The sequence below is a fragment of the Topomyia yanbarensis genome, chromosome 2, assembly GCF_030247195.1.
Source record: "Topomyia yanbarensis strain Yona2022 chromosome 2, ASM3024719v1, whole genome shotgun sequence".
In the NCBI taxonomy this organism is placed as follows: domain Eukaryota; kingdom Metazoa; phylum Arthropoda; class Insecta; order Diptera; family Culicidae; genus Topomyia; species Topomyia yanbarensis.
This window is the reverse complement of record NC_080671.1, coordinates 444091547-444163635: the sequence shown is the minus strand read 5'-3', so window position 1 is coordinate 444163635 and position 72089 is coordinate 444091547. Positions and strand designations below refer to the sequence as shown.

At 40.5% G+C, this 72089-nt stretch overlaps 2 protein-coding genes across 2 annotated transcripts; one reads left to right on the top strand and one right to left on the bottom strand.

Annotated features, from left to right (window-relative positions):
• The first annotated feature begins 813 nt into the window (after nucleotides 1–813).
• LOC131681075 (uncharacterized) lies at nucleotides 814–1878 on the top strand. Its single transcript, XM_058961783.1, has one exon. The coding sequence runs from the start codon at nucleotides 814–816 to the stop codon at nucleotides 1876–1878; it is 1065 nt and encodes a 354-aa protein (XP_058817766.1).
• A 34687-nt stretch (nucleotides 1879–36565) lies between these two features.
• LOC131685682 (phosphoribosylformylglycinamidine synthase) lies at nucleotides 36566–71367 on the bottom strand. The gene is made up of 2 exons (XM_058969564.1): nucleotides 69032–71367; nucleotides 36566–38571 (listed from the first exon to the last, which is right to left on the bottom strand). Exons 1-2 carry the CDS (start codon nucleotides 71084–71086, stop codon nucleotides 36595–36597), a joined length of 4032 nt encoding a protein of 1343 aa, XP_058825547.1. The 5' UTR covers nucleotides 71087–71367; the 3' UTR covers nucleotides 36566–36594.
• Nucleotides 71368–72089: the final 722 nt, after the last annotated feature.

The following is a 72089-nucleotide window of genomic DNA, read 5'->3' as shown; positions in this document are numbered from 1 at the left end:
TCGACGCCGGCTGCATAGCAGTTGACGGAGTCGAACTCAAGTCTCCCGTCCTCGACGCCCATGGTACACCACTGATCATCAAGCAACGCAAAAGCATACGGACCGCTACAATACGCAACGCATTGGTCAAATGATAACAGCACAGCAATTGATTAAGCAGCAACATCGAAGGGCGAAGATAGTAAACAGCAGCAGACCTAACATAATCAACAATATTAACATATAAGAAGTGAATTCATTAGCAGCATATCATATCGTAGTGTAGGATAGAATAGAACATCTCAGGATCTATTGAAAGATCCATCTTTCAAGGCGGGCGGTATGTTTGCGCCAGCTTTAGGGTTGTATAAGTTCGAGGAAGTGAGACTTCACTGTAGTACAGGACAGTTAGGTATCGCATAATGAACCAACTACTATAGGCGTTACGGAAGAGTTTGTTGCGTTCAACACTCACACTGCAGTCAGTTTTCTAGAATATTCTCACTTCCTGAGCAGAACAGTTGTGTTCATCTAATAATTGTAGCAACCTATATATAGTGCAAATTGCAATCAGAACAGTGAGTCATTATTCATAGTTTATCAGTATCAATAGTTATCCCCAACAGCTTGTAACAAACCTTATACCAATATAGAAGAAAATGAATTATATACAGAACAGTGCAACGTTTCATACTGAACAGTTTGAACTTACGATAAGTGCCTAATTCTACTGAATAAACCTAGTGAATTTATTTAATGTGACTAAGAGTTTACTATACCGCGAACCGAACAGTTTCCCACGTCATAAAATCCGACAGCTCTACAGACGTTTGAATGTGCGTAAACAGTGAGCGCCTATGTCAGCAACTGCACCTTCCTCGAAAAGTAGTCAACGTTCCCATCGCAGGTGTAGATGGTACTGTTACCAATTCGAAGTATCAAGTCCGTGCTGAGGTCCGCTCCAGAGTATCCCGCTTTAAGGAAGTGCTAGATTTTCTTGTGTTGCGGAAGGTTACCAGTGATACACCACCATCTTCATTCGTCGCTCCTAAGTGGGAAATTCCCGAAAATATGCAGGTCGCTGATCCCGAGTTTAACGTGTCTCGAAAGGTAGATATGATCATCGGAGCAGGTCACTTCTACACGTTCCTGCTTGAAGGCCGATTCCGTTTAGCCAATAATACTCTGCTAGTCGATACTGTGTTCGGTTGGCTAGTCACCGGGCAATTAGTAACCAACGAAGAAAACCGTCAACCCCCTGTAGCTTGTCATGTGGCGACAATTACTCCTGTCGATGAGTTGCTAGAACGTTTTTGGGCCATAGAGGAAGTCAGCACGTCCAACTATTCTATCACAGAACAGCAGTGTGAGAACCTTTTCAGTGAAAGTGCTTCGCGTGATCCCGAAGGACGTTATATTGTGCACCTACCAAAGGAGCCTAATTTTCAGCAACTGCTTGGAACTTCGAAGATGAACGTTCTACTACGATTCAAGTGGTTGGAGAAAAGGCTGGAGAAAGACAACGACCTCAAGCAGCAATACCACGAGCTCATGACAGAGTATATTGCATTGGGCCATATGAATGCCGTCCCAGAAGATGGTCTGGATGGTCCGGACGCCTACTACCTTCCCCACCATCCCGTTGTAAAAACTTCAAGTTCAACCACAAAGGTGCGCGTCGTTTTCGATGGTTCGGCGAAAACAAGCACCGGACATTCGCTGAACGAAGCCTTATTAGTTGGACCCGTCGTGCAAGATCAGCTGCTCAGCAACATTCTGCGGTTCCGTAAATTTCCGATTGCCTTGGTGGCAGACATCGAAAAAATGTACCGCCAAGTTTCGATGCATCCCGAAGACTACAACGAATCTTCTGGAGATTCAACAGCACGCAACCCGTAATCACCTATGAACTGTCGACCGTTACCTACGGACTCGCGCCATCCTAGTTTTTGGCGACAAGGGCATTGCAACAGCTGGCAGATGATGAAGGCGCACCGTATCCCAATGCTTACAAAGCAGTGAAAAAATGTTTGTATGTCGACGTTTTGATCTGCAGCGAATTCTCCGTCGAGCAAGCAATCCAGCTTCGTAATGAACTGAACGTTCTGTTAAGTAAGGGCGGCTTTTGTCTTCGAAAGTGGAGTTCCAATTCATTAGAGGTTTTGGCTGACCTCCCGCAAGAGCTTCTTGGGACACAAACAGCCCAAAAGTTTGAACCCGAGGAGACAATAAAGACTCTTGGTATCAGTTGGGAACCAGCATCCGACATGTTCCGTTTCGACGTTTCCGTAATCCTGAGGGATGAACCCGTAACCAAACGCAGTGTTCTTTCAATCATTGCTCAGCTGTATGACCCTTTGGGTCTAATCGCTCCCGTCATTGTTCAAGCAAAAATACTGTTGCAGCATTTATGGTTGCTTTCCCTGGATTGGGATGACGAAGTAACCCCTGACTTTCGACAACAATGGTTCCAGTTTTGTGAGCAGCTACCTGATCTACGTAAACTTCGCATCGACCGCTATGCATTTGTATCCAGAATCTGCCATAGCGAATTACACTGTTTTGCAGATGCATCAGAAGCAGCTTATGGAGCCTGCATTTATGTGCGTTCGGAAACATCAGATGGTAGAGTCAAAGTAATTCTGTTGGCTTCAAAGTCAGTTGCCCCGTTAAAGCGAATAACCATCCCTCGATTGGAGTTGTGTGCTGCACAGATCAGTTCCCGTTTGTATACCAAGATTGTAACAGCTTTAGACATGAAGTTCGACGCATGTTTTTTTCTGGACTGATTCAACTGTGGTACTGCAGTGGCTCAAGTCGCCTCCCCGAACCTGGAAAACATTCGCCGCAAATCGTGTTTCGGAGATTCAGTCAAATACTCACGGTTCAAGTTGGCTTCATGTAGCTGGTGCTGACAACCCTGCGGATTTGGTTTCTCGCGGACTATCACCTGATCAATTGATAGTAAGCGAAAAATGGAAAGGCGGACAAATTTGGTTATCAAAACTGAAGCAGGAATGGCCAAAGCAAGTGTTATCTGAAATCCCACCCCCTGCAGAAGAAATGGAAATGAAATCTGTCACCGTCCTTGTCGCCCAGCAGAAATCACCCGATCCCTTGTTCCTGAGATTTTCATCGTACCAACGTCTTCTGAATGTCGTCGGATACTGTCTAAGATTCGTTCAAAACGCTCGCAGTAAGAATAACAGAATAACTGACCGAGTACTCTCCGTGGTAGAACTACAAGCAGCAAAATTCGGTTTAGTAAAATTGGTGCAAGCAGAATCGTTTCCCGAAGAACTAAAATCGCTGCATCGGGAGGTATGTGTGTCCACGAAACCCCAACTTCGTCTACTTAACCCGTTCATGGACACACAAGGAATAATTCGTGTTGGTGGCCGGCTACGGCTTTCCGACGAATCCTATGATGTCAAGCATCAAATCGTCATTCCTGGTTTCCATCCTTTCACCAAGCTGCTTATAAACTTTCACCATCGTAAAATAATTCATGGCGGCATTGTCATGACGCTAGCCGTCGTTCGTGATGAATTCTGGCCGCTCAATGGACGAAAAGCAGTTCGAAGTGTTATCCGTAAATGTTTCAGGTGCAACAGAGTCAACCCCCGTCCCATCCAACAACCCGTAGGACAACTACCAATTGGAAGTGTAAGCAGTGTATTTGTTTCTGTATAAGATTTGTGAGATTGTCGCGTTTAGTTTACGTTTATTAAATCTGTGTATGTGAAGAAAAGATCTGTGAAGTGTCTAAAAGGCGAACACCGTCAGAAGGCCAGAACGCAGCCAGGAAAACTCGCCACAATTTCCGTAAACCACCACCAGGTGCCGGATTCAGCAAACAGGCGGCCATTGGGGGGTGGCGATAATAGAGGATTTGGGCGGAATTCATTGGCGAACCAAAGGGTCAACGGTGGAGGGTATGAGGTCAATAACCACCAAAACCGGAGTTCAATTGCCCGGTAACTATCGACGAGGAAAGTTAGAATTTTCAAGTCAAGCCAGAAGAGGCAATAAAAGTCGAAGTAAAGAGAAGTGAAGCTGAGTGTTAAATTACAAAAGAGTGAAGTGAAGTAAAAAAGCAGAAATAAGGAACTGGATAGTTAACCGGAGAATCCAGACTTCCAGGTAATTGACCGTCCCCTAAACTAACCCATGTGACGCCTCGACCGTCCCCCAAAGCCAATCCGCCATTTTGACATCCCCCATTGTGTTCGTAGGACCCCGTAGTTCATACCTTGAAGCCGTGGTTTTAGTGTATAACCCCTGTGAACCCAGAAAGCCCTACCGTGTCCGACCGTCGAATACTCACGCGGGAAACCGGGCATAGCCGACGAATAGAACCCCTCGTCGAAGCTCGAGATCGTCAAACACTCGAGGCCGCGTAGACGACCGGTAGCGAGCGACGTGCGGCAGCCGTAGAACACCGTGTGGAACCGCAGAATCAACGGAGTGAAGCAGTGGAGTACGGTGGTGGAGTGGCAGCGACAACGACTGGAGTGGAAAAGGGGCCCCGAAGAAAACCGAAGAATAAAGAAGTGCTAAGGTAGGAGATAGACAGTAAGAAAGTGGGAGAAAAAGAATAAAAGTGTCGACGAAAAGGGAAATAAAAGTTGTGTTTGCTTGAGGATAAAGATCAGGTGTTTTCTTGACCGCGATTAGCCACGAGCGTATGCCGACCCTGAGGCGTTGAGAAAGGGAGTCTCATATTTGCTAGGCAGTAGCGATACGCAAGTTACAGAAGAGTTACCGCAAATGAAGCTTTTACCCCCACCGGTGTTGATTATTGCGGTCCTCTTTATTTGAAACCAACGCACCGAAGAGCAGCAGCACTGAAATGTTACGTCGCTGTGTTCGTTTGCCTCGCAACAAAAGCAGTACACTTAGAATTGGTGGGCGATCTGTCCACGGACACCTTTCTCATGGCCCTCAACCGTTTCATCTGGCGAAGGAACAAACCGTCCCACATGTACTCTGACAACGGTACCAACTTCATCGGAGCCAAGAATGCGTTACATCAGTTATACACTATGCTTCAGTCCGGACCCGACCAAGACAGAATCTGCAGGCAGCTTGCTGAGGACGGTATTCAATGGCATCTAATTCCTCCCCGTTCTCCAAACTTCGGTGGGCTGTGGGAAGCAGCAGTTAAGGTGGCCAAAACGCATCTGGTTCGCCAACTGGGCAGTTCGTCACTTTCCTATGAGGAACTTACCACCGTACTAACAACTATCGAAGGCTGTATGAATTCCCGCCCGCTCACACCGTTATCAGATGACCCCAACGATCTGTCAGCTCTTACTCCAGCGCACTTCCTCGTCAAGAACATGATCCGTCCGCTGCCAGAACCAGACATCAGAAACGTACCGCTTAACCGCCTTAGCCAATATCAGCGTATCCAAGCCTACTCGCAGCGATTTTGGCATAGATGGAGGAACGAGTATTTGAAGCAGCTTCAGTCGCAGTATACAACCAACCCTCACTTGTACAACCTGGACATCGGCTCTGTTGTAATCATCAAAGACGAATCGCTCCCGCCGGCGCGTTGGTCGCTGGCCCGCATCGTAGAAATTCATCCTGGACCAAACGGCGTTACCCGCGTTGCAACTTTACGAGCCTCATCTGGCACGTTGAAGCGATCTGTATCAAAAATTAGCCCGCTACAATGTACAACGGAGATGGACGAATTCAATATCAGAGCAGCAACCAATTCAGCCACAGAAGAAACAAACTGATTCAATTAAATTACTTTGTAAACAATCTTTTATAGCAGTTCGAAGCAGTTTTGTTGAAAATTAGTTTTTCAAGGTGGCCGGTTATGTTTGGTTCAGTGTAGAGACAGCACAGTGTCTGCCCTGGTGTAATTTCAGACAGCATGGCAGCCATGCATATTTTCAATCCCACCGTTATCGCTAGCAGTATGTAAACCTTACACGCAGAAAAAATTAGCATATTTAAACCAAATATATGTGTTATTGAATCCAATCATTTATTGTTTATCACTTTAACAAACAAACTTATTGGTTTGAAAATATTTTTTTATTAGAACAACAACAAATTTTTGCTTTCAATAAATACATTGATACTAACAATAATTTTCTTTTAATTTCAATAAAATAATTATTGAAAAACGGAACGATAATTATTGAAAAACGGAACGATAATTTTGTTTTTTTTTTTTGCTTTGAGAGTTCAAAAAGGAACATTTTTTACAATGCCCTAGTGGCCATTCAAGAACACACACGAATATGTGAATGGCCGCAGGATTACAAAATCGAATTTATACACGCGAGCACACGCGACAAACATGGTCAACATACGTCTCAAACGTGAACCCGCAAACGCGCGAGATCATGAATCGGTCACGTCCGGAAATCTTTACTCTTCATTCTAGCAACTTAGGTCCATACATTCAGCTGGACCAATCAAAAAATAAAGCTCATATCCATTAGACCACACGTTCTACGGCGACATGATTGGGAACTCTAGTGATATGGAAGAACCCACCTTCTTCTAGAATCTGAACCGTACACGAAAAATCAAGTATCAGATTCACGGTCCGCGCGCGATCATTCTAGAACACACGGGATTATGCGAAAGGCACACGGTTATAAAATAGAATTTATACACGCTAAGTTACATACACGTTAGCACACGCGACATACCAACGCACACGCGATCGAATTCGTTAACGTACAAATGCTCGAGCCCTTCGCGATGATACACGCAATCGCGGGTCCGTATGCCCGCACATACCTGAACTGCACAATGAATATCACATTCAGAATCACGGTCCGCTACAATTGGCCTAAAGCAGTTTTTTTTATTGTGCGCCATTGCCTGTCTCGTCTGCAAATTGTAGTATGTAATTCTAACGGGGAGCCCTTCCGAGAACCTAGCTCTGCAGCTCCAGTAGGACACGTCTCGAAAAAAAATAGAATATTCAACTGAATGAATAACGTGGATTGTTGAAAGAATATTTGTTCTATTCACTACGAGTCGCATCAGGTTCATTTTTAGCCGTCAAAAAAGAGTTTCGATTATTTTTAACTTTGACTGATAGTAAGAAATGAAATCCACTGATGTAGTTTATCACGATGTCAGTAGACTCCAGGACACTTATCGAAGATTATCATATTGATCAAGAAATCGTTTATATTAGAGCGAAATGAATTTTTTTCTAAAACTAAAACTCCTTTTGACCTTTGGCAATAAACATTATTAGAATTGGCACAGGGGGCGTCAATTCTAATAATGGGGCCGTTCATAAACCACTCATAAAGGGGACGGGGGGTCTGGCAAAAGTCTACGTTTGTCTACGAGGGGGAGGGGGGGGGGTCTTTGAAAAAGTCTACGTAGTCTTTTATTTTTTGTTATTCTCGTATTACTAATTATAAATGGGATTTAAAGAGTTGTATTCAAAATATCGGTCTATTCAGTATTTAGGCAGATACTACTACAAAGCTAGTACACTATTGAGGTAACTACTCGTTAAGCGACCACTCAACCCAGAACCCACGATTTTTTTGGACAACCTTACACGGTGTTGTTTTTTTGCGTATATTTTGATATAGTTTTGAGCTAGGAATAAGGGATCATCCATAAATGACATAGCATTTTTTGAGTGATTTTTAACACCCCCCTCCCCCATCGTAGCATTTCGTCACAAACCTCTAAGTACCCCACTGGTAATTACGTAGCTTGACGGTAAACCTCCCCCCCTTTGACCCGGTAAAATTTTAAAAAAAAATAAAAAACAATGTTAGTTAGATGAAACGAGTAAAGCTACGTAGCATGACATGACCCCCTACCCCCCCTGTCGTCACACATCATCACAAAATACAAAACTCATCCCTCCCCCAAATACTGCTACGTCATTTATGGATGATCCCTAATACAAAATGACAGTTCCAAAGACGATCGCCCAAAATTCCTCTCGACGGAAGATTTTGGCTGTGAAATCATCTGAGACACCACTAGTTAGCAGACAATCATGGACCATTAAATGCATGAACTATAAAAAGTTGAAAAATGGTCAAAGTTAAGCATTGTAACAACAAAACACCAGATTTTTAACAATAAGTGGATTAATTTTTTATTTATTGATTTCGGTGGTTACTCGAGTTTTTTTTTATTTCGATTATAGAGGCCCCTTCGGGTTAGAAAAATCTCCTAGGAAAAATTTCTAACCCTATGTGCGAGGTCGGGACTCGAACCCAGGTGCGCTGCGTACAAGACAATCGATTTACCAATATGCTACGCCCACTCCCTTTTACTCGAGTTAATCAGTTTCACTTGCAGTCATTTACACTGATTTCAAAATCTTTAAAACTCCGTTAAATGTTACGTCTAGACCCTACGAAACTCCGTGCAAACCGGTTGTACTATAGTTATCTTCGAAAATATTCGGAGTTAAACATTGATACTTTGCGATAATACTCTTAGGTGATACGGCTATTAATTACAAAAGAAAAATAAATATTTTTGGGAAGGTTTATATAGCTTCGTTCCCTTAATCAAATAAGGCAATTTAGATTATCTTATTATCTTAGAAATATTGAAATTTGTTCACGAAAAGTGAAATTTGTGTGCATGTTTGGTTTATTAATTTAACCTAGATGATAGTACACATCGACAGTATTATTTTGTAATTGTTTGTTATAATTTAACAATTTTGAATGCACCAGTAAGCCTCAAAAAGTGTTTAGCAATTCTGAATAGGTCGCACTTTGGCCAAAATTTAAGCTAGTTATAGCAATATATCTTTTTACACCTTGAATTGGTATTAATTGATTTGATAAATCATAGACAAAAAACCAATGTGAAAAACCTTTCTTTAATTTTTAAATAGCTTGAAATAAATCTGAACGCTAATTTTTAATTGAACATTATAATGTGCTTCTTGCTAATTTCACATTTCCCGCGAATAAAAAAAATTAAAAGTCTACGTAGACTTTTGGCGTGGGGGGGGGGGGGGGGGGGGGTTGGTAAAAGTCTACTAAGGTCTACTAGGGGGGAGGGGGTTCTAGAAATTCTCAAATTTCGGTGTACGTGGTTTATGAATGGCTCCTTAATGTTTATCGTTTTACGGGTAAAAACGGGTTAGATTTGATTAACAATCACCTAATTATAAGTACATTCAAGTTACCTACTGTTGATTTTGTGTAGATAAGCGGATCTTAAGAATTACTTAGAAATTTAAAAAAAGGGCTCAAACTTAAAAGGAGTTTGTGTTCACTCAACCTAAATTAGACAATAACTAATCAATGCGGAGGATCTTTTATGTAAGACGATACACAATATAGAGTATTTCACCGAGGGTCATTCCACGCGAAGTGATAAAAAAAAGCTGCAAACTTGAAATCGACCTTCACGGATTTGAACAAAATTTGGAGGAATTGTTCATCTAGGGCCAATATATACAAACCCAATTTTTTGTGTCAATTGAACCACCCCTCGGGTCATGGGAGCACCCCCCGTTTTGGCAAATTGCCAAAACCCTTGATTTTCTTTTGATCATATCTCCGGTTCTATTTACTCTAGAATCAAACCACAAGATGGCTTTTGAAGAAAATTGTTCAAGGAGTCTATAAAAAATATTATTTTTTGCCGACAGTGATGCCAACTATGCAATTTTTTCAGTTAAATATTAAAAGTTAATTTTTCTCTCAATACGTATATTTTAATTTTGAAAATTTTAATGCCATCGCGTTCCTCAGACATTTTTACATAAAAAACACTTATCGTCCCAATATAATATGAGCGCATCCTGATATATACCGTTTTGAAGGAAAAAACTCCGATTTTCTCATATAAAAATCCATTTTTATTGGCCAAAATTGAGAAAATCTTCAAACTGTCATAAAAATCGATCCTGATCTGCTAGAAGCAAACCAAATACGTAGTTTTTCATCATTTCTCGTCTACTTCACGAAAAATTATGTTTGAACTCAGAATACTCAAGTTCGTTTTTTAGTGTTGCGCACTTGCGATTTTATATGGGAAATTGCGGTTTTTTCTCTTCAAAACGGTGTATCTCAGGATGCGCTCATATTATATTGGGATGATAAGTGTTTTTTATGTAAAAGTGTCTGAGGAACGCGATGGCATTAAAATTTTCAAAATTAAAATATACGTATTGAGAGAAAAATTAACTTTCAATATTTAACTGAAAAAAAATGTATAGTTAGCAACACAGTCGGCAAAAATAATATTTTTTACACGCATTTTTTTCTTGAACAATTTTCTTGTGGTTTGATTCTAGAGTAAATAGAACCGGAGATATGATCAAAAGAAAATCAAGGGTTTTGGCAATTTGCCAAAACGGGGGGTGCTCTCATGACCCGAGGGGTGGTTCAATTTTCACAAAAATTTGGGTTTTTGTATATTGGCCCTAGATGAACAATTCCTCTAAATTTTGTTCAAATCCGTGGAAGTCGATTACACGTGCCTTGATCACTTCGCATGGAATGACCCATATGAATTCTACAATTGTACTAATTCTCTGAGTACATCCAGTTTACCGTGTGGGTCCTATTGAACATTTCCCAGAAGTATTCGTTATTCAAGATACGATACCTACTTTATTTCCAAAGCTTGCTGCGATGAATGGTACAGGTGTATTATACATTATAATAATTATCACTACAAAGATACGAAGAAACCACGATGGAAATTAATGATCTACATATCGATAACAATTTCGAATTAACCCATTCGTTAATATTCATATGAAATGTAGCATATCTGCCCGGTAATATTACCTATTTTCAAACGTGTGTGGCACGTGTCTGGAATTGATGCCATCTTAGTGCGCAACCCATCTCATCAGTGCTGAACGTGACTCCCATGGGCGACATATTGACCATATAAATAATAGACTAGGTACAAATGTAAACCGTACACTCCTTACCTTTCCATGCTATACGGTAGTATTTTAAGAGACCGTTAGTCCCCTTCAATTGTGCTGCGTATGCTACTCATGCATAATTTATTAGGGTGCAAAAATGGCACGTGGTTTTCACACTCACCTACCCCCGCATATGTACTGCACTGGCTGGTACAATGAGCCCCCCCCCCCCCCCCCCGACATAATGGACCCATTGACCATTGTGGTGTGTGAACAATTGCGGTCGTTATTTGCACGTTGGGGTTGTGATTTACCCATTTCAACAAAAGGTCACGCACTCGATGAGATTCTCTAAACGGTAGTTATTTTGAAAGGAGTAGTAGCTATTAGATTAACCAAATCAAATTATTTCGGATTGTTGTTGCTATTGCCTTCATGCTCTGGTATGAATTTTCACTCAACGCACACAATTCAAACAAACAGTCCGAGCAAAGTTTATAACTAAACCATTCCTAACCAGTTTTCATCTGGCGTCGAAAGATAACACAGGATATACAGCAATGAGAAGGTTGGCTATTTTTATTTACGACTCCGTCTAAGCCTGCCATCGCTCAACTGTAACCACGGAACACTATTCCACGTGGTGGGCTGTGGTGAGATAGATAACCTCCCAGGAAACCAATAATCATGAGAGGATTAGTGGTTCATGCCAGAATGGAATTGTGCCAACAGCGGACAAATGATATACACGTGAGGAAACGGAATATTTCGTATTATCATGCGTTGTTATATTGATTTATTTTCAGTATTCAGAATGTTCAGTTTTGATTATGAAGAAAATCAAATAATATTTTAGAGCCCTTTCCTGGCATTATTTATAGTAAGAAGATTAAACCTGCATATTTGTTTTTCCTGAATATTATACTAGCAATATATTTGCAGAGGGATAGAGTCTCAAAGTCGCGTCACCTAGCGGTTAAAGGGATTTTTTTCCTTTTGACTGTGATAACAAGCCCACAAGGGATTTGTAGATATAAAAGATTTGTTTAGCGCTATCATAGTGCTCCAGGGAGAGAAAGGATATGAAGAAGAAAGTGTGGAATAGGGTAAGACCATGATTAAAGCTTCTTGACGACTTAACCCTTTGTCTTCTATCGCCGGTAGTCCGACTAACATGTCACTATTCATTTTCTTATATCGCATGCTATTCTATGATATTGATTGCTTTCACCGTAAGCTAGTCTTCCTACTACCTAAACCATTGAATCGAGAGAAATGGGACCCTATTCTCACAGTCACGTCACTTGGTGACTAGAAGGACATTTTTTTTCTAGTCACTAGGTGACGTGACTGTGAGAATAGAGCCCATGATTTTCTCTCTATAAGAAAGGGTACCGAACTATTTCGGCCTGGAATGGAATGCGGCCTGTAATCGATGGAATGTGTATATCTTGGTATAAATATCCTTGCATCGTTTCTAAGAACCAGCGTAATAACAAAAAATTTCGAATAATGGTAAAGGTTTCGTTTTTAAGGATATTATACATGCGAGCCACAACATAGCTCCTACGCCACATACACCCCTCTCCCCTGCCTAACCATGTATCTGACATGAGCAAATATATAAATGCGTTTTTCAACACACTAACCTTGCTGGTGTGCCACGAAACTGCTACTTAAGGAAGCTAGAATATTTTCCTATACAATCAATCCGAGTTTTTGACGGAATGCCATCTGTAGCTCCTATTTTGTGCGAAAATATCACCCCTCTTCACTTGGGGTTTCTTTTCGAAACACTCTTCTTCTCGTTTTCATTGCACTTTTTCAAATGCACTTTTTCACACACCACTGCAAAAACACTCGCGAAACTTTAATCGTTTACTAACAAAGCTTCAAATTTTCTGCCAATGTGCAGATGACCAAAGGAAAATGTTCGGAAACTCTCATTTGTGCGTTTGAATTTTCACTTCAGATTTCAGTTTTTCCTAATGTAAACAAGCGAGTCGGTGCCTAGCAACGTGGCTTCCACACATCTTCACCTTAAGCACAACGAAAACTTAGATCGTGTACCCAAATGTTCACCCTACCAATGGTCCATACCATTTGAACTAATGCATGGAACTAACCTGACAGGAGCTGCTCTGATGGGTAGGGTTATAATTGAATTAAGACGACAATAGGCTCATCATCCAATATAGTCGCTTATGAACTGATTTCCCAACATTTTGTGACAATGGATAACATAAATGAGCAACCAGTTTTAATAATCGACCAATAACCGATTGTCAATTTTGCGGAGCTATCAGATTTTATCTGTTGGAGATAAGCTTCAGCTCTCATAACTATGTGGATCACCACAGGCCACGGAAGAATTAATTAGATGATTATAATTAAACCGACAGCGGTTACGGATGCTCGAGCAACTTTTGCCACGAATTCGATTACCCGATTGACTATCAATTCTATCTTGCCGCTCCCCCCAGTAAGTGCTCGAGATAGGTTGATTTAGGGTTGTACTGAATTGATTTTTATTAGTTTGTTTAATCAAAAAGTTTTAGTTGCCGTAGATGCACAATAATCATAATTTTTCTAGTATTTTATCGAGTATTTACGAGTCTCGCCTCTAGGGGGAATTTTTTTCACATTATTGCTTAGCTTCACTCACCATTTCCGATCATTTTTCCCCGTTGGATACCACCAGTCCTAAATAAGGTATTGGCACTTAAGTCAAAAGACAAAAAATTGAATTATTAGTTTAATTCGAACGGGCGGGTTCGCCCCCGTCATACCTCTGTTCACTGGGCAAGGGACCAGAAATCGACAGTCTTCATTAGCTCTGTCACCCACCGAAGTACGATGGGTAATGAACTAAAAATTAGACATCACACGATAATAAAAACCCTGGCCTTGGTATCTAACGGGGAAATTAAATAGATCAAATGTGTTGTGGTGATCAGCTGCCGTAGTGTGTGATTCTCGCTTTGCAGGCAGGGTACGATCACTGTCGCCAGTGGGATAACCATATGTTATTTCTGGGATGTCACCATACCCAGGGATAGCATAAGGGTTAGTGCATTGGGCCGGAGTCTCAAAGGTTGCGAGTTCGAGTCTCGCCTCTGGGGGAATTTTTTTCACATGATTGCTTAGCTTCATTCACCATTTCCGATCGTTTTTCCCGTTGGATACCACCAGTCCTAAATAAGGTATTGGCACTTAAGTCAAAAGACGAAAAATTGAATTATTAGTATTTATTTTTTTTACATTTCTTTAAAAAAAATGTATAGAAATTGCTCAATCTTTCAAGATCAGTCTACTTTCTACTTCTGCCGCAGTAAGACGTACAATCGAGCCAAGTGAACAACAGGACTCTCGATCTAGTGTGCATTGTCTCGAGAACAAAGGAAACATCGGATTATTCTTGTCATAATGAGTAAAGTTGACGAAAAAGCTCTACTCCGACCCAATGCTGCGGTCGTTGACTTTAAATTTTGTTCAAAACGACCGAGTTTTAGTGAAGTCGAAGCAACTTCGACTTACGGAAGTGCTGTACCTTCAGTATCATCATCTTCGCAGTGCAGTGTTAATATCATTCAACACGTTAGCACAAGCCGAGCGTTTCGTTTTGAAGAACAACTTAAAACACGTGATTGAAAGTGACAACGTTGGAATTAAGATTCCCGTGTATATTGAGAATGATTATATAGATGTAAGGTTATATGACCTATCACCTCGGTCCCCTCCTGAGTCAATTGCAAAATGCATGTCGCAATATGGAGAAGTAGAATCCGTTACACCTGATGCTTGGAGAAACTTCTTCCCGGGTACTCCTAACGGCGTTTTTGTAGTGAGGATGCGGGTTGAAAGACCTATACCCTCCTACTTGACAATAAAACTCAAAACTCACGGAACTACAATTATGTAAACTACGCTATGCACCCATGAAGGGCAAACTTCTACGTGCAAGTATTGTAATCAGACAGCTCATCATGGACAACCTTGCGCGGAAGATGCAGAGAAAGACGCATCTCAACCGACTGCTAACTCATCTACGGCAAACCAACCCAAAACAGTGCTTTCAATACCAATGCTTAAACCACAAACGGTGGCCAAATTTGTAGCAGCATTTGCACAGACCATAATGACAACCACAAAAGAAGCATCCAGTACCGCAAAATCAACTGTAAGCAACATTGGCAAGGATAACAATAACAGTAACGGATTTACGCTGGTCAACAATAAGTGCAAGAAACAGGAGAAAACATCTGATCGCGGACACCAAGCCGGTTTCGACCTGAACGTGAAAAACAAAAAAAGAATTAAATGACCCCCCAGATGCAGATTGCCAGCAAACCCCACGAAAGAAGGTCACCGCTCGCAATAAAAAGTTGCTCGCACGAGATCCAATATTATAATAATATTTGTTTATATTTTTATTTTTACATTTGTAAACATATAAAAGATCCACGGCTCCGTACAGTGGCGGATCTTCAAACAAAAGTCGGACAAAACCTCAATTGTTACCTAATTTGGCTGAAAATCACAATTTAAGCTAACTTTGAGGTGCTGAGCTCATTTTTGATGTCAAAAGTCGTAAAATATTAAATGCATTTTTCCATACAGTGTCATTGAACCTTTCTTATGACTATTATCCCGTTTTCATGATAGATTTTCCGTTACTATTCACAAATATCAGCAATATCATAAAAATGAAGAACACTACTTTAAATACATTGTATACCGTGTTGGTTTACTGTAGATTATCTAACTATTTTACACAAAACACCATGCGCCTCCATATCAGAAACAAAGCTTCAAAATCTCCTTAAATCTTTTTGCGCACCTAGGCGCAGAACGAGACCATGATATTCGAAAAGTAGAGGTTATTTCCCATAGAATGTATACTATGGCACCGTTCCGAAATGATTCGCATGTTTGTACAGAATACATTAGTGGAAAAAAGTATTTTTGATCTGACCACCTCAAACATATTTAAACGAAAAAGTCTTAGTTATTTTAATCGATAACCAAGTGCATTCGTTCCCCTACACAATGAAACTAGTTCCGCTAAAATAGGACCAAAATCAAAAGAGCAACATGCATTTGAAGTGAACAGAGCAATAGAGGTTTCGGAAATGAAAATTATTAAAAAGTTCGGACTTTGCTACGCTTAAACTGATGTTAAAAATCGTGTTCTTATCCAATGATCATAAAATTTTGAATATATATCATTCATTACATGACAATTTAGGAAAAATATAAAATATCATTATTTCAAAAATAAATTTTTGAGGCTTTGGCCAGCCACTGTGCTCCGTTAAGCTACCGCTATGAGCCGTGTCAAATAAACGAATTATAAAAAAAAATCTCAAGATTTTTTCCGAGGTCCGAAGGCGTAGTCATGTGTACCAATCGACTCAGCTCGACGATTTGGGACAATGTCTGTATGTATGTAACGGACAAACTCTCTTTCGTGTTTCTCAGCAATGTCTGAACCAATCTTATTCAAACCAATTTCAAATGAAAGGCTCAACACTCAGATAGAACGCTATTAATTTGTTTTTGTTTCTGAAGTTTAGTTTCCAAGATATAGCTGTTTGAATGTTTAAAAACCGACTTAATCCATCTAGCAGTGAGACGAGTCATTTCTTAATCAGTAGCGTCTGGTTCAGATGGCACGTTCCCCATGCTGATCGGAGATTTGCGCCTTGCCAAGAATCATCTTTTCATCATTTTCCTAACGGGAAGGATTGGGGAAGTGATAAGGTTAGGGGTAAGGATAATAACGACACAGAACAATTAAAACAGAGCATTCTGCACCCCCGGAGGGATTCTGAACGATCTGCAGGTACTACAATAGCAGAAATAAAACTTCCAACCCCCGGAGGGATTTAGAATTTTTATCTAACCAGTGTGCGAATATATCAACACCCCCGAGGGGGTATTGAGGTAACAGAACGATAGCACCCCCGAAGAGATACTGTCATTCAAATACGGCTAAAACTATAGCTCTTACCCAAACTGGTTTAGGGACAATAGCATATCCTTTCGATTCCAGCTCTCTGTACATAGGTTCATCTATGTATGGAGAACCAAAAATCTGGATACGTAATTGCATTACTACAGGGCAGTAGCATATCAAATGATATGGTGGTCCGTAATCGGATTCACAAAGATCACATGAGTAATACTCAGCGCGCTGAATAGTAGCTGTTTATTACCGAGACTTGAAAACCGACACGGACACTCGCGGATTCTCACGATTCCGACGACACGACAATACTGCGGACTGTGCGGAAATCAAGCGGACTTTCTTTTGATTTGCGGAGGACGGTGATTTGAACCAATTAGCCGGATTGAAACTCACTTTCCGGCCAATTCTGGTTCTGTGGCTCAAAGGGGGCTGTTCGTCAAGCGACTTCCAGGGGATCTGCCCACTCCGAAGCGAAGTCGCGAGAATAATGCAAAAAATCATGCCACCGCAGCCGCTGTCTGTGGTACTAGAGCCATTCAGCGGGAAATCAAAACTGTTGCGGATGAGCGGGAGCAATTTTGGGTCTATTTGAGCCGTCTCGACCCGAGCCATACAGTGGAGGAAACTGTTGCTATGACACAGGAATGCCTCGGAATAAGCGACACACCCAAAGCAGTATTGTTGGTCAAGAAGGATACCGATATCACGAAACTCAACTTCATTTCCTTCCGAGTTGAGCTTCCGAGCGAACTAAAGGACACTGCACTCAAAGCGTCTACTTGGCCGACTGGAGTACTTGTTCGGGAATTCAATTTCAACCAGCCAAAGCAGGATAGATTTCGTTAATGGAATACCGGGATGCACTGCCGCTTGTATTATGGACGCCCTCGATCCCCCCACCACAGTCCAGCCACTGCAGCCAACGTTCACTAGTCGTCCCGGTCCTGTGTGTGGAAGTGGAGGAAGGGTCTTCCAAACTTCCTACTGCAGCAAGTATTAATTTATTTTGAATAATTCAAGCACTGAAATGTTCCCCGATTCCAGCTCATCGTTAATTACCAGTACATTACCAGAGTCAGCACCAGATGCCGCATTTCATGTCAGCGACCCGCAGTTGTTTACAAGAAGCACATAGTCCAGGTGCATTTCACGAAATATCGTCTATTCGGTCCCCGAGACGCACACTTGCCATCAGTCGTGAGGAAGCCCTTAGTCCCCCATCACAGTCGAGCCCTTCCTGCCAGCGACCAGCAGCCGTCCCGGTCCTGTGGTGGAGTTGGGACAAGAGGTCTTCCGCAAACCTACTACAGGCAAGTACAATGCATCTGCGAGCTCTTCCTTGCCTCAAAGCTCTTCGATTTCCAGCCTTGGTCAACGACAGGACAAGCTGCTGTTATACTACCAAAATGTTGGTGGAATCAATTCAACCGTTGAACAATATCGCCTTGCAGTTTCTGACAAGAATTTTGACATCATTGTCCTCGTCGAAACGTGGTTAAACGATGACACACTTTCCAGTCAGGTGTTCGGTACAGGCTACGAGGTGTTTCGTTGTGACCGTAGCCCAAACAATAGCCGAAAATCCACCGGAGATGGCGTATTAGTAGCAGTTAATTCCTGCTTGAAGGCAAAAGCTGTCGAGAACATTTCTTGGGTTTGCCTTGAGCAGGTTTGGACGATAATCGAGCTTGGAGACTGTAAGTTGTACCTGTGTGCGTTGTATGTTCCTCCCGACCGCGCTCGCGACCTCGAATATGTCAATGCACACTGCAGCTCGGTCTTTACGATCCTCGAAGATGCTAATGCAGTTGATGAGATCATGGTGGTAGGAGATAAAATCTTCTTCCTAGCATTTCATAGAAATCTTCCCGCAATGGATTTCTTTATCCGGATTCCGACCATTCCGTTCTCCACCCAGGTGCAGTGAGACTACTTGACAGCTATAGTTCAGCCACGTTACTACAAATCAATCCTATTGCCAATGAGAATAGCCGCCACCTCGACCTTTGTTTTGTCAGCGATCAGGTTTCCGCTACATCGATAGTGATGGCTCCCTCTCCTCTAGTAATACCAGTAGCGCATCATCCTCCATTGATACGATCTCCTACGATTTTCGTAAAGCTTAACACGAAAGTATTGCAGACCTTCTTTCCACCATCGATTGGGCAAATATTTTAGACCCCGAAGATGTCGAAACCGCAGTTCAAACTTTTTCCAACGTTCTGGCATACGTTATCGACAGGTATGTTCCGAAGAAAGTTCACCATCGTCAAGCCGGCCCTCCATGGATAACAAATACGCTGTGACGGTTTAAGTCCATCAAGAGAGCTGGCCTGCGGAGATTTACCAAGTATCGCACAATACCACTCAGAAACTATTACGTCAGTCTCAACCACGCTTATAAACGAGCCAGTCAACACTCTTTCTTTCAATATCAGCAAAATATTCAGCGCGATCTTAAGTCGCATCCTAAAAGTTTCTGGACATACGTGAACGAGCAGCGCAAGGAATCTGGACTGCCATCGTCTGTGACTTTCAATGGGAACACTGCTACCACATCGCGAGACATATGTGCACTTTTTTCGGAAAAATTCGCGAATGTATTCACAGATGAGGCACTAACTATGGAGCAAATCGAACTTGCTGCTAGCAGAGCTTCACTTTTACGCCAAGCTTTGGGTGCTATCGATGTCGATGCAACGATGATTACCAGATCTTCATCTCGGCTTAAGTCATCTTTCAATCCGGGACCCGGCGGGTTCCCCTCCGTTATCCTGAAAAGGCACATTGAAGCTTTGATTACTCCGCTTCTTCATATATTTCGAGCATCTATTTCCCATCTTGCTGGAAATGCGCGAACATGTTCCCAGTCCACAAGAAGGGTAATAAGCGAGACGTCAATAATTACCGTGGAATAGCTTCATTGAGTGCAGTTTCGAAGTTGTTCGAGTTGGTGATTATGGAACCTCTTCAGGCTCATTGTAAGCAGTACCTAAGTGACGATCAACACGGTTTCACGTCCGGGCGGTCAACAGCGTCTAACCTGCTGTGTTTAACATCCTACATAACAGAGAGTATGGAACATCGTGCTCAAACCGACGTTGTTTACACCGACTTATCTGCCGCTTTTGATATAATAAATCACGATGTCGCAATCGCAAAAATGGAGAGATTTGTTATAGGAGATTGTCAGGCCCCCACCTTCATTTCTACGTCAGGAATACCTCAAGGAAGCCACTTGGAACGGTTGATGTTCATCGCTGACACTCTGCAAGGTCGTATAGATGCCCCAGCTATTTTGGAACAAATCATCATAAACGTCGCTCCTCGTACACTACGCAACAACATTATGTTCAGATTACCATTCCGACGCACTAACTATAGTATGTATGGAGCCATCACTGGTCTGCAACGAATTTTTAAGCAGGCAGCTTCGGCATTTGATTTCAACGTTTCTCGACAAACTCTACGTATACGTTTTTCCAGACTATTTAATCAATTAGCTAACAACACTTGACGAACATATTTTTAATTATTGTATGATTGTTTTTAATTATTATATGACTATTGTTTTTGTGTACTTGTTTGTTAGAAATTAGATTAGTATTAAGACCAACATCATTGGGGTTTTGATATACCTGTTGATGTATTAAACAAATAAACAAATAGCCTATTGTCACAAATCTGGACAGACTGGACGAGTGTATATGTGTATATAAGAGGTTGATCGATTAGTTCTAGGGGGTATCTAATTATTAGATGTTCAAATTTTTATATCTAGCTTTAAGTTAATTAATTTTAAGTAATTTTAGAGAAATTAGTTAAGTCTATTTAACACACCGGCCACCTTGAATTATATTTCAATACATAATATTCCATTGTAGTTTCCAATATTCCCCTACTGCTCCTGAAGTGGTATAGATGCGACCAGAGTCTCATGTCGACCCTGTGGAAGTAGATGGCGAGTTAATAGTTGTGCCTTGGAGTTGTACCGGATCGACTTCAATTGACCCGGTTGGCAACCGTACTGATGCTACACGTACTATACCGTTGTCGTCTGGATGCACGTCTACCACTCTCTCAATCGACCACTTCAACACTGGAAGCGAATCTTCTTGCAGTAGAACGATGAAACCGATAGCCAGGTTGCGAGTAAACTTGGACAATTTTTATCGATGCTGAAAGTACGTCAGGTACTCACGATGCCATCGCTGCCAGAAGTGTTGCGTATACCGTTGAAGTCGTTCCCACATCCGCAACCGATTCTCGGGAACAACAGTGTAATCGGGTTCTGGCAGGGCGTTGAGCGGCCGTCCGATAAGAAAATGGCCCGGCTTTAGCACCTGCATATCATTTGGGTCAGTTGATAGTGCTGTAATAGGCCTGGAATTCAGGCAGCTTTCAACTTACATGAGAACCGTGACGAAGGCTTCTTGCGGCAGGAAAGAAGTTCCGATGATTCGACGAAGATGATATTTCATCGATTTAATACAGGCTTCCCAGCCCGGAGAACGAGCTGGGATGAAATGAAACTTCACTAGTTGAGCTGATGCTTCGGTGTTGATAGCATATCGATGTTCTCGCGAGAAAAAATAAGCGGCGAATTTCGCGATCATCATCAACAAATTTGGGCGCCGAAGATAAAACGACCCGCAAAGTCAATTCCGACATTTTTGAAGGCGTAAGACTGTGCAACGCGGACAGCTGGTAGTGATCCCATTAGTTGCGAGAGTTGGTGTGGTCGTGCCTTGACGCATGTTACTCAGGAGTGAACTACATCACGAACGAGATCCCGGCCACGCGTTGGCCAGAAACGTTGACGAATCGTAACTAAGAGAAGTTGAGATCCACAGTGCAGTTGTTGTCGATGGGTTGTTTCAGCAATCCTGCGGGTTAGTGGATGCTTTCCTGGCAAGGCGAGAGGATACTTTGCATCAGCAGTAATTTCAGCATGCCACCAACTCGAACAAGGTTATCATGGAGGATGGGGTGGAGGAAGCGCAGCTTCGACTGATCTGAAACAGGTTGTCTATTCCTTAACGCAGAAATATCTGGTACAAAATATTCGTGCTGGATCAAACGAACGACGCAGAACAGTGTGTCGTTGAGCTCATCAACCGTGATTAAACCGTTACGACACGGTGGCATTGGTGGCTGATTGGGATTATCATGACGGAATGCAAGGCTGAACGAGAAAAACAAAGAGAAAGTGTCGGCTTCCTGCGCTGCAATGGGAAGGGCAATTCCTCTTCTAGTTTCAAGCTCCTTTTCCCTCACTGCTCTGGTGCTTCCGGCCAAGGTAGGTTTGGCGAAGCAGGCCAGGACGATGCATTCCACCATAACGAGCTGTCAACGAATAGTCCAACGTCCATACCCCTGGATATGAGATCGACACGGTTGTCCTGGCCGGGAACGTGATGCCAGGTGCAGTGTGAAGTAATTTCGCAAATTTCATCGACCCGATTGGCTATAAATCTTATGCTGGTACTGACGGATAGAAATAATTTTGATAGAAGCAAGGCAGCGCACAATTCCAATCGTGCGATCGACTTATTGTTCACAGGAGCGACGCAAGATTTTGCTGTCAAAAGTGTGATGGTGACGTATCCATCCGGAGCAATCGTGGATTTCCGTGCGAGCGGGACGGCAAAGTGATCGCACATGCCGAGGAAGACGAAAGTTTTTCAGACGGCAGAACTGATCGTGATAGTTCTCCCACTCTAAGGCGAACGTTTCTGGCAGCGGCTGATCCCATTCGTAGTCCAATTTCCACAGGGTTTGCATGAGTATTTTTGCTTTTATAATAGCTGAACCCAGAAGTCCCAAAGGATCGAAGAAACTAGATGTTTGAGAAAGGATGTTTCTTTTCGTATAACTTTCGCACTTGCAAAACTTTGGGAGCTTGTAGAGGATTGAATCGGACGAAGATTCGCAGAGTAAACCTAGGGTTTTAGTTGGAGCATCGGAGTCGAACTCGACGAAAGTTTTTGTTTCTCTATACTCGTCGGAGATAGAGTTGAGTATTTCTCGATAATTCGAGGACATCTTGCGAAGTTGCATCCCATCATTCTCAAAGATGAATTCAGAACATACCATACCTAGTCGTTGTAAGCATTTTTTGAGCATTTGTTTTAAGATCATAATGTCACAGATCATAAAAACACATAAGAGCACATGGTCAGCAGTTATTACAAACCATTATATGCAAAACCATGACTGCCCCAGTGCTTATGAATTCCATGGTAACATAGTAACATTATAACTTTCAATATAGGAATCATCGAAACTTGCATACTAGTTCCTAAGAACTATACAGCATATCGTTCTATTCAAACGAGAGATAACTAGTTTCCAGGATGAAACGACACACACACATCAATGAAAAGCAAAGCATCCTCGATTACCAACGTGTTTTCTGTTTGACATTTCGAGGGATCCTCTAGTACAACATGAGTTAGTACCTCTTGAGCCATGTGAAATTTGTGAGATTGTCTCTACTAGTCTGTGGTTGATTCATATTGCCACACCCACAGATAGCCTGCCAGACAGGTGAATTTCGACAGCTTCTCGAGTGCCCTTTCGGCCTGTTACTTGAATACTCTTGTGCCCTTTCGGCCTGTTAGAGGTGTATATAACGATTAACAACATTCTTTAGAGGCACATGGAGGTAATTCGTATATTTGTACCTCGACTTCATGTTGCCACATTCTACGATATATTCCGTTTCGCGAAACAAACGCTTCTGCTTGATTATTGATCTGGAACATAATTGTTTATTGTTTTTTTGTTTATTTTTAACCTGACCTAACCTGCATGAAGTGTAATTGTAATTGAGTGGAAAAAAGCCCATTTGAAGATGAACTTTTAAAGCAACCTTCAAATGCGCGCAAAAACCCCGTCATTTTTTTAAACTAGCTTCACAAACGTTTGCAGATTTAGAAAACACATTACAACAATCTTAATTACACATTAAACAATATTACAACAATCTTACGGCTACGATCAAAGAAACTTTCGGATGGGGACCAGTGCTTAACTCTTTTACAATTCTCGATGGCGAATTTAAGAGATGAATTCTACGCAAAATATTTATCTAAGCGCGACTTGAGTTTGAGGCACATTGGACTGAATTCGGATCGGCGCATCTATATAAACGAAAACCTTACTATGAATGCCCGGGAAATTAAGCGGTTAGCTCTAAAAAGGCGAAGGGAGAAAAAACTTGCGGCAGTCTCGACGAAACTTGGTATCATCCACGTGAAGAAAGTTGCTGATGGACCATCGATTGCAATAACAGCCATTGAACAGCTAGACTGCATCTAATCACAGCTTGTATACACTTTTTATGTTTGGTTAATGTATGTGTAATGTTTGTCAAAGAAAAAATGAAGCTTGTAATATGTGATTTGTTAAATAGCGAAATTAAGCAGTCAAAATGTGTTCATTACTTCCATTCTGGATCTTATGGGTGAATCAATCGATGCCACTTTCTCGCGTCTCACCATACCATCAATTGTGATGAACTGTGCCCTGAAAAACAACAAGTTAAACGTGTGTCATGCAAATGTACAGAGCTTATGCGCTCGCCAAATGAGTAAATTTGAAGAGGTCAAATGTATGCTAGTTAATTCCAAAGTAACTGTAGCCTGTTTTACCGAGTCGTGGTTGAGTGATTCTATTTCGGATCATACCATTGCAATATCGGGGTATCGGATCATGCGAAATGACAGGTTGTACAAGCGTGGTGGCGGTATAGCACTTTATGTGAAAGAGGGTATTCAGTGTAAAACAATCCTCGCTTCCACAATATCGGAAAGCTCTTCTGCAAAGGGTGAATATCTTGCAGTTGAACTGCGCGTGGGACTTGAAAACATTCTTCTGGTTGCTGTGTATAATCCACCGAACAACGATCTAGCTATACTCGTTCAAGCTCAATTATTGGATCTACTATCGTCTTACGAAAATGTAGTATTTGTCGGTGACATCAATATCGATATGCTGCAGCAAAGCGAAAGGAAAAATAACTTGGATGATGCTTTCAACACGGTTTCTTTGAAAGTTGTTGGTACTGAACCTACGCATTTTCATAACAACGGATGTTCATTATTGGATATTGTTGCAACAAATATGTCTGATCGTGTGAATTGTTTCAATCAAGTAGCTGTGCCCGGACTCTCACGGCATGATATGATTTTCTGTTCGTTTGATATTGATACGGTTCCTCAATCGCAGCTGAAAACCTACCGTGATTATTCCAATGTCGATGGGATGGCCTTACGATCAGCGATAGAAAATATTCCATGGAATAATTTTTATAGCATGACCAGCGTCGATGAGCTAACAGAGTTCTTCAATGTTCATGTTGTTAGCGTTCATAATTCTTGCATTCCACTTAGAACAATACAACGACAAAGACAGTTCAATGGATGGTACAACGACAACATTCGCAAAGCCATTGTTGAACGTGACCTAGCTTACATAGATTGGAGAAATGCTTCAGCTGAACAGAAAGGATGCTTTAAAGAGATTTACAGAACTCTGAGAAATCGTGTAACCATGCTTATTCGTAAAGCTAAGCAAGAGCAGCTTGATAAGTATTTTAGTCCTACGGAATCTAGCAACACTATGTGGAAAAAACTGAAATCATTAGGAATATGTAACGCTAATCAAAAAGACGAATGTTCGTTTGACCCTGATGCTGTTAATATCAAGTTTGCATCTAACTTCACTTCAGATCGCACAGAAGAACTATGCTATGATAGAAACCAGCACGAACCCTTGGATAGTTTTGCGTTCCATCCTGTCCATCTGCATGATGTTGTCAATGGCATTTTTGATATAAAGTCTAACGCTACAGGAACTGACAACATTTCACTGCGGTACTTGAAGCTCATACTTCCGCTTATCGCTGATCAGCTTGTGTATCTGTTTAATAGGATAATTGCTACATCAACATTTCCTAGTATCTGGAAAAGGTCAAAAATAATTCCGTTGCGTAAGAAAAGACATGTAACTTCTATTGAGAATCTTCGTCCTATAAGCTTATTGTGTACACTATCAAAAGTGATGGAAAAAATTTTGAAACAGCAGATTACTTCATACATAACACGATCCAATTTGCTTTCGGACCAGCAGGCTGGTTTTCGGACTGGTCAGGGAGTAAAAACAGCGCTATTGAGAGTATATGACGATATTGCGGTTGCAGTCGACAATAGGAGCAAGGCGGTTTTAGTTCTGTTGGACTTTTCTAAGGCATTCGACACCATCTCACATAAACGTCTATGCTATAAGCTCAGTGCACGGTTTGGTTTCAATCTAGCGGCTGTTACATTGGTCGGGTCATATTTGAGTGGAAGATTTCAAAACGTGATTTGTGGAGGAAAAGAGTCAAGCTGCATTCGTGTAACCTCTGGTGTACCGCAGGGATCTGTTCTTGGACCAATACTGTTCTCTCTCTACATTGATGATTTGCCGAACGTCCTGAGACACTGTAGAGTGCAAATGTTCGCGGACGACGTTCAGCTAATCTGCATGAAGTCTGGATTGTCAACATCTGAACTGGTAGAATTGCTGAATGAAGATTTGAACGCTGTGGTTTCCTGGGCTTCCGATAATTATCTTTGTATTAACAACATGAAAACTAAAGCCATGGTATTCGGAAGGAACGCTAACATGAGGGCTGTCGATTCGGCGGTTGTCATAGAGGATACTCGCATTGAATGGGCCAACCATGCCAACAATCTAGGACTGATTTTTCAAACAGATTTGAATTGGGACAAAACGATAGCTGCACAATGTGGAAAAATTTATGCCTGTTTACGCACCTTAAAGGCGAGTGCGGCTGACCTGCCTAGTCGAACAAAGTTACAACTCTTCAAGTCCCTCGTATATCCTCACTTTTTATTCGGCGATGTCATCCACATGAGTATGAGTGCGACACTTTCATCGAAACTTGAAGTAGCTCTTAACAGCTGTGTACGATTTGTGTATAATCTGTCTCGTTTTACATCAGTGCGTCATATGCAGAAAAACCTAATCGGATGTCCTTTTCGATGCTTCTATGCGATGAGAGCTTGTATGTTCTTTCACAGAGTAGTTAACAGACAATCTCCTAATTACCTTTTCGATAAACTGACGCCCTTTCGAGGAAGCAGAACCCGAAACTTCGTAGTCCCATCGCATAACACAGCATCTTATGGCAACTCTTTCTTCGCGAGAAGTGTGGTTCTTTGGAATAGTTTACCATCTGAATTAAAACGAACGACATCGGAAGTAATGTTCAAAAAAGGCTGCTTAATTCATTTTAACCGTTAGAATATTATAATTAGATGATAAATAATAGGTTTAATTAATTAGAATATAATTTAAATTGTATTGAAACTACCGGACTGCTATAATTGACAATTTAAAAGACTATAGTCTTAAGTCATGTGTGAAATAAATAAATAAATAAATAAATAAATAAATAAATAAAATTACGCATTGAACAATATTACAGCAACATTACAGAACATATTAAAGTAACATATTATGAACTACGTCAATCATCCAAGCCTATTTTTAAAAACATCACTAGATACAGAGTTAAAAAGATTATAGACATTATTAAAAACATTCAAAAAATTTCGAGTTCTCAGGCTTCTAGGAGGAATATTAATATTAATTTGTGAGAGGATATCTGGGGCATCTATTTGGCCAGTCAGTAATTTTCCTACGAAAACGGCTCTGTATATATTCCGTCTTTTGGCCAGAGTATCCATATCCAGCAGACGGCAACGATCAATGTACATGGTGGCAGCTCCGTCGGGTTGCAAGCAAGAGCAAGACGAAGGAATTTTGCTTGCACTGCTAATTCTGCTGATCCATATGGTCGTATAAGGAGACCAGATAGATGCTGAAGTTTCAAGGATAGACCGAACAATCAAAAAATTCTGAGCTGGCAATCAATATGGATCAGTGAACTCTTTAGCTACTCTTATAATGAAGCCGAGGCTTCTAATCGCCTTTGATATGACATGGGAGTAGTAGTTTCTGAAGGTCAATTGAGAGTCTTGAAGAGCACCAAGGTCTCTGACGACTGATACTCTCTCGGGCAAGTCCTCAGAAACAGTGTAGTTCTAGACTATTGGATTTTTTCTGCGTGTGGAAGAAATTACAGAGCATTTAGATACATTAAGATTCAGCAAATTGCGATAACACCAATCACAGAAATTTTCTATATATCGCTATGTACCGAACAATGAGAAACAATTTAAGGTCGTCGGCATATATAAGTATACATCCTGGCTGGATCACATAGGAAACGTCATAGAAGAACATCGAAAACAGCAAAGGTCCTAGGTTGCTTCCTTGAGGCACACCCGACATGTTGATAAAACAGTATGGTTCATTAATAATTAGTACGCCATGTCTAACATGGTGAAATTGTAGGGTGTAAGCATTGGCCATCTTTAGTTCCATTGGTTATTTTTAATATTTTTCCTCTTCTCGAACAGAAGATGTTAAGGTGCATCTCGAAAAGTTAACAGTAATACAGTTTGACCACAATAGAACCACTTTCTGCCTATGATCGTCACTCATTTTCGTTCACGTTGGAAACAGTAGATTGGAGCACGATATTTTACTTCCGCGGTGTAGACAAAGCGATATACGGGTAGATTTAATTGTTGGGAGCGGTGGAGTAGTTTTTAGCTTTTTTTGTAAGCAGGATGAGAAGGTATCAGGTGCAACTTGTAATTCTCGTTTAATAATATAAAATCATGAATATTTTCATTTTAGCTAAGTGTAGTTCATATGGAATCTAGAAACAACCGAGAAAATGTTCTAATAGTAACTTTTATGCGTAACATAGCAGCCGTGCCTTAGGAATATGTAGGAACTTACAATAATAAAAACACAGAACGCAGTAATAAGGAATAAAACAACTGCGAACTGGTTTCATTTCTTTATGTCTCAAATAACAATTGGATTCTTGTAGGTATAACAAGCATCATTGACGAGGTACAAAATCACCGTTCTATCTCAAGACACTGTATTTTTAAAGGAAAAATATCTTGAACCCGCTGTAAAAATACAAAAATTCAAAATATATCCATTTAAATTACCTGTTAATTAAGGATAGTCTACCTTCTCATCTCGCCCAGAGTAAAAACTTAAAATAATTCCGCTATAGATACACGGCCAGCTACCAAGCAGTCATTCGTTTCGCCAAACATCATGCAGCAAATTAACGACTGCGGCAAAGTTCACTACAACATCCACAGACAATAGCTCTAGAAAGGTGCGCTTACATGATTTAATACCGCGAACCCCTGACATCAAGATTAAAAAGTTTATGTCAAAATACGGAGAAGTGAATTCCACACAAACTACGAGGAACATTATTCCGGGTGTTTCAAATGTTGTCCGTGTGGCGAGAAGAATACTTCCGAACAAACCAATTTCTTCATACTTAACCATTTTATGCAGATCAACTGAAAATGGGACAGACAACACTGGTCATGCACACAGGGCAAATTCACATATGCAAATTCTACAAAAAAGACGCTGCACCACGGAAAACCTGTTCAGTTAACAGCGATCGCACCCAGTATCCCCAAACCAACAACCGGTACCATCAGCAATGGAACGAACGGCTTGAATTGACCTCTATATATTTTGTAGTGTATTCCGTCGATTCAAGCATTAAAAACTCGATTTTTTTACCTTGTACATAAACTAGACAACACCCTTAAGAACATTTACTTTAACAAACGTCATATATCAAAAAAAGGTAAGGTATCCACAATAAGAGCTTGAATTTTCAAGTTATTAAATTAAAATGATTTTTGATTTTTTCCCCGCTTTCTTATAACAATTTAATAAGGCGAATGATGGCAAAAAATTACATTTTTCATCCATTCAATTTTCCTTTTGGTAAAAAATACGGGCTCCCAAACAGGACCCGGGCCCCGCGGCAATTGCTTCAGCTGACCCCCTCCCCTCTCATTGAGCCTGACCGTAGCATATAAAGCTAGCTAAGAGTGCACACAAATTTTTGTTGAGCAAATACATGCAATTCTTAATGCTGTGATGAGAAATATGCCAAAAAGACATGTGTTTGCTGAAATGACGACATGAGCAACTGACAATCGCGTGGGAAAAGCGTAGAATCCTTCTTTGTCTGACAGCTTTGCATCTACCAACGCATATTCAAATTTATAATTTGCGAACCCCAAACAGACTAATTGATGTTTATCGCACTCATTTTAAACGAGCATTATCATTTAATTCAATTGAAAAAGATCTACAGGCTGTAATCCTAGGTCAATCGATGCTGTGCTGCAATTGTTATTTTAATCTCCCAGTTGAATCGGATAAATCGTTTGGCAAACACGTAACGTAAACAACATTGTTGCACCCAGTCGGGATTCTATCCACCCACGTGGGACATCGACAAACACGGCACCAACAAGTTTAATTAGCTGTAAACTAGTGGTACCTGTTTTATCATTTCACTGGTACTGCAGTGAGTGTTAAGTCTTAGCAATGTTCAAATTGATTGGTTGAATTTCGATAACAAAAATATCTTCTCAAATAGAATTGAAAGCATTCAAAAAAGGAAATGATCAATCATTATCTGAATATTTCTTCCTATAATTGAAACTCGAAACACACTGGTTCGATTTGAGTCTCCCAACTTTACTGGCTCGGAAATGGTGTACCGCCCACGAGTAATAAATAGTACATTACGAAAACAAACAGTTGTTACTGTCGATTGTATCGGAAATTGCAGATCGTTACTTTTACTGCGAAGGACACCTACACTTGTGACGACTTTAAGAGCAAAGTGAGGGTCAGGTGAAAATACGTCATTCGTACATGTATCGTGGCAGGATCCCTTATCGTGAAACTTGCAGCAAAATGCCAAGATTATCAATCAGTAGGCGGTTATTTTTGTTCTTATGTTCTTTTTGCACGACAGTGGGCTCCTTCCTAGTGGTCCGTTCTGTAATACTTTGCTAGCAATTTGATTACAATGTCTTTCTCCTAAAATCATTGCAAACATTTTGTAAATAGTTGTCATTGCTAATTGCTACGCGAATGGAAAAAGAAAAGAGAATTATTTCTGCACAGTGGAAATTATAACCACAGGATCGCATGGGAGTTGAAAATCGTCAAAACCACTATATGGGTAGTGCTGAAACATTCCATAGATCATTTGGCTAATTCCCGGAAGATGCCATCAAGGTGTTGAAGTGGTGTAGTGGACCGAAAACTGCATCAGGATGTCATGAATGCTTTCAAAGCAAATATAGGATCATCTGTTATACTATGTTCACACTACAGAGTTAAAACATGTTTTAATAATTGGCAACAAGAAAAACGTCATCAAGATAGCGTTAAAACACGTTTTAAGTCGTAAAAAATAATGTGTGATGAGAACTCACACAAATCGCGAATAAGCTCCTGAACTCATGACATCGTTTGACTGTCGGCTGCGCATTCCCGAATCAAGAACAAGAAACGTAACAAAAGCTAAACATGTCCAGGAAACAACAACAGTAACCCAACTAAACATTCGAATGTAACGCTATATAAATTTTCGAGGAGAACTATATTTTTGAAAACCCAAATAGTTTCATGAATACGAGGTTTGTTATTCATATTTTCAGGCAATTGGGCACGGTATCTTCAACGACGGCTCAAACCTGAAAGACCAAGTGGGAACAGGGGTAAACGGTATCGGTAGGAATATCCAGTCTTCCCAAATGAACATCGAACACCATGTTCGCTCTAGTTCTGTGCTCATCTTTTACCCACATTTCGTGTGCAAACTCGAACGCGCTAATGCGTACCAAAACACGTGCACGTGTTCGTCTGCACATTCGAACCCCATGTACGTACGCGGTGTTCGTACACACAGGATCTTGACACTAGTTTTCTCTTTCTCTCATTCATCGTCACTAGCATTGACGCATTCTGTTTTGTGAATGCCTTTCTTGTGTACGCACACGGTGTACGTACACGGTGTTTAAACCTAAGTTTGCACATCGTTCGTTTGGGTTCGGGGTTCGATGCAAACCTGTACGCAAAGGCAAAGCATGTGTGAGGTTGAACGCGTGCACACGTGTGCAAGCTTGTCGATGTTCATGGGAAGACTGGGAATATCCGTCTGTTCCCAGAATGCTAGGTATTCTCCGCAGAAGCAACCTAAATAGAAAATCCTTAATTTTTTCCGACTCGTTCTCGGTCATCCTGGCACTCGAGACCGGAGAATCGAAGCATCCGTACATCCAGGAATCTCATTACGATTTGCTGGGTGCCGGGCCATCGCGGAATCAAAGGCAACGAGAATGCTTACCATCTGGCCTCTATCGGTCGGCGAGAAGAAGTCAGTGGTTACCCGAGAAGTCCTTATAAATGACATCATTAAACAGGCACGTAGCCAGAGGGGGGATGGGGCTAGCTAAAGCCCTCCCCGAAATTTTTCAGATATAAATTTAAGAAAAAACATGTTTTTCGGTGACTCTTCACAAATTTGTATCTTGTTTGGTTGGAACAAATTAATGAGAGAATGTCGAGGAAGACTGCTATTTCGAACCACCAAAAACCTCAGTCACGATACCTACTCAGTATGTTGAGTGTGACAAAAACAGTTCCTTTCATATTGGGTGACTCGTCGGAGGGACAAAAGAAACTGTTGCTTTCATTCTTGCTGTGGTGTTCTGTCGAGATGAGTGTGTCGCAGAAGCAAGAAGTGGTGCTCCAGCCAAATACGGAGGTTATCACCTTCCGGCCTTTTCGCATAAAGTATTCGTGATGTGAAACATTTGCTGAAGGTGAAAATGGAGTCGCTGCTGACGGAAGTCGCCTTTATTGACTTCTATCATGCCAGGCTTTCAATGCTGACAGCGTTCAACAAATTAGCCATTTTCCATTATGCATAATAATTCGTAGCGCCTGCTTGATCCTCATATATATGAAAGATAAGAAGATCAATGTTCGTCTACAAAATTTGACACCACTTACTGTCACCGTAGCCATTAAAAAATTCATGTCACATTTGAAAGAAATGGAATTCATTATAATGGACACATCTAGAAAGTAATTCACCATATATTAAATGGTAATTTTTTGTAGTGGGAATCTAGGTGGACTGACTCATTTCTTCCTACCTAACCCTGCACGTACAAAAAGTACACACACACTACATCTTTGCATATTTATAGTATCTAATACCATTACCTGAACCGCAATGAATTGCTAAATTTGTGGCTGCTGTTCAGGTAATAATGACAGCAAAAGTTGCGTCAAGTATATCAAAATCAACAACCAGTACCATCGTTGAGGAAGTCCACACTCATGAAATCAGATGTTCGCGAATATGAACAAGGCGGTAACCATCATGGAAGTGTGCGAGATAGAAATGAATGACCACCGAGACACTGTTGGTTAGGCAAAATATTTCCCACCCTTGTAAACAGGTCTCCACGCGCAATCGGTAGTCGCTCGCACGAGATCTGTTGAACACTTATTAACGTTTTATTAATTTAATTGTTTACACCATGGAAATAGATAAAAGATCCTCGGTTCCCTTTAGCTAACACATTGTACCGAATCAAACAAAATAATTATGTAATAAAGAAGTAAGAGTTTTATATAAAATTGAGCAAGAAAACTTTTCAAAAATGAGACTTTATCGGTTGTGATTGCCACGTTTAGCAAAACCGAGATATTATGCTAGATGTTGGCCAGAATAAAGTCAGTTATTTAAATGACAAGTTTTTAAAAACAAAAAGCAGCGGTACATTACTAAATTTGCTGATATTGAGACAGTAGTGGTAGGACTAACTGTCATGATTTTGTCCTTTTTTTCCATTGGATGTCAATTGATGATAAAGCACATTAGTCAACCAATCATAATGACTTAATATTGCTACCAGCAGCGGCATTTTAGTCGCTTTCTATGGTTTCCAACTGATGTCTTTGTTTGAAAACGTCACGAATCAGCGAACAGACACCAGTACACAATCTTGGAGAGCGCCTAAAATGGTGTAACTAGTTGAATCTATAAGTCAATAAGTTTGGACTATTTTTTCGATTCCGTGTTTCAGTATATGACAGTCTCGTTTTATTTTTATTTGCTATGAAATATAATGAGTGAAATGATAAAAAATCACGGAGAAAAGAGAGAAAAAAGAGTCAATCAATTGAAATCGACTCTAGAGCACTTCTATCTTTTCTATAAACCCATCTCGAGTGCTTTCGGAATTGCGCTCTGATCCTCTCATTTCCGATAGATTCTTTCGTTTTCGTGATCCATAGGACTTCGGTGCGTTAGGTGTAACAGCTTTAATTGCAAGTGTTTCTCAAATTGTGGTAAAATGAACCTACAACTTTGTTCAAGTAGACGAATATCTTGCAATCTTTGTGGTGACTGTAGAGAAAATTTAGAGCAAATTACTTTTATTTAAAAAAAAACAAACCAATTACTGAACAAATTAGTGTCAATATATTTGTTTAACGAAGTGACGATTTGACTTAGAAAGTGTAACCAAAATTGTCATAGAAAGTCTTCCCCAAAGGAGAAGTAAGTGCGATGTATTTCCTTTCATGTGTCGGAAGCAAAAGACGGCTGAAAATTATTGAGTTTATTTATATTTATAACTTCCAGTTACATATTTTGTTGCTGCCATTAATGATACAGTTAACAAATTTTATTTCTGGGTAATTTTCTTTTATATATTAAATTCTGCGAAGTTTCCTTTCGTTGATTAAATCATTGAAATATACATTTTGATCTTATTGATCACCAAGAATCCTTCCTGGCTGGGACTCTGATCTACTAGGCCAAGGCCAGTCTTGAAAATAGTTTCCTTTAATTAGATTATATCAAAAAATTATTGATGCCGAAAAACTGGTAATAGTTGAAGGCGCCTGATCAAGAAAATGGAAGTTGAACCGTTTCTACGCATCTACAAACCGCTTGCGTAATCAGAAGATTTGGTGCAAATTTACACATTCTCTTCGTTCGAACATTTTACGGACATGTTTTACTCCTTTCGATTTAACGTTTAAAACGTTGCATTTCCTAGCATCGTTAAGAACTGTCATATTCAATTGGCGCATTGTAACTTGTAAATAAATAATAAAAATAAAATTCAACATCAATGTACAATGACAAAGAAAATGTTTTTAGGATTTTAGTCTCTATTATCTTAGATTTGAAAATACGTTCATTAGGAACTTTCCAAAACTTTATTCAGTTTTAGTGTCTATCTGAAGTCATCAGAATGAACAGATTTATGCAATAATTTTTAAAGCCCCTTTTTATACAAAGTCCTGGTTACGGGCCTGTCAATAGTTACAATAGGCTCTACTGCTACACCGTGTCCAATAAATTCTCATACAAAATGAAACCCAAATTATTCTGTATTGGTAAGTCAAATTTTATTGAAATTTTTTATACTGTGATGCTATATAATACTGATCATTTACAGCATATGTTTTGGAATGACACCGCCTTTTAATTTCTTCACCAGCTTCAGACGTTTCTCAAAACCATCACAAGCGGCACGCACGGCTTCCATCGGCATTTCGTCCCAAATCCGTTGAATTACGGTTTTGAATTGGGTTATATTGGACACTCTGTATTCGTTGATCTTCGACAACATGTATGACCACACAAAATAGTCCAAGGGATTCAGATCCGGAGAGCTGGGAGGCCATTCGTCCTTCGCCAAAAAGTCGTTCAAATTGTTCCGACACCAGCTCTGAACGACATTCGCTGTGTGGGAAGGCGCTCCGTCCTGCTGAAACACATAATGGTCATTTCCAAACATTGTTTGCACACTTGGCTTTTCTCTAAAACTTCAGTTTTATAATACACAGCGTTAATTTTAACGCCTCTGTCGATGAAAACAAGCGGAAATTTGCCACGCTTGCAAATTGCTCCCCAAACCATCACTGCACCGGCGCTTTGGAATCGAGGAATATTCCTGTCACTATCTGACACATTCCTGGAAGTGACAGCCCACAATCGGTCATTTTGGACATTGTGAGATTGCTGCAGGACAAATAATGTTTCATCAGAAAATATAAATTCTTCCCCAGCGTGCCGTGATAGGATAGCACTTGCTCTTTCAAGTCTTTTTTCCTTGGAAGCTTCCGAAACTCCGTGTACTTTACGTTTCTTGAAAGCTTGCAGTCCCAGGTCGAGTTTTAAAATATTGTGCATCGATGATTTCGACATATTCAGATCAGCAGCCATTTTCCGAACAGAGCGCTGAGATTTTCGCCTAATCCGTTCCTTCACGACTTTAACCACTTGTCCAGTCCTTACCGAACGAGGGCGGCCGGATCTTTTTCTGTCATCCAATGAGCAAGTGTCACGGTACCTTTGGATGGTCCGGTAAACATAATCGCGCTTTACTCCAACACTCTTTAAAATTTTGAAAATAGCGCCCGGGCGCTCACCAGCCAAAAATTTATTTATCACCACGGCACGGAATTCCTTCATCGTCGGTAGAAAATGTAAACTGAATGAAAGAATGTATGTTATCATGTCAGTAATAGTGCAAACATAGTACAACATGTCACCAATACATAGCTAATATATGTGTTGTGCGTACACGACAACAATGCCTTTGAAGAAGTGTATGAAAATTTATTGGACACGGTGTATAATAGGCAAAATATCCTATAATCTTTAGTTGTAAGAAATAAAACAAAAGCAGCATTCCTGTAAATGATTTTTATTGCCAGAAAAAAAAACATTTTAATAAAGGAACATAATTGATTACTCTAGATTACACCAGTTGTAAGCTTCAGCAAACATCGAATGCCACGGCGACGTTCGATAGTTGAAACCATTGGAAATGTACGGCCACTGCCACATCTGAGCGCAACGTTCCGGGTGTGGCATCATCGCCAGATGTCGTCCATCCGGAGAGCAGATTCCGGCGATACCCTCGACACTGCCGTTAGGGTTCATCGGGTAAATCTCAGTCGGTTCGCCGTTATCATCGACATAGTGCACGGCAAGGCAATTTTTGCGTTTCAGCTGCTCCAAGATTCCTTGAGATTTGAACGAAAATTGTCCTTCACCGTGAGCGATCCAGCATCCGAGAACACTTCCCGCCAGCTTGTTCAACATCACCGAGTTACTGGGGGCGATTTTTACTGTGATCCATCGGCATTCGTAGCGTTCGGATTTGTTGTGCAACAGGGCGACATCCGGAATATCAACGGAGTTACTCTGGTCATCAGCAGATATCCAACCGATCAAACCCATCAGTTGGCATCCGTTACAGATGCCTAGAGAGAAACTATCGGGTCTCGACTTAAAGTGTCGGAATTGAGGAGCTAGTACTTCACTATACAAAATGCAGGCAGCCCAACCCTTGGCAGATCCAAGAGTGTCCCCGTAGCTGAAGCCACCTGGGAAAATGACACCACGGTAGTTATCCAAGGAGGTTTTCCGGTTCAGAAGATCGCTCATGGTAACATCGTGGACTTCAAAATTCGCTAGAAAAAGTGCTGCAGACATCTCACGATCTCCGTTGGTGCCTTCCTCTCGGATGACAGCTACTCGTGGTTTCGTACCTATCGCTTTGGAAGCGTACATCAGATCGGGGTTAATTGTGCAGGAATAGGTGGGACCACGTCGGAAATCAAACGTAGCATATTCTTGCACGGCACACTGTTCATTCGCCTGCAGTTTCTCCAATTCGAAATTGGTCCTCTCCCACTGTTTAAAAAGACTCAGGACGCTTGTCTTCAGCAGTTGTTGACCACGCATCACCACCGAAGCAGAATTGGTATCATGAATATCCGTTCTGTAGCCATAGCCTATAATGAAACAAGGAACGCCGACAGATTGATACGCATCTGTCACAGATGGGACATTGTCGGAGGTAACTTCGACCACCCAACCACATTCCTCGGCAAATAAGATGTGCATAGATGCCTGCGAGATGTCTGCTCCGAATTGTTTTCCACACTTACTGAAAACTTCAGTCAAGTCCAGTTTGAGTCCAGCCAATCCGGCAAATGCCATTTCCAAGGCACACGTCAGCAGACCACCTTCACTGACGTCATGACCTGAGAGTAGTTTTCCTCCTTTCAACAAAGACTGTGTCACTTTGAAAGCCTGCACTAGAATGTCAGTTCTATCTAAATCGGGAGTCTCACTGCCAAGCTGACCGAAGCATTGAGCTAGCACGGATCCTCCCAGTCGGAATTTGCTTTCAATACTAACAAACACCAGCGTGGTTTCCACACCCAACGAAGCTGCCTTCAAATCCGGTGTAACCTTCACCCTTACATCCGGGCATGGCGCGTAGGTCGAAATTACCAATGTTCCCGGACTCTTCACAGTCTTATTCCGAACGCGGGCAGCCATCGAAAGTGAATCCTTACCACCGTCGATCGCAATGTTCAGCTTCTTCATGATGTCACACATAGCCTTGCAGGCATCTACCAGCTTGGCTCCTTCCCCCTCCACCTTCGCAGCCCACATCCAGTTGCCGGAACACTTCACATCAGCCAGCTCCGTAATTCCGGCGAAAACTAGATTCGAAACGGCTTCCGCCACCGACATCCGAGCACCGGCCATATTGTTGACCAGTCCTTTGACTGGTTGGGTTCCGATAGAACTGGCAATGCCTTCCAGTCCAAATAGGGATACCGCCGAGAGGGAAAAATCGGCCAGTGGTGTGTGCAACGGTCCAACGCATTGCTGTTGGGCGACCAGACCGGTAACGCAGCGGTCTACCTGTTGGCGAGAAAAGGAAGAGAAGAAATCGAATAAGAATTAGTTTCATTTGTGTTTCTGTGAAATAAAAGTATTTTATATGGTTGTGAAAAATTTGATTTTATAAATTGAGTTACGAAAATTCCCACAAGGAGATCGTCATACATTTTTGTCCCATTCCATTTAGAATCTTAGCTGACTCTAGCAAGGTGTCGAATCGGGGACCACACCGTCGATCTCAACTTTATGAGCGGGTAGGTAGAAGCTGTAGTCCTGCATGAAATATTTGTCGCCAGTAATGTCATTTCCTACTTTAGACAAGTTATCACAATTCTGAGCAGATCTGGGCGAACTTTCTAGATATCTGCTACTCAGTAGATGATCTTTAATCCGAAATAACATCAGATATGGTCCGACTGAGTTCAAAGCAGGAATCTTTGATGACGAAACTTGTTCGACATCAATTTGCCATCAGCTAGGTCTTTTTCAGGAGAGATTATTTATACATGGGTTTAGCCGAAAAGTGAAAAAGTGTAAGAATACGAAGAAAGAGACTAGAGTTACGGGGATAAGAAATTGCAAGACGAGTCATGGAATAATAACGCAAATGTGCGCACCTATCTTAACTCTTTGCAAATAACGCCTCCACCGCCTGGCTTTCACACGGTTTACAGAGGAACGTGAATAGTCTCCGAGGTTGCTTGGGAGTCCTACAGCTGCTAATGGTTCATTTTCAACTAATATGATTAGCTCTCGAAGACACCCATATTCGGGACGGGAACAATCCCAGATTATGACTAGGTAACCAGTATTCTTAAGTGACTAGAAGTGGAGAAAACATCTTTCAGATCAATAGACTTAGAATCCGCAGATATCTCATCGACACCGGCACAAGTTGATACGGATCCTATTCGGTCCGAAATTGAAGAACATGCTGGAGCAACTAAAAAACCTCTTTCTTGTGATGAGGGACACCTACGCCGATAATCCGCTGTGGGGATCTGGCAGAGGTGAGCAACCAAATTGCCAAATTATGGAAGAATGCAACGCTATTGTGCCTAACAACGGAAGCTTCACCTATCTCTGAGGCCAATAGTCCAATACTTTGCTGGGGCCAACTTTCCAATTCAGATAACGCGCGACCGTATACCATCCGCCACGACTTGTCGTCGGCGCTAGCTATACGACCGCGTGAACTGAGTCGCCTTCGAGGAGGCAGTCTTGGGCTCACTAACACCAGACCGTGAATACGCACCCGATCATCTAATGACCAAACTTGAGCGCACCATTCTTCGTACAACTGGAAGGTCTCAATTTCAAGCCACCCGCTGGTGGAACCCGGAGCTCCGTCAAGTCATCAATGACCGCCACAAAGCACTCCAGATATTGGAAAAGCTCCCCAATAACCATCCCATGAATGAAGGATTGCAGAGTTTCGCAGACCACGAAACCTGGCCTATTGAAGCTTCAAAAATCAAGGAATGTCTTCTGATTCTTCCACCGTCAAGCATTGAAGACGACTGAACGCTCCCACAGGAGGCAAGTCGGCTTCTCGATCGTAGTCAACGGAACTACAAAAGTTGAATCTCAGCAAATTACTGTAGAACTCGGAAAACACTTCAGCTCACTATCCTAAGACGAACATTATTCGACCTACCGGCCACGGAAAAACCACCGGACTGAATGACGTCGGATATCCTGTGCTACAGCATGCTCCACCATAGACTAGAAGAGTGTTGTTGGGCTATTTGAATCACATCTGAAAAGGCCAATCCATTCCATTCTTTCGGAAAGCAGCCCTTGTAGGCGACAGACTTCCGGTCTGTTAGTCTGTTTCCCTGTAAAGATCATGGAGCGGATGGCAAACAACTCCCCATTTTGACCAGCGCCAATTTGCCTATCACATGGGTGGAGGGGCTGAAGCCCATGTTGGAACCTTTGGACGATTGGCATGCCGACATATTTAGCTATGTTGTACTTGACATCGCCAATGCCTACAATACAGTTAACCGCGAGAGGGTTCTCGGGTCACTAGCTAGCTGGTTCGAGACCGGAAAATTTAATAACCGTGTTTGCCGAGTAGGAGTAGGCGGTTTGCAGTTCGGAACATATGTGGAAGAAAACGATGTCCACACGAATATATTCTCGCCCTTACCTTATTCCTCGCCAGCATGAACTCCCGCCTTGAATCTCTGCCGGAAGGAGTTTATGCCGATGTTTCTCCTACTTATCAGACCTACTTCTGGTTAGATAACCTGCGGATTTGGCAGCTCTGTAATCGCCAGATGATGTTGCACTTTATGCGGTCAATTACCAGTAAGCGCAAAACAAGACGATGGTATACTTCCCCGATTACCAGAAGCGCAAATGACTCCGACTAATCCCTCCTTTTGGCGCAATTATTTGCAGAACTGTACTAATTCCACTGTCACACTCTTCTCTTTCTCAGTTAACCAGGTGTCATATAAGGATGACCAACAAAAATCATATAAGCATACAATTTTAATCGGAATCGAATAATGGTACACCGTATGTATACGCATTACACAAATTTTATCTTAACTAGTACGTTGTGATGACTCGTTTACGATTCTCGTATATGAGTGCAAACTATATCATATTATGTATAAAAAAGATCGTTATTTGTGCAGTAATAAGCAACAATTACGACTACACAAATGTGTGTTGGTAATAGCCAAATCAATCCAAGTATTGCACGCCAAAAATCGTAAAGCAACGAGTGGTGGGTACGGTGTTCCTAAAACCGTTATTAACAAAAAATGACCATAAATTTCTCATACGGCATTCGAAAGATACAGTATCCAAGCATCTTCTCAGTGAATTTCACAATGATCCATCGAGAGATTCGAGAGAAATTGCAATTTGAAGTTTTATGACACGTTTCATAAGGCTACCAGCAAACACCCACGGGTTTGGTCCTATCTCTATAAACAAAATATTTTTTGTCTACTTATTTAGTATGTGGCATTCGAAAGATATAGTAATCAAGGGAATATACTTGTAAGTTTGAAAATATTTCATTGACGGAATCGAAATTTATAACGGTTTGGATGTGGTATGCGGTCATAGATGGGATTTCTACAAGACTTCAAGCGTGAATCCATGTTTGTCCATTGATTATTTAGATCGTTTATACGTGCCGCGGTTTTTTAAGAAAAACCTTACCATTTAATTACATAAATATAATGTACAAAAGGTGTTATTTATATGGTGCACTGAAATAATATGAAAATAGGGTTGTCTACCAAACGTTAAATATAATGTGAAAACTAAAAAAAATGAATAAAAGTTGGAATGTTTGCTTCAAAAGGCCATATCTCAATGGTTTGTTGACCGATTCTAATTATTTTTTTTCATTATTGAACAGGTAAACGTTTCATTGTTAATTTACATTAAGAAGAATATAAAACAGAGTCATCTACATCAATAAATAGGCGATATAGTTGATCTCAACTATATGTATTATCATTATTTAGTAAATATTTTTGTTTTAAAAATTGCTGCCTATCCATTTTTATATACTAGTTGATTGCAATAGCTGTATAAACATCTGAATGTCAAATTCTCATGATAAGTTCAATTCGACAATAAAACTGACAATACACTATGGTCCCAAAGCTGTATTTAGGAAGACAGAACTGTTTTGCGCCAAAACCGTTGGTTGTAGATATATAGTATCATCGGCAAACTTTGTTAGTACTTTCTTGCCGATTTTTTTATATTAGTTGAATTAGGGTGGTCCATGCGGTTAGGGTGTTCAAAGTATCAACTTCCTAGATATGTAAAATTCAGCTACATAGTGTTCCACAAAGTTATAAATCAATCAAATTAAAGCAACTTTTCTGAAGAAACTATGTGGCTATCTCTAATGGTTCATGTGCTATGATTTTTGCAATATTTAAGGTAGGGTGGCTCTTTAAAAATTGGTTTTCTGTTAATATCTTTTTATGTGTTAATATCTCGCTAATACTTTGTTCTAGAGGTTTTTAGAACTTTTGTAAATACACATTTTTGCCGAAGCAATGAAGTTTCTATCTCTTTTGGTTGCATAGTTACAGGCGATTTTCAAAACAGAAATGGTTTTTTTAAAGCTATTTATCTTCCAACATTGCAAATGGATTTTCAATCTTTTAATTTCATTTGAAAGATCGAAACTTTTGTAGTTTTTGGTGAAAAAATTGCGGGAGCGTTATTTCTGTAAAATAAATAATTAATTTTTGAAAATGGTGTATTTTTCAACAAAAATCGTTCATAACTTTTCAAATAGACGAGATAATAACTTTGTTACTTCAGCAAAAATATTCGCCATACAAAGTTCTAAAAGTGTTGCAAACAAACTATTTACGATAAATCAATGTATGAAGTGACAAATGAGAAATAGTGATTTTAAGGGGTCACGTTTTCAACATTCAATCTCTTATGGTAAAATCAACTGAGAAATAGTCATTGAGTGTGATAATACCGAATGTCATGGCAATTCTATTGGATTTGTAAACGTTTTTGAAAGAACAATCTACCGTACATCTAAATAGTACAGTGGATTTACAGTAATGTTAGCTGCAAACTATCGTTAATTCTAAATCGGCCAACAAAAGTTATCTATGCTCACTTAAGTAAATCCTTTTTGGTTTGGACTAGTGCTCAAAACGAGTGCTAGAAAGAAAATGTTTTAGTTCACGTCTTGTTATCTTAAAATATAATCTTGAAACGAGTGTGTTATTCATAGCAGCGGAAATTATTTTATGCTTTTCCAACATTTATGTAATGTTTGAAAGTATAAATTATTTATCGACTATAATGACGGCTGTGGATAAGTTAAGGAAAGATTCTCAATTTTTTTGTTACTTCAAAACAAATAAAAGTAAGAGGTCTGAAAATCGCTAACCACGTAACTGCTAAAATAACTCATAAAGCATAATTCCCTAGTATCTATATAATGCATGATGACGGTACTTGCTTTATTGGTACCGTAATAGATAACTTTTATTAAGAGTTTACTATAGTACTCTATTAACACTATTGTGAATTCACGCTAACATGTAGTTGTACGGTAAAATGTTGTGTTTTCAAACAGTGTCACATATTCAATAGATTTTCATTATAACACACATTGACTATTTCTCAGTTGATTTTACCATAAGAGATTGAATGTTGAAAATGTGACCCCACGTGATCACTATTTCTCATTTGTCACTTCATACATTGATTTATCGTAAATAGTTTGTTTGCAGCACTTTTAGAACTTTGTATGGCGAATATTTTTGCTGAAGTAACAAAGTTATTATCTCGTCTATTCGAAAAGTTATGAACGATTTTTGTTGAAAATACACCATTTTCAAAAATTAATTATTTATTTTACAGAAATAACGCTCCCGCAGTTTTTTCACCAAAAACTAAAAAAGTTTCGATCTTTCAAATGAAATTAAAAGATTGAAAATCCATTTGCAATGTTGGAAGATAAATAGCTTTGAAAAAAACCATTTTTGTTTTGAAAATCGCCTGTAACTATGCAATCAAAAGAGACAGAAACATCATTGCTTCGGCAAAAATGTGTATTTACAAAAGTTCTAAAAACCTCTAGAACAAAGTAGTAGCGAGAAATTAACACATAAAAAGATATTAACAGAAAACCAATTTTTAAAGAGCCACCCCACCTTAAATATTGCAAAAATCATAGCACATGAACCATTAGAGATAGCCACATAGTTTCTTCAGAAAAGTTGCTTTAATTTGATTGATTTATAACTTTGTGGAACACTATGTAGCTGAATTTTACATATCTAGGAAGTTGATACTTTGAACACCCTAACCACAAGGACCACCCTAATTCAACTAATATAAAAAAATCGGCAAAGTTTGCCGATGATACTATATATCTAAAACTAACGGTTTTGGCGCAAACAGTTTTGTCTTCCTAAATACAGCTTTGGGACCATAGTGCAATAGTTAGAGAGATGAGCAGATGAACTTGTACTAATAACATCCCCTTTGACCAGTTTTAACATCTGTCAACCCAACCAGCGATTGTACAAAATTTCCAACAAAAACCTATCATAACATAAATTGATCTGAATCAGCATATACCTTCATATTTTTTAAATTTATTGTTTTATTTTTCCATCATTTGTAGTTTGCGTTCGTTGCATTCAACTAATGTATAGGTCATCGTTTTGAATACACAGATATTTACTAAATAGTGATAATACATATAATTGAGGATAATTATGCTGTCTATTGTTTGAAGTAGGCAACTCTATTTTATATTCTTCTTAATGAAAATTAACGATGAAACGTCTACTTGTTCAATAATGAAAAAAATAATTAGAATCGGTCAACAAACCATTGAGATATGGCCTTTTGAAGTAAACATTCCAACTTTTATCAATTTTTTTTAAATTTATACATTACATTTGGTCGGTGTTAAGTCAGACCGGACCAAGTCGCAAAACATCAAAAAATGACTTAATGATAGCACTGGATAAAGGATTTCTTCATCTACATTCCACTTTTACCAGATTTGAAATATGAAACAATAAACAAGAATTATGGTAAAAATTATTTTCCAATTATAATGTAAAGGATGCTGCGATTCAAACTTTAAACGCGTTTTTCTCGAAATCAATGCACTGTCACTTAGTCCGGTCTGATCTAACACCGACCATTTAATCCTATTAATTTACATATTACATTTAACCCTATTTTCATATTTTTTCAGTGCATCACATAAATAATACCTTTTGTACATAATATTTATGTAATTAAATGGTCAGGTTTTCCTTTAAAAACCGCGGCACGTATAAACGATCTAAATAATCAATGGACAAACATGGATTCACGCTTGAAGTCTGGTAGAAAACCCATCTATGACCGCATACCACATCCAAACCGTTATAAATTTCGATTCCGTCAATGAAATATTTTCAAACTTACAAGTATATTCCCTTGATTACTATATCTTTCGAATGCCATGTACTAAATAAGCAGACAAAAAAAATTTGTTTATAGAGATAGGACCAAACCCGTGGGTGTTTGCTGGTAGCCTTATGAAAAGTGTCATAAAACTTCAAATTGCAATTTCTCTCGAATCCCTCGATGGATCATTTTGAACTTCACTGAGAAGATGCTTGGATACTGTATCTTTCGAATGCCTTATGACAAATTTATGGTCATTTTTTGTTAATAACGGTTTTAGGAACACCGTGACACCGTCTCCAATTAAGGCTCAAGTTACCTCAAGGCTTGGTAGTATGCGTAAGAAAAATTGTGTTCAGCTTTGCCACCAGATTATCCATTTATACCTTTTCAAAACTCTAAAAGAAGAATATCAGTCGATTTATTAGATCATCAGGATTCAATTCATGCAAAATACCTGCTGGAAAAACCATCAGCTTAGCTGAATGGTGCTTTTGAAAAAGTGGCTGTGATTTTTTATCACACTACCACACCGAGCGGGGGTACGCAACACAACTGCGCAATGAAAAAACCACAGCCACTTTTTCAAAAGCACCATCCAGCTAAGCCGATGGTTTTTCCAACAGGTATTTTGCATGAATTGAATCGTGATGATCTAATAAATCGACTGATATTCTTCTTTTAGAGTTTTAAAAAGGTTTATATGGATAATCCGGTGGCAAAGCTGAACACAAATTTTCCTACGCACACTACCAAGCGTTCAATTCTAACACATGCTTAAAAACGGTAACTTGAACCTTAACGAACACCCGTACCTCTCTGTACTGTTTCCAGACATCCCACCATACTCAAACCTAAGCCGGGTAAATAACGAAGGGAAACCGACGCCCACTGACAAACAAAGCAAATAACTACAGACAGGCAGTGATGGCATTTCACCCTAGTGATGCACTGGCGCGTAAGTGTGATGCCTACACAGAGGATACAATGATCACACACCACAGAAAAAAGCAGAACGCTCTTTCTTTCGGAGCTGTATAGACCGATTTCAAGTGTGCGCTGGTGTTGAGGTAGTTGGGTGCGAGATAACCGTGCTCTCTTGCTCTTTAAATTCTCTGTGGCGCGCTCAGATAAAGTCACCACCGCGCGCGCCCCAGTGTCGCTGTGGTGTATTCACTGGCGTGGTTTCACTGGCGTGGTTTCACTGGCGTGTATTCACTGGCGTGTGATCTTTGGTTTGTTTTCGTCTTACAAGCGACATTGCGAGTGAGATTGATTTGATTTGCACAGGTTGTTGCGTTGTATTGTGTGGATGGTGGTGGTTTATTTCAAGCTTATATTATTTTCTACTGAAGATTTCATACAAGTTGCTTGGTAAATCGAACGAGTTTATAAAATATTGTTACACTACCTGCAAAACTAAAAGTACTCGGTCCTCGGAGCAAATTGGGAAAACTTTTTACGTATCATCGTTTAGAGAGTTTTATAATGACCAGAGGCACCTGATATGCAAACTCGTGTTATAAGTATTAATAGTTTTATTATAACTTAATCCTACAAGTTTAAACGAAATCTTAGATTTCGTCGACAGGCTTGACATATTCAGTAAAATTAGGTATACGATAATTAATTTACATACAACATCACAATTACACCGTTATGCATTTGTTTATTTGTCTATTATTTTGCGTGGAAATCGTTTAAACAGCAGGCGAAAGCGAATGTTTCAAGAGCATGGGAGCTAGGACCGGGATTCTGCGCGTCAATGAGCGAAATAAATTGGCTCAGCTTCGGGGTCAAGAAAAAAGGCCACTAGTGTTCACGCTTATTTTAAATGAACAATGAATCTTGTGTTCCATAAAAGTATGTTATAAATGGGTCAGCAGCAACAATGTTTATTATACGTATTCTAGATTTTTGCGTCAGTTAGTATTTTAGACCGTAATTATAATGCACGTAATATCAACAGCAAAACAAAATATTAGGTATCTGGTAGTATCTGTCGGAATCTCTGTCAATCTCTATGAAATTTTCGTATTTTCAAGTAACAAGTAAGGTGTTTCCTCAAGTTTAAACAAGCGATTTTTGTGTGATAAATTATTCCTCATTATAACTTTCTTGAATGAGGTGTTTTATCAAAAAGGTAGCGTTGGGAAAATATCAAAATATCAATGTTCACAACAGAATCTTTTCATCGCCGATTTTCTAATAAAAAGTTCACTGATATAAAATATCGCTACGGAAAAAATCGTCAGTGAACTTCAAGAGTGCCGATGTTTGGGAACATTATTCGGTTCAAAAAAATATCGGAAGAAGAAAAGATCGCTTGCGAACTTTTATATCAACGAATATATAGAAAAAAATTCGCCTTATGAAAACATCTTGCACGATCTTCGAACAGGGGATTTCCGAGGGATTTTCAAAGATTCCAAAAACCTGTAGATTAACATGATATAAAAAACTACGTTCTATAATATTACGGCGATAGCTCAATAGGATAAAGCGTCAGGCTACTTTAGTGTCAACGAAGCTTTCTTCAGAAGCCATCGTATAAAAAAAAATTCATCAATCGACAGAATTAAAATGGGAAAGAATTAAAATGGTGCTTGAATGGTATGTTGTCAAAATATATACATGGAAAAAAGCAGATTCTGGTATGGTGGCCGGTTCTAATGTATCTATAGTTGCATGTCCCATAGGAGCCGTAATTAGCAATGGCTATATTAATGATACATGGTAGTGGTAATGGTACAAGAAGTTTCACATACATAAATTGGTTAATAAACAATCTTAACATTTTTTATCATTTTTGGGATTAAACGTTTAATATATTAATATCGCCCATAGAACTTTTCATCGATTTTTTAGCAGAATTTTCACTCAAATATTCTAGTTCTTTGCACACATACCAAAGATACGTTGAACGATTTCCCATATTTGCAATTAAAATTCTAGGGCAGTTCATAAGACACGTAGAACAACTTTCAACATTCTGCTTTTATTGCACTATATTATTAGTCTAACTAATGCTATCGTTGTAATGCAGTACAAGTGCAGATTTTCAAAAATTTTATATTAGAATTAGAACGAAATATTTTTTTGTATCTCTACGTCGCTCGAGAATAGCCAAAAAAGCGTAAAATATTTGGCTTTTACTGACCCAAGCATGACTAAAATGCGACTTACAGCTTAAGTGCGGAACTATTAAACTAATATGTATTTACTTTGTTAGCATTACTAGAGCATTCGAAATTGATAAATTTTGAGAAGAATATGGAATATGTTGAGGATAATTAGTATTGTCTGATATAATATTACTAAATATCCATAAAAAATTATTTCATCAGGAATCAAATCCTATATTTCTGCTTATCATAAAATTTTAATCACCTAATTGGACTAAGAATAAATATCACGGAAGTGTACTCGATTCGAAGTGTATGTATGAATACTTACAGGTGAATTGATTAATATATGTATAGAATACGAAGTTTACGTTAATTTTTGGGATAAACGTAGATCGTATTCCTTTTTCGGATCGAAATGAAAACAAAAGCACATCCTCACGTCACGAAATCAACTATAGGTTCAAGGTTTACATAAGAAGATTTTTATTCGGTGGGGTCATAAACATCCTCTGATACATAAACTAAATATTATAAGTTTTACAAATTATAAAATCACGGCAAACAGATAAACGTTCTTTGGAACAATTTAGTATGTACTGCAAAGACGGTGGATTTGCCATTTTGAACTTCTTTGCTATACTCGTACCCGAACATGTTAGGTTTCAATTTTAATTCTCTCTCTCATCGCATGAAAATTCGAGAGAAAACCAGCTAATTTATTTAAATGATGGCACAGAAGAAAAATGCCGTCAAATGATTCCAGAACTAATTATTGAGGGGTTACACTACTATAGAGCACGAAAAATAGGCATATTTCGGGAATTTATCTTGACGCAATAATGAGATGAATCGAGATCTTGTTTAACTTTCCGGCAGTGCACGCTGCTCTGAAAATCTAGCGAACCCGTCTTAAAGCATCAGCGGCTGCTCGTTCAGTGGGCCATAAGCGCGACTTCCAGAGGGTTAATGAGATATATAACATTACTTTATTGCAAAAAAATGATTTATTCGAGTAATTTCGTCACAAGATGGCGGATGTGCAGCACTTTCCCGTCGGGGATTTTTTTTGGAAAGGGTCCACGGCCGGAGCTCCATGTCCCGTAATTTTTGATCCAGAGCCAAAAACCAAAGCTTTTTAAACTTCTTAGAACGACAGCAAACAGCATACGTAAGATTTTTTCTATGTCTTGATTTTTCGCGAAATGGCACATTTTTAGTCGAAAAACGCTAAAAATGTGTTAAAAGTGTCGATTTTTAAAATTTGCATATTAAGAAATTATGCAATGAAAAAATTAAATCCCACGTACATCGCTGGAGAAAGTAATCTTGAACATGCTGTAAAAATTTTAGGCTGATCAAAAATCATTTGTTCGAGTTACATTTCCGGCCAGATTAAAAAAAAAATATTTCGAGAAAAACACGGTTAACGTTTTCAGTATACTCGAGGTATACATAAGAGGCGTTGCGAAAAAACTTGAATATTTATTTAATGTTTTCGCGATTTATTTTTTGGAATATCATTTTCAGCATCCTAAAGCACCAGTAATCAAAATTCAAGTAATAAATAAAAATTAAATGCTTTAAAAAATCTACAGTGCTGTAACCCCTTGAAAGCACTGTACCGGTCAAATAGAAGCGCTTCTAAATTGGCACGTCATTATTTTTAATAACGCGCTACAGAAAAAACGCTTTTAATCCACCTAACAGTGTGATGAGACATTTCTTATAACTCTTATCACTCGCTTCGGATATTATATCGTTTGAGAACATTTAGAACTTGATGCTTCGCGATGTTTATGATAACACATACTACATGGCATAGTGGCAGGACTCAGAGAATCGCTCAAATCAGCATAGGACAACATCAGTGCTAGAAATCTCAAACCAAATCAATAGGAAAGCGAAAAAATGGCCCATAAAATAGACATACCATCGAATTATTGTTAATGCTCTGTTAATAAAATATCTATATTGTGGTGGGAAACTGAATTTTCCTAAAGGGATTATTTATTAATCATTCGCATGTATGTAAAAAGCCTTATGTTTACATTTGTGAGTATCGCCCTTTTCACAAAAAAGCGTTGAAATGAAATCGCAGCTCTGAAGTGAATGCGTGCATAGTTCCAAATTTTACTTCGACATCGACTTTTTCTAAAGGTGACTTCCCAGTAGTATCCTTGATTTGAATTATTATCGCTAATCCTAATGCCAAAGAACAAATAAAAACCTCTCGAAAACGAACCGTTTGGGAAAATCATCATCATTACTGGAATTTTCATTTTCACGAAACTTTTCGATAACCTTCCGTCACTTGCGTTAATGCACTGGGTGCACAGTGCTCTGAAAATCTAGCAAAATCGTCTTAGGGCACCAGCGGGTCTAATTCAGAGCTATCTGCGCGGCGAGTTAAATCTGTAAAGAACACTAAAAATTAATTTCTATTCCATAATTTTCAGTTCAGCAATTCGAGAGATCGTGCTCACCGCAAGCCATGAAAAATAGACTACGTTGTGAAGCGATGGTCACTATTTATTAAAAAATCACGGTTAAATAAAAAATTAAAGTATTAAAAAATTTCAAATAGTTTATAATTTTCACAAACTTATTAGGAAAAATTGTTTAATAAGCTTTCGTAATATTGTGTAGGAAAAAAGCTGAAAATTTCAGTATTTTCTCTATCTGCAACATATAAACCCTTAAGTATTCCAATTAATTGGTATACGAATTGGAATAGGTTCGCCAAATTTTGGAAGAAGTCTATAAAATAACCCCTTGAAAGCTACCTAAAAATTGTTGTAGTTCGATGCAACAAAAAATCATATTTGGCAATTCATATTTGGCTGATAAAATTGGGGTGTCAATGTATTATAATAGATATTCAGCATTCGAAGAAGTTTCTTGTGAACGAGTGTAGAACGACTTTGTTTCTACTTACTTGAAGTCAGCGGCGTAGCCAGAAATTCGGTTTGGTGAAAATCGATCTTACTGTCCAAACGGCATAATTCCGAAACCATAATTTTTAAAGTTTTAAAATTATGCAGAAATATTTTCCAGAAAATAGTAACAAGGTTCGTGTCTTTAGAGAACTTGTTGAGACTTTATTGTAGTCATGAAAATTAACCTGAGAAAATTCACCATAAATACTTCTTGGACGATATACCGTCAAAATTATTTTATCAAATGATGCGCTGTTTAACGTTTGTAAAACTCATTGAAGATACTAAACTTCCGAAATTGACGGTTTCAAAATGATGCTATCTTGACCTTAAATTACTGTTTTTAAACATTTGAATTATACTTATAATTGGTCATACAACAAAAATCAAATGCTCATCAAAATTGATCAGAACCTGCTAGAGTCGAATGGAAATCGTCATTTTTCATAAATTTCTCTCTACATTCGGAAAGTGTTATCCTCGTTATTAATCATATTACGTTTTCGTCTCAACTCGACGCATTCCCAAAATAAAAACCTGTTTTAATCCACCTAGTGGTGCAATTGTGCTTTTCTCATTTGTCCAAACTACGATTCCATGGCTGGTTATGTTCAATACAATGGTGGAAATGAATATTACATGTTCAGTACGATTTGCACATACATACAATGGATCGACAGCCACGATCTTGAGATACTATGTGATACTGAAACATCGCTTGAAACCAGCGGCGGATCATGGAGAAAGATCCGGGAGGTCCAGGTCCTGCCGAAAATTTTCAACTTGTTAAGAAATTTTAAACTAGTTTTAATTTTAAAGTAGCAACCCCTCACTGCATACTCCCTCCGGGCTGGTATGATTGACGATTTTTAGAGTAATTGCATAACTGTTCTATATGAGAAAGGCAAAACTGTACTAAAGTCCAAAAAAGTCCATTTTTGCCAAACTTCTCAATGTTTCATGAATTTTAAAGGCTTTTGGAATCAAAAATACAAATTTGATTTGAAAATTTTTCATTTCAGTTTATATGGGAATTTGCTGTGTGATTGCACTTTTCAACTCGTAACTCCGGAACCGGAAGTCCAATCAATAAAAAATTCAATAGCAGCCGATGGGAAGGTTGTACCTTTCATTTGAGACTAACTTTGTGCAAATCGGTCCAGCCATCTCTGAGAAACAGAGGTCACATTTTTTTCCACATACACACATACATACACACACAGACATTTTCCGATCTCGACGAACTCAGTCGATTGGCATATGACACTCGGCCCTCCGGGACGGGATTAGATTGACGAATTTTAGAGTGAATGAGAAAGGCAAAAACATTTTTAGAAAATGTTGAAAGTTATGCATTTTTTTGGTGAGCAGTACTATGTTTCATTAAATCAATTTTAACTTCGCTTCCTACCCTTATTATAGTACATCTCTACAAAAACGAGCTCAATTTGAAAATTAATCTGAGGATTATGATTGATTACAGAACTCTGGAATTTTCTAATGGAATGTTTTCAGGCAGGAATTTGATATTGATGCTATTAGACAACTGTGAAATCAAGACCAATAGATCAGTTACATATCAGGACCCCATTCCGACAATTTATCGAAAGTCCTCATGATGTTTACAACAACAGGTTATCAATCTACGGATCAGATAATTGTTATTGTAATATTGAATTAAATCAGTCAGCATCAATAAATTTTCAACTTCAATCCAATTTTTTTTGTTGGGTGTGGTGGGGGGGGGGGTGTTGTATGGTGGTAAACCCCAAAACTTTCTCTTGGCTATGCCGTTGCTTGTAGCTATTTATTTCGCTTTTTATTTTCCGATATTTTTCAGATCGATCCGATGGTTATAAGTTAGAAAAATTGCAGTCAGAAGGTTCGTACAAATGAACATTTTTGCACTGATAAGTTATCAAGTTCCTTCCAGACAACTTGGAAGTGTTCGGTGATTATTTCTAGCGGTTGTAGATAGAAAAATGAAATACAAAATTTGTTTTATTGAAATAATGTTTGGCTTAGTTCAATGGATTATTACTATATTGAACAATAAATAGGCGACAAAGAGTAATCCACAAACAACAAGCCATAACTTTCAAAGTATTCAAAATAGATATTTGAAGTCTTCAGTAAAGTTATTCGCAAAAGTAAGAGCTACAAATTTGCTGAAGACATCATTTCGATATAATCACTTCCAAGAAAATTTGTGAAAATATCTCACTCATAGGGGGATTAATCAGCAAAAGCACTATACCAAAAGAAAGGGCATATTGCCTTCATTAAATTCTCCGAAGATACTATTGACCTAAAATAAGCCGTTTTGGCGTTAATAATAGATTACATGTTTTTGGTCATATTTCTGGCAATGGGAAATGATAAAAATCTTTCGCCCGCATTTTATGTTAAATATCTCTTTTGATAATAGTTCGATTTCAACAATCTATAGCTTTTTCTAAAGGTATTCGTTAAAGCTGTCAAAAAACATATAAAGTGTTAATCTATATTGTCAATTTCGGCAGATAATTAAAAAAAAACTGCAAAAAGCGCCATTTTTACGCATTCAAACATTCATATCTTGGACACTAAACATCAGAACCAAAAACAAATTAATAGCGTTCATACTGTTTTTTAGTTCTTTCATTTAAAATTGGTTTGGATAAGATCGGTTCAGCCATTGCTGAGAAACTCGAATGAGAATTTGTCCGTTACATACACACACACAGACATTGTCTCAAATCGTCGAGCTGAGTCGATTGGTTTATAAGACTCGGCCCTCCGGGCCTCGGAAAAAATCTTGAAAGTTTGAGCGAATTCTATACATTTCTTTTATAAGAAATGTAAAAAACAAGTAACAATGTGAATTCTCGTGAACGTTATCTTGTTTTATGTGGACTTTATCTCGGAAAAGTTGGACATCGGATAAGCCTTTTCTCGCGTGAGTGAGAGAATTACAATGCCTGCGTATGATAATAATCGAAAACGTGTGTAATACCAGGACATTACTTGTAATGGATCACTTTACTTTTTGGCGTCGCCAAATTCGCAATCAAAATAAGTTAACTTACCATTGAGTTATTCAGTCGAACAAAAAATAGGCCGTACCTAATGTGGATGTACAAATCCCGTCTTACATCTGTTATACGATTAATCTGATACTACAGATCATTATAAAACTTTGTTTATACCAGCCGATACATTGATACGTAAAACGTTTTCCTTGTTTGCCCCTAGGCTCGAATACTTCAGGTTTCCCACGGTAGTGTAACAACACTCTATAAACTCGCAAGCTTTACCAAGCAACTATGAAATCTTCAGTAGAAAATCATATAAGCTTGAAATAAGCCACCGACATCCACACAATACAACGCAACAACCTGTGTAAATCAAATCAATCTCACTCGCAATGTCGCTTGTAAGACGAAAACAAACCAAAGATCACACGCCAGTGAAACCACGCCAGTGAATACACCACAGCGACTCTGGGGCGCGCGCTGTGGCGAATTTATCTGAGCGCGCCACAGAGAATTTCAAGAGCTCTTCTCCACACTCTAGCTCGTTCCAGTGTTGGGTGTATGAAAATTTACCTCTGATATCAGCATGCGCTCACACATATCAAATACGGTGGTGTATATGAACGAAAGAGAAGCGCTCTCGTTTTGCTTGCCAGAGTGTGGGGAGTAATTTCAATTTCTCTTTACTGCACAGAGGATAGGGACATCACTGCAGACAGGTACCACACCAAAAGCCCAGCCTACCGGTCACCAAGCCCCATCGCCGTAGACCCCTTGCCACACCTTCTGCAGTCACTGGAAGGGGCAGTCCGCTAAACCACCCGAGTACCACCACCAATCGAAGTACGCCCTTTATAACCCCAGCAGCACCAGACCTGATCGCAGGCCTATCGACGACATAGCTTTCACATCCGAAACTGCTAGCTTTTCAGTCAGGGAAAAAGCCTTCTCTCCTGCATCGGCTCTATCTGGTGTAATGCCGACCATCTCTATTCAATCCGCCTTAGTACCGCCTCTCCAATTCACACAACCTGGCACCTTTCCAGACAGAACCGATCACCCACAGTCCGCCGAATACGGCCGAACTCCCCTCTGTCTGGCGAACAAACATTGCCCTTCTGCTGTGCTGTGCTGGTGAACTGGACGCCCTAGTGAGAAATTTCGATGTTTACCCAATTTTCCTCCTTAGCGTGAAATATAGCATAGCACGAAACCATGCCATCGAATCTTCGAAGATCAAAAACTAGAACGTGTTTCTCCAAGGGTTTTCTTCCAATGTATCCACCGCCTGGTTGGAGAGGAAAGTGAGCAGATGAAGGAGGCAAGTCGGTTTCTACCTCGTAGTCAACGGGACCACAACAGGTGAGCCTCAGGATATTGCTGAAGAACTCCTCTTGGAAAACGGCCATTGTAGTCCCCATACCAAAGAATGGCGACACTCCCCGTACTGCGGAAGGCTTCCGACTTATTTTCCTGCTTCCTTGCGTAGGGAAAGCTATAGAACGGGTGGCCAACAAACAATTTATGAGCTACCTCGAAGAAAATTCACCATCTTGATCAGCGCCAATAGGTCTTTTGCAAGGGTGGAGGGACTGTAGCACATCTCGGAGCCTTTGGAGAAATCGTCCGACATAGCTAGCCTACACTGGACAGACTATCGAGAGGTTTCTCCGGCATCCAGCTAGCTAGGGAGTCTCCGGAAGCCTCGGGAACTACATCAAGGACTACATTAAGAAACGTGTGTTCTGGGAGTCAACGGTTTGCAGTTCGGAACGTATGTCGAAGAAAACGGGGTCCAACAGAAATCCGACATCGCCGTAACTTTATTCTTTGACCGTTCGAATGAGGATAAAACTCCAAGCCGCAGTAAATGCCATCGAAAGATGGACCAAAGCAGCGGGGTTCAGCACAGCCAAGTGCTAAGTATCCCACTGTTGCTATTCCTATCGTCTAGCCACTAATAGACCGCTCAAACTTAGAGACGCACTTATCCCTTTCCATTGAGAGCCAAAAATCCTCGTTTTTACACTGGACTGCCAAATTCGAACCATTAGTTTCCGGCACTTCACCTGGAGCAGGAGATCCACCCTGAACGTCGGTAGTGCGCTTATCAACAGCAAAATTATTTACGGTATTAAAATAACAACATAGACTGACTTATAAAAATTTTTACTCCCCTGTACAACGGAACGACTCTATGTCAACACCCGTATCCTCCCCTTTCGGTGGGCAGTCGCTAACATCATACTTCGACGCGGGACGTGGGACTCCTCGAAAGGACTTCTGGTAGTAATTGTGCCCTCCTAAAAGCGTCTCAAAATATATTTCAAGAATACATCGACACAGAACTCTCAGGACTATCTCTTGGTACAGGAGAGGCCCGAACACCAACACCAAATTATCAGGGCCGTCTTGAGGCTACGCGGGGCCCCTGGGCACTATTGAGCCAAGGGGCCTTAATAATTGAACGGGTGTAAACAGCTGTAGAGTAGGCTGATCAAAATATGATTCTCACCACTACAGAATTATTTCTACTCCATGCCGCCTCTTTTCCAAATTTGTGCCAAATCAGTCAATCGTGTTGAAATTATTTTAAAAAATAAAGTGGAATTCAAAATGCATTGAGATTAATGAGTATTTTAGATTTCCACAACCAGGTGTCGTTGCTGGTATCCAAACCTCCAAACACACTAAATGCGGTGGTGGGAGTTCGATTTCAGGTGACGTACAGTGTAGTAGACTCACCAACTACGCTATAGTCTTCCTAGAAGATGTAATCTGACCTTCATAGCTGCAAGACGTTGTTTGAGGATTAAAAATGCCTCCATCAAGAAGGAGTATGGTGGGTTAAACGTCCGTTAAACCAAAAACGAAGTGCACTTCTGTTCATAATTTCTGGAATACTTGATGTAGTTTGCACATGTTCATTTACATTGTTTCCACAAATTGGTCAACAAATTGGTGTTTTGAAGACTGCTCTGGTGGTTGAGCGGCAAGAAGTCGTTGAGATCCTTAGAAATGGGAATGTTTTTATCTTGAATGGAACTAAAAATAATTTTGATTAGAACTATAATTTCTGCCCCCTTTAAAAGTTGCAATATGTTTCAAATGAATTACTGGTATACCAAACGTATGAAAAATATATTTAGAAATGATTTAATAGGTTTTAATCATACGTCTCCCAACCTTTGAACGGAACGGATCGTTATATTTCACAGTGGTGTTCGGTGTGTAAATTCAGTGATTCAAGGTCATCCTTTGTTCGTTCGTTAGCTACCATTCTGCTGGTGCCGGCAGTAAATCCAGTACATTGTTTTCGCTGGTGCGGAACAATCGACGTTGTTTACAGATAAGTTTTGCTTTATTTTTTTTCCTCGTTTCCTTTCTTTCCTTTTCCCTACTTTTACTCTACCTTGTAATCAAATAATAAGACACATTCCCGTTTATATAACGCTCTGCCCTCGTGCTTAAATGGCCGAGGGCGAAATACCATCTGATGTAATCATGGAAGTCCCTGATCCCCCTAATACTCGCATTGCTCCCCGTATAAAGCAGTACCCAGAAGGTTCCTCTGGGCCATGGGTGGTATATTTTCGGACCGGAGAGAAACCGGTTAATATATTAAAACTTTCTCGAGATCTGACTGCTAATTACCCGGCCGTAACTCAGATAACACGTGTTCGGGCAAACAAGATACGTGTTCTAGTAAGTGATCTCGGCCAGGCAAACGCGATTGCTTGCTGTGAGCGCTTTACGCGGGAATTTAAAGCATACGTGCCTTGTGTGGCCTGTGAAATCGATGGGGTAGTGTCCGAACCGGGCCTGAAATGCGAAGAACTGTTGGAGCACGGGGTTGGCTGCTTTAAGGACCCCTCTCTTGAACAGATTAAGATCTTAGAATGCAAACAATTGTATACCGCAAACACCGAGGGAGGTAAGACTACCTACTCTCTATCAGGCTCGATTCGGGTGACATTCGCCGGGTCCTCTCTTCCCAACTACATCCTCCTTGACAAGGTTCGCCTACCAGTTCGCCTGTTCGTACCGCGGGTCATGAACTGCAGCAATTGCAAGCAGTTGGGCCACACAGCCACATATTGTGGAAATAAGAAACGATGCGGCAAATGCGAAGGAGAGCATGAGGATGACTCTTGCGACAAAGAAACTGAAAAGTGTATTTGCTGCGGGGGCCCTTCACATGCTCTTAAATCATGTCCTGCGTACAAGCAGCGCGGGGATAAAATTAAGCGCTCCCTTAAGGAACGCTCAAGGCGTTCTTATGCAGAAATGCTAAAGAATGCTTCGCCATCTGTCCTGTCCGAAAATCCCTATGCTGGTTTGGCTAACGTTGAGCAAGAATCTGACGACCCACGAGAGGGAACATCTTTGGTTAACCCAGGGGAATCCAGGAAGAGGAGAAATCCAGCCTCCCCTACATTGCCTCGTAAGGGTGCCAAGGTGTCGTCCACTCAGAGTGCGCCATCTACAACCAATAAATCCAACGGAAGTGATGCACAAAAGCCGAAGCAATTTGCTCCAGGACTTGGAAATATTAATTCTAACAAGGAGTACCCACCACTTCCAGGGACATCCAAAACCCCAAGTGTCCCCTTTTTTCAAACAGATACTCAGTCCAGTAGCGGACTAATGAAATTTTCTGACATAGTGGACTTAATTTTCACAGCTTTCAATGTTACTGATCCTCTTAAAAGCCTTCTGATACGTTTTCTCCCTATAGTGCAAACATTTTTGAAGCAGTTGACTACTAAATGGCCCCTCCTTGCAGCGATCGTATCCTTCGATGGCTAAGTCATCGAACGAGGTCACCGATTCGATCACTGTTCTACAGTGGAACAGCAGAAGTATCCTCCCGAAAATCGATTCCTTTAAATTTTTACTAAATAGTTTAAAATGTGATGCTTTCGCATTATGTGAAACTTGGTTAACTTCCGATATAAATCTCAACTTCCACGACTTTAATATAATTCGGCTGGATCGAGAAAACCCCTATGGAGGAGTACTTTTGGGGATCAAAAAGTGCTATTCTTTCAACCGAATTAACCTCCCTTCGACACCAGGCATTGAAATTGTCGCTTGTCAAGTTCTAATCAAAGGTAAAGACCTTTGCGTTGCTTCCATCTACATTCCTCCTAGAGCCTCGGTAGGGCACCGAACGCTTTGTAATATCACGGAATCCTTACCGGCACCGCGGCTAGTTCTGGGAGACTTTAACTCGCACGGTACGGTATGGGGCTGTCTTCATGATGATAATAGATCAACATTAATCCAAGATCTTTGCGATAATTTCAACATGACCATCTTAAACACGGGAGAAATGACGCGGATCCCTACACCACCAGCACGCGCAAGCGCGTTGGATTTGTCGCTTTGCTCGACATCGCTACAGTTAGATTGCATGTGGAAGGTGATCCCTGATCCCCACGGTAGCGATCATTTGCCTATCGTGATTTCAATTGCTAACGGTTCAAGACCATCGGAAACAATCAATGTCTCGTATGACCTCACACGGAACATTGATTGGAAGAGTTACGCGACCGCGATATCCGTTAAAATCGAATCCACTCAAGAACTTCCTCCGGAGGAAGAGTACAGGTTTTTGGCTGGCTTGATTCTCGACAGTGCGAATCAAGCTCAGACTAAACCAGTACCCAGCGCGAATACCCATGGACGGTCTCCCACCCTGTGGTGGGATAAAGAGTGCTCAGAGCTGTACGCGGAAAAGTCCACTGCATATAAGGCCTTCCGGGAAGACGGGTTACCCGCTAGCTATCAACAGTACGCGTCGTTAGAAAGGCGAATGAAGAGTCTAATGAAAGCCAAAAAACGCAGTTATTGGCGCCGGTTCGTCGACGGGTTAACGAGAGAAACAGCGATGAGCACTCTTTGGGGTACGGCTCGACGTATGCGTAACCGTAATAGTACCAACGAGAACGTAGAATATTCAAACCGTTGGATATTCGCTTTCGCCAAGAAGATCTGTCCGGACTCTGTCCCGGTACAGAAAACGTGCCGCGCCGCGTCTCCTCACGATACCGCGAACGAAACATCGTTTTCGATGGTGGAGTTCTCACTTGCTCTCTTATCGTGCAACAATAACGCCCCAGGGTTAGACAGAATTAAATTCAACTTGCTGAAGAATCTGCCTGACACTGCAAAAAGGCGCTTGTTGAATTTATTTAACAAGTTTCTTGAGGGTAACATTGTCCCTTATGAATGGAGGCAAGTGAAGGTCATCGCCATCCAAAAACCAGGAAAACCAGCCTCCGACCACAACTCGTATCGGCCGATTGCAATGCTGTCCTGTATTCGGAAGTTATTCGAGAAAATGATCTTGTTTCGCCTCGACAATTGGGTTGAAGCAAATGGCTTACTGTCAGATACACAATTTGGCTTCCGCAAAGGCAAAGGGACGAACGATTGCCTTGCGTTGCTTTCTACAGAAATCCAAATGGCCTATGCTAACAAAGAGCAGATGGCATCAGTCTTCTTGGATATTAAGGGGGCTTTTGACTCAGTTTCTATCAACATTCTGTCAGAGAAGCTGCACCAGCATGGTCTTTCACCAATTTTAAATAACTTTTTGCTAAACCTGTTGTCTGAAAAGCACATGCACTTTTCGCATGGCGATTTAACAACATCGCGATTTAGCTACATGGGTCTTCCCCAGGGCTCATGTCTAAGTCCCCTGCTCTACAATTTTTACGTGAATGACATTGACGATTGTCTTGCCAATTCATGCACCCTAAGGCAACTTGCAGACGACGGGGTGGTCTCTGTTACAGGGCCCAAAGCTGCCGACTTGCAAAGACCATTACAAAATACCTTGGACAATTTGTCTGCTTGGGCTCTTCAGCTGGGTATTGAGTTCTCCACGGAGAAAACTGAGTTGGTTGTTTTTTCTAGGAAGCGTGAGCCGGCGCAACTCCAGCTCCTATTAATGGGTGCAACGATCAACCAGGTTTTCACATTTAAATATCTCGGGGTCTGGTTCGACTCTAAAGGTACCTGGGGATGTCACATTAGGTATCTGAAACAGAAATGCCAACAAAGGATCAATTTTCTCCGAACAATAACTGGAACATGGTGGGGTGCTCACCCAGGAGACCTGATCAGGTTATACCAAACAACGATATTGTCGGTGATGGAGTACGGGTGTTTCTGTTTCCGCTCCGCTGCGAACATACACTTCATCAAACTGGAGAGAATCCAGTATCGTTGCTTGCGCATTGCCTTGGGTTGCATGCACTCGACCCATACGATGAGTCTCGAAGTGCTGGCGGGCGTTCTTCCGCTAAAAAATCGATTTTGGGAACTCTCATATCGATTGCTCATCCGATGCGACATTCTGAACCCGTTGGTAATTCAAAACTTCGAGAGGCTCGTCGAGCTTAATTCTCAAACCCGTTTTATGTCCTTGTACTTCGACTACATGGCACAGAGCATCAATCCTTCTTCGTACAATCCCAACCGTGTCCGTTTCCTAGATACTTCTGATTCTACTGTATTCTTCGACACATCCATGAAGGAAGAGATTCGTGGAATCCCGGACCATATACGTCCGCAGGTGATCCCCAATATATTTTATAATAAATTCCGAGAAGTCGACTGCGACAAAATGTTTTACACTGACGGATCAAATCTCGATGGGTCCACTGGCTTCGGTATCTTCAACAATACTATCACCGCTTCATTCAAGCTCAATGATCCCGCTTCAGTTTACGTCGCAGAGTTAGCTGCAATTCAGTACACCCTTGGGATCATCGACACTCTGCCCACAGATCACTACTTTATCGTTTCGGACAGCCTCAGCTCTATCGAGGCTCTTCGTGCGGTGAAGCCAAAAAAGCAACTCCCGTATTTTCTGGGGATGATACAGGAGTCCTTGTGTACGTTATCTGAAAAATCTTATCAGATTACCTTTGTTTGGGTTCCCTCTCATTGTTCTATCCCGGGCAATGAAAAGGCCGACTCATTAGCAAAGGCGGGCGCATTAAATGGTGACATATACGAAAGACCAATCTGCTTCAACGAATTTTTTAGTATTTGTCGTCAGAGGACGCTCAACAGTTGGCAAACCTCGTGGAGCAACGGGGAACTTGGACGATGGCTACATTCGATTATCCCAAAGGTATCAACGAAGCCTTGGTTCGGGGGGATGGATGTGGGTCGGGATTTTATTCGCGTAATGTCCCGACTTATGTCCAATCACTACACCATGGATGCGCATTTGCGGCGTATTGGGCTTGCGGAGAGTAGTCTGTGCGCTTGTGACGAGGGCTATCACGACATCGAACACGTTGTCTGGGTATGCGCCGGGTATTGTGACGCCAGGTCTCAGTTAAAGGAATCCCTTCGGGCCCGAGGTAGACCACCCAATGTACCGGTCCGAGATATGCTGGCAACTCGTGATTTCCCCTATATGTCCCTTATTTATACCTTCATAAAAACGATAAATATCCCAATTTAGCCCCTCTCTTTTATTTCTCGTTTTTAGAGTTTCCTCCTGCCTTGTGGAACCGATCAGCTCCAGAGTGCCACTATGTAACCGCCGTCGCCCTTACCACTACTCCTGCATAGAAGGAAACTGAAGCGAGAGCGACTCGAGTTCCGATGAGTTTTGAAGGATTCCCCGCGTGTCCGAAGAATACCATCCGCCAATCCGGTACTCGACGACTTACTAGACTGAGGCGCAAATTTGTTTCGCTGATCCCCCTTCCCCCCCCCCCCCGTTCGAGCGAAAGTTGCAAGTTTTGCTCTTCTTTCCCTGTCTCTCCCCTGTCCTTGATACAACTGCTGCTACACTGATGCGGAAATAAGCCACCCTCTGAATATCTTGACCAAGCATAAGTTTTAGTTAAAAAATTCAAATTAGTATTCTGTATTCCTAGTTTTAAGATAGCTATAATTTTTACTCTTTATTGAAACTCTTGTCCTCCATCTTGTAAATAGAATTGAATCCCTAGTTTTAAGATTTCTGTGAAGTTTCTCATAAATATTTGTTCCCCCTTTTGTGTACTAAACTATATTGTTAGTTTTAAGATAACCGTAAAATATTTCGTAAAATACTATTACTCCTCCTCTTGTATATCAAAGTGAATCCCTTGTTTTAAATTTTTTCATAAAAAAATCTGTTGGCCCTCTCTTGTATATTGAATCTTATTTCTAGTCTTAAGATAGCTGTAAACTTTTTTTTTTTCCTTTGTAAAAAAAATATTTCAACATTGTAACCTCCTAGTTTTAAGATATCCAAAATGTAAAAACATAAGTATTTGGCACCGCCAAGCTAACGCATTTGTGCCTATCAAATAAACGAAATGAATAAAAAAAAAAAATAGGTTTTAATGCTCAAATTTCTATGAAATATATCGAGAGCATATGCTATCAAAACATGTCAAAAGCAAATTAGTATGTATGCATCTATAACCCCCGAATTTATATTTTCTTCATAACAAAATGCTACCAAAAAACTTCCTCTAGGAGTTGATAGCTGAAACTGGTGGTCTCAATCACGATTTTAAAATCTAATTTATGACATTTTCCGTAGTATTTTCAATCCATTTCAATGAAAATGTAGTAGTGTTGCTCGCATAAGTATATATAAAACTCCAATTTTCGAGCGTTTTATCATAAGGAAGCTTATTCAACAAAGCTTACTCAAGACGACATAATCTATCAGAAAAAGAAGTAATTCGTTTCGGAAAATTTGATGTCTTAGAAACATTTCCAGCTATATGTAACAATGACAGATTGATTAAAATATGTTAAATTTTGCAGAATATCATGATTTTGGCACATTACTCCATTTTAATACGTCGTATCGCATATTTTTTTAATAGTTCCAAACTTGATCAGTTTCTCTATTGTCCCACTTAACATCATTTAGAGCGAAACATGCCAAATCCGGTCAAAAAGTGTCGCATCTTCGTAAGAGCTCACGAATTCACTTATAGGCGTTAGATTTATCCGTTGACAGATTCGGATGTAACAAAGAAATGAATATTTTGCCACATCCACAGATCGCTTGTGTTCGGATGAACCGGAACTATATTTTTGTAGCAGCACTATCAGCGGCAGCTCAAAAATTAAATAGTATCCTTCTTCTTCCAATGTCGAATCTTTCCTGATTTCACCTTCTCCTCTTCTCTCCTGCTACTCCTTCGGTTTGCTAGTCGTCCGACTCAGCGAACGATGACGGATATTCGGGTGGCGAGATAAAATATTCAACGGATTAAATCTCCTCTAAGCCTCTTCTTGCTGCACTATCAATTTGCTAGCCGTCCAAATTCACGTACGGCGACAGTAGTACAGAGAGTAGACTGCTCTACAACTAAATCTTCGAGTTTTTCCTTTATCTAAACTTAATTTTTTCGCAACAAAAAAGATTATTTTCCGACTATTTTCCTCACGCACAATTTCTTAGTTTGTTTTGATTCAACTTTTTTTCTTTTTCTTTCCTCACAGCGTTTCCTCAAACTATTTCACCTTTGCGAGTGGTCTCACTTGACATGGGTTCGGCTGTCTTGCCGACTGCGGTATTACTGACTGCCGACAGTGACTGCCCAGCGGTGTCAACAGCTTGCCAACCAAGGTTTTCTGGTTGGTTGGCTAAGGTCCGGTGCCTTCCAAACTTTGTATACAGGGTGTACCAAACGTTTAATTGCTGTTGTTGAAAATAAATTGAAACTTGAATCGAAATATTGGATTGCCGTTTGAATTGGTTCAATAGTCATGCAGTGCCTCGTTTCCTGCTGCTCTGATGTTTTTAAAACATCTTGATCACCTGGGATACAGTGCAATGTGCGATTACTGATCTATTGCTATCCACAAATTAAAAAGTAATGAACAATTTAGTGCGACTTTTCTTCTTTTATAGAAGGATTTTATATCCAATCTAAGTGCGGGGCCCCTGGCCCAGTGTGCCCATGCGTAAAGACGGTGCTGCAAATTATCCAGGTCGCTACGAACACCGAAGTTGCTCAGGTCAAATTTCTAGAGCTGATCAATGCTTCCTGAGCCACGTCCAGATCTGCTCTGGCGTTTCCAAACTCGAAGAACGGGTCGGAGTTGGAATCTGCGGAACCTCTCCACAAGCTGCTTCGTTTTCTTGGCAATAGCTGCTATCATAGTCTTGCGATTGCAAGAAGACCAGAGGGAATTCCGACCATCATTCTGTCTGACTCTCTGTTGGTCACATCTGCTTTGGAAACGGGAACGTCACGCCACTCTTATATAGAGGCTATAGAGGACATTTGCGATTCGCTGACCACGATATGCTGCGTGCCATGTCACTTCGGGAACAAAGAAGCGGACTCATTGGTAGCTCGTGGGAGACACGGCCCTAGATTGTTGACCAGCTTGATCCCACTTCAAATAAAAAACCATGGCTTACAGCATTAGCCACTGGAGTCGCCTAAAACCAATGGGAAACGATCACGATTGACCGACCGAGGTAATAGGCTCGAGAAGAAAGCCTGCTTTCGTCTACGTGTTTGTTACACGAAGATAACTCACTCACAGACGATAATTTGGGTTGAGTTACTGGAGGGCAAGGCAGTCATATTTGAGATATAGTTTTGGAATGCAGGTGTTTAGTCGGGTCGTTGGTTATGTTCTCGGAAGGGCTCCCTATCAAAATCATTCACTATAATTGCAGACGATATGGAAAAGACTAACACTAAGACACTGCTTAAGCCCATTTACAGCAGGACGGTATTCTGAATGTGATATTAAGTATACAGCTCAGATGTGGGGGCGTAGGGATTTCACGATCGCGTGTATCAGCGCGACGGGCTCAAGTGTTTGTATGTTAACGTGTTCAATCGCGTTAACGTTTGTATGTTGCGTGTGCTAGAGTAATGTAACTTCGATTTTATAACCCTGCGCGGACCGTGAGTCTGATTCTTAATTTTCAGTACACGATTCAGATACTAGGTTTCCCGGGCAGGTTGCCATGGAATGTTGTTTTGTGCATATGACCATCGTTTTTTTATTGGTCCAGATAGAGGTAGGGACTTCTGGACGTAACCTATTCATGATTCATGATCAATTTATACTTGCTTCACTCAATCACCGGGGTATTCTTGGGAAATCGAGGGCCTATGATGATCTAGAACATAGATGTGCGTGGATGATCGCAAAAGTTCGAGCATTTGTATGTTAATGTATAACGTTCGTGAACAATTGCGTGAATCGTGAATGTGATATGGAATTTTCAGTGTGCGGTTCAGATGTTAAAAGATAGTGAGTTCCTCCATATCTCTAAGTTTCACGGTCATGTCGCCATGAAATATTGTTGAGTGGATAAGACCAACGCTTTTTATTGGTCTAATTTAAGGCATGAACGTAGGCTGCTATGATCGAGGGTAGAGACTTCCAGACGTGACTGATCCATGAGCGCGCGAACGCGGGCGTTTGTAGGTTAACGCTTGATACCGCGTTTGTATTGTAGAAGTGCTAGAAATTTCACTTAATCATCGGGATTTTTTCATGTTTGCGAGATCGCGGGCTTAGATAGTGACATTTATGAAAGACCAATTTGCTTCAACGAATTTGTCAATATTACACATCAGAGAAGCCTCGCAAGTTGGCAAACTTCATGCAGCAATGGGGAACTAGGAAGGTGGCTACATTCGATAATTCCTAAGATATCGACGATACTTTTTCAAGGGGATGGATGCGGGTCGTGACTTCATTCGTATGATGTCCCGACTCATGGCAAACAATTACACGCTGGATGCACACCTCAGGCGTATTGGGCTCGTGGATAGTGGTATCTGCGTTTGTGGCACCGGCTATCACGATATCGAGCACATTGTCTGGGCGTGCACCGAGTATAGTTTCGCCAGGTCTCGGTTAATGGATACCCTGCGGGCCCGAGGAAGACCAACCAACGGCCCAGTTCGAGATGTTATGGCAAGCCGCGATCTCCTCTATATGTCCCTCGTATACATCTTCCTAAAACTAACAATATACATATTTAACTGCCCGTTTTATTTTTCTTATCATTCTCAGAAGAGCTCTTTTCCGCTTGTACCATACACTCACGAAGGTTTGATGCGACTCCAAGGCGACACCAAACATCTCCGTCGAATGAGCCTACAAACACGGGACCTACAGCACAGACACCACAAGCGCAACATGTCAAAACGTATTACCATAAAAACTAAATGTCCCCCTAATCTTACGAAAATTATATTACCCCCTCGTATATATGTATAAGGTAGCTATAAAATCCCCACCCGTACTCGTGCCGTTGTATTTGGTGCAACACCTTCCGACACTCTAGCAAAATCTTCTTCCAGCACCAGTGGCTGCTCATTCAGGGAACCATTCGCGAGAGTGCCGTAGGGTTAAGAAATTTAAAATGTAAAACAAAACCAAATTCACACCTTCAAGCTAACGCAAACGTGGCTCATCAAATAAACGAACTGGTTAAAAAAAATTGCGGGCTTAGGTGTTTGTGGATGATCGCGAAGTGATCGAGCGTTTGTATGTCAACGTGTTCGATTGTAGCTTTTGTATGTCGCGTGTGCTAGCTTGTATGTAACTTCACGAGTATGAATTCGATGCTATAATCATGTGATCATTCGCATATTCGCATGTGTTTTTGAATGATCGCGCGGACCATGAATCTGATACTTAATTTGCAGTGTATGGTTCAGATACTAGAAGATAGTGAGTTCCCGGTCGTGTTGTCATGTAACGTATTGTCTATGGGATATGAGTGACACTATTTTTTTATTTATCCAACTGAAAGTATGACTTCCGTAGGTTACTAGAACCGAGGGTAGGGACTTTTGGACGTGATTGATTTATAATTGCGGGAGCACGAACGTTTGTGGGCTAATGCTGGAGTCCGCATTTGTTTATAAGTACTAAAACATTTAATTTATTATTGGGAAGGTTTAATGTAGGCGAGATGGCGGCCGTAAGTATGTGGTGATGATGGCAACTACATGTTCACGTTTGTCACTAGGTTTGTATTATCTCGAAAGTCACGAGCGCTTGTGCGTTTGGAATGAGAGATTATGAGTGTATAGAGAAAAAGAAAAGGCATAATACAATAACCATCTTAAAGCAATTGTCTGTCTGAGGTTTGTTTAGAACTGATTCACGATATATGCTTGATGGTGCTTGCAATACCGTCAAACCTAGGGGAGGGCGTTTCAAACTTGCAAATAAAGTGGGATAATGGAAATTATTTTTATTGAAATCTTAAAATATTCATTTAAGTTTACTCATTCGTTTAAAATGAGCAAGGGTTAATTTTTGAAGCTACAGAATGCTCACATTACTGTTGAGACGTTTTTGCAGCCTAATTTTGTACGAAAAAGTAACCTAAATTGTGCAGTTCATCGATTTGATAAAATGGTTGCAATCGCTTGTATTTTTTAAACCAGTAAAAATTGACAAAGTAATTAAAGAAGATAAATAAAATCGCTCTACTCACCTTGTTAGTCAGAAACCGCTTACTACCGACGGTGACGGTAGACAGAACTCGATTTAAACCTTCCAGAATCGAAATACTTCCGACCTCAAATTCTCGCAGTTTCATCGATTTTCGCTGCAACCGGAACTCTTTCTGAGGCATTTTCCCCAGTACATTATCCAAGTGCATATCAAAGGGCAACTTTCCCCATTCCGTTCGATTCTTCCGATCTGCATATTTTCCAAAATGAGCGACGTCATCCACCAGCGAAACGTACCCATTCCCAGTGACAAATCCGACGAAGCTAATTGGACACCGCTCCCGTTCGCAAACGTCCAGCAGTAGCTGCCGATGTTCCGGTGCAACCAGAATGGCATTATTCTCCTGGTATTCTGCGCCCCACAGTTCCATCAAGGTGATGGTCGGGTCACCAAGGATAAATTCCTTCGAAAAGATCACCGCTCCCGCGCAACCTGGTTCAACAAGTTCCTTCAGAACATTTCCGTTACCACCGGCCCCTTGGTCGTGAATTGCCAGAATGGGATTCTTATCCCCCATCTCGATACAAGCTCGAACAAGACGATTCATTTTATTTTCCATTTCAGCATCACCTCGCTGAACGGCGTTAAAATCCAAATCACTATTGTTGTCACCCTGCACTTCCACGGAACTGGCCGCCCCTCCACCAACTCCGATTCGATACACCGGCCCACCGAGTTTAGCTAGCAACATTCCTGACTTAGGATCGATCTTGTTCATTTGGCTAGATTCAGCTGTTCCAATACCTCCGCTGAACAGAATCGGCTTAACGTACTCCAATCGCTCGCTATCTTCCGTCAACAGTCCGAATGAGATGGTAAAACCTGAAATCACCGGCTCCCCGAACTTATTTCCATAGTCCGACGAGCCATTACTAGCCTCTATCAAGATCTTCAGTGGTTTGGCGAACGAAGGAGGATATTCGAGCTGCTGCTCGTAGGGTAGCTGATAGCCAGGGATGTTTAACATTCCCACGCAGTATCCAACGGTACCGGCAATTGGTAGTCCTCCTCGTCCGATACTCTGAACGTCACGAATTCGTCCACCCGTACCTGTTGTTGCTCCACTAAACGGGGACAACGCTGTCGGCATGTTGTGGGTTTCAGCGGTGAAGATCAGATCAGAGTTTACAGTTTTCAATTCAAAGGGCCCAGATTCATCGAACCTATTCGCTCGCAACGCCTTGTGAGTGTAGCCCTTGATCGCACTGCTGTTATCACTAAACTTAACCGTATTGTTTGGGTTGGAATGGCTCTGTGTATCAATTATCATTTCAATCAGCGACTGTCTTTCCTCCTTTCCATCGACGATCATTTTTCCCTTGAAGAACCAGTGACGCGAATGTTCGCTATTACACTGCGCACAGTCGAACAGTTCCACATTAGTTGGATTACGTTTCAGGACGTTTTTAAACAGATTCGTGTAGTATTGGATGTCCCAATCATCGAACGCCAACCCCAGTTTTTTGTCGACTTCCTTCAGCGCAGCCGCACCTTTCTCCAGAACAGGAACAACGTACCAGCGTTCATTGCTCTGAGTGAAACTCTCGTAGAAATCATTACGCGGGATATTGCCTTGAGTATAGCGGAATTGCGTCATCCGATCGCACACCACGCCGATTAGTTGATCAAGTTCACCATCACCGGTGATCGCTTTTTCCAGCGTAAGCAAATATCGATACGACACCTCAATCCGATCGATGAAGGTTAGCCCGACATTGTGACAAATGCTGACACTGTTTGTAGACGCCGCAGTCGAGAAATTAAATCGTGGTCCAATTTCGATCAACTCTTCATTGGCGGATGTTTTCACCAGGAGTGCTTTGACGGAAAGATTATCTTCCTCCTGAGGTCCCTTCAAAATCCAACGCAGTTTTTTCTCCACTTCACCGGGGAACTGTTTGTACTTGGAGTTCTGCACATAATAACACTTTTCTATTTGGAGATTCACAACAGTGGGGTTAACTTTTCTAAAGTTTTGCAGCACTTGGAGCCGTTTCGGCTCTTCTACTGGACAATAGAATCGAATAATCACCATGTTCACTGGTCACTCACGGTGTGGTAGCACTTTCCCGACAAACGTCCCGAAACCAACTAGTTAATCTAGATTATGATCACTCTTGTATTATATTCAATCAAGTCCCATGCGGCTTATCGCCTGTCTGATGACGGTTGTTTGTCTGTGAAACCTCGCCTGGAGGCAAATAAATAAAGCAAACTAACACCAACTTCGACCGGCTGTGAGAAGCGTGAGGCCGCAAAACTGATGATTGTTTTGCCCTCGTGCGACTTCTTATCTTTCCCCTTGCCAATACCAACGAGTTCCAGGTTCGCATCGCATGCTTCCCGTATGTGTAAATTGTACTACCCAACGCTGCCATGTGCTGTCTGCTTTGCTTTGCTTTGGAGAGGAACATACACATAATAAGGAACCGGTTACGCGTTGCCTACTATTGAAGTATGGTCGGTTCAAGAGAACAGAAGACCGCGTTTCGAGCATAATGACACTACCTGTCATTATAATGACAAACTGTTAAATGCACGGAAACGCTTTCGATCGCATGGCAACTAAAATTTTAGTTGTATTTCTGAAATCGATTATGTAGAATTTAGTACAGCTAAATGGTTTTTCTAAACTATCATTTTTATTTGTAGATAGTGGTGAATAATTGGAAAAAAATCACACAGTCCTTGCAAAAATTGAGTATTATCTGGATTCTTCTAATATTTAGGAAGTCGATTTCGATTTCTCGACAAACATATGATTACGGCCTGAAAGCCAACTGTCAAAATCCACTTTGAATGGAATTTCCGGACAAACCGTGACTAGCCGAACACAGTTCACAACAGTTTATGATAAAGAAAACTTTTCTCTTTCGGTTACTATAAACATCTATGATTGGCACGTAATGGTTGGTCCGGAATTTACATTCAAAGTAGATTTTGGCAGTTGGCTTTTAGGCCGTAATCATATGTTTGTCGAGATTTGATTCTTTAGGTAAAGTTTTTTTTCGTTCCTGTTTGTCGATTAGAACTAACCT

What these genes read in the sequence shown, in the direction of transcription:
- LOC131681075 (XM_058961783.1), top strand. Translation starts at nt 814, where the DNA reads ATGTGCGTAAACAGTGAGCGCCTATGTCAGCAACTGCACCTTCCTCGA.
- LOC131685682 (XM_058969564.1), bottom strand. Translation starts at nt 71,086, where the DNA reads ATGGTGATTATTCGATTCTATTGTCCAGTAGAAGAGCCGAAACGGCTC. An exon ending in AGCGGTTTCTGACTAACAAG is followed by an intron (nt 38,572 to 69,031) that starts GTGAGTAGAGCG and finishes TCTCGCCAACAG; the next exon opens with GTAGACCGCTGCGTTACCGG.